At 54.9% G+C, this 71399-nt stretch overlaps 3 protein-coding genes across 4 annotated transcripts; all 3 read right to left on the reverse strand.

Moving 5' to 3' along the window:
* Positions 1-566: 566 nt before the first annotated feature.
* On the reverse strand, positions 567-13029 carry PLEKHJ1 (pleckstrin homology domain containing J1). Of its 2 annotated transcripts, XM_078615195.1 has the most exons (7): positions 12626-13029; positions 5751-5818; positions 5270-5345; positions 4150-4240; positions 3582-3645; positions 1999-2087; positions 567-1245 (listed from the first exon to the last, which is right to left on the reverse strand). In XM_078615195.1, exons 1-6 carry the CDS (start codon positions 12723-12725, stop codon positions 2022-2024), a joined length of 465 nt encoding a protein of 154 aa, XP_078471321.1. In that variant the 5' UTR covers positions 12726-13029; the 3' UTR covers positions 567-1245; positions 1999-2021. The 2 variants fall into 2 exon arrangements, with proteins under 2 accessions (XP_078471321.1, XP_078471320.1); XM_078615194.1 differs by lacking the exon at positions 3582-3645 and having other exon boundaries at positions 1039-1245.
* Positions 13030-16297: 3268 nt separating this feature from the next.
* On the reverse strand, positions 16298-31391 carry LOC144733345 (sterile alpha motif domain-containing protein 1-like). Its single transcript, XM_078615196.1, has 6 exons — positions 31287-31391; positions 30402-30552; positions 23575-23685; positions 21267-21366; positions 20258-20366; positions 16298-18823 (listed from the first exon to the last, which is right to left on the reverse strand). Exons 1-6 carry the CDS (start codon positions 31371-31373, stop codon positions 18677-18679), a joined length of 705 nt encoding a protein of 234 aa, XP_078471322.1. The 5' UTR covers positions 31374-31391; the 3' UTR covers positions 16298-18676.
* Positions 31392-31773: 382 nt separating this feature from the next.
* LOC144733408 (uncharacterized) lies at positions 31774-49809 on the reverse strand. Its single transcript, XM_078615319.1, has 4 exons — positions 49480-49809; positions 45470-46571; positions 32244-33135; positions 31774-31787 (listed from the first exon to the last, which is right to left on the reverse strand). The coding sequence occupies exons 2-4, from the start codon at positions 46373-46375 to the stop codon at positions 31774-31776; spliced, it is 1812 nt and encodes a 603-aa protein (XP_078471445.1). The 5' UTR covers positions 46376-46571; positions 49480-49809.
* Between the last annotated feature and the right edge of the window lie 21590 nt (positions 49810-71399).

Consider the following 71399-nt stretch of genomic DNA (forward strand, 5'->3'; position numbering starts at 1 on the left):
TCTTATAAAATTACTTATTAAAACATTTATAGTTCAAATATTATTTCCTCTTTAGGGCAATGCTATTGACAAACGTGACGTCTTGTTATTTGTGCACCACTGCCAACAGTATCTCAACGAGGCGTGGTTTCTGAATTGTTTGTACCGATTTGAAGGCAAATATGCCGCCAATTCTAAAGTGACACCGACTGCTCTCCAGATGTTTATCAACAGCCCTTTGTCAATCCACTGGTGGATAAAGGTCTTCTCACACCGTGTTCGTCGTGGAGAATGCTTAGACCATACCTCACTACACTCATCAGTGCGGGTTGGGGTGGAGGGGTGAGGTGGGAGATAGAGGGGGAGGCCCAGGGCCAGTCAGTTCACTTGTCTAGTTCTCCACCGATGTTAGTCGTGACCAGGAATGGAACGCCGTGGGCCAGGTTCAACGCTTGCACATCAACTGCTTCGCGTTCAGTTTGTTGTCCTTCTCCCGCACCTCCGATTAGCACGATTGGCTAGGTATGGTGCAAAATAATGTCTACATACACACAAACTAGTACCACACCGTTTGGCCCCGTTCCTGGTTTTTCAACAGACTCTTATTTGCAGTTGATGAGAGATGACGTGGCAATGAACAGTTTGAAACGTATCTCTACTCGCACAAGGCTGAGAATCATAAGACTCTCTTTCAAGAGGGACCTGCATTGGGATGTTTGGCCAATTCCATTTGACAGCATTCATTGCAATGCTGTCGGACAGCGGAGTGCACAAGGAAAACCCACACATGCACACACCCACGAGGCGGAGCTCAGCACAGGTAAGGGGCAGCAACTTGCTCTCTGCACTGCATCCTAGACACCACTTCACCACGCGGTGGTTAGGAGCACACGAGCGCGAGAACTTCTCCGTGTCCAAGCCACATGTCGCCCCACAGTGGGATGCTCGTGGCAGCAGTCACGCAACAACTTGGGGGTGTTTGGTATTAAATAAAAACGCTTGGACGGTGATGACGACGATGATGGTGACACAGCTGCAATGGAGCCACTCTCCACCCACGGCCGCGGAACTCCACCCTCTATGTTTTCTTTGGCTCTTCACAGGACGCACGTGTACCAACGATCAAGCGCGTGTATGCGCGTGCACGCACACCACGTGTCCACCGGCGAGGAAGGCGATGGGAAGCGATTCACAGTCCACTCCGTCCCCTACGGTCCACCCCTCCCACGTCCCAACGCACAGGGGCATGCCCAGGGCTCCGAGTTCCTGCACACCGAAAACGACGATGCTGGAGTGACATCGCAGGCCTCTGCCGACATCCTTACGCAAACCCACAACTTTTACAGCAACTCTGTAGCTGTTCAAAACCCCCACATCGTTTAATTAGTTGTGTCGACCCAACGGGCGCAACAGAGTTGATCAATACCAGAGATTTTTGTTTTGTTCAGCCACTGGTGACTGGGCCATGGACCATCCACTCGCTACTTTTGAGAACCCAGTTTAATGTTGCTGCTCCTCTCCGGGTTCTCAGTCTGTAGAGATCTCATATGACCGACACATGGCAACCACTTTTCTTGGAGCCGCAAGTCTTGGAAAGGCCCATCTTTTGGACAAATTTTATTTGGCTCAGCAGAGGAAGATCTCGCCATGTCAAGCAAAGGCCGGGGAAGATTACAAAATGGAAAGGATATGGAGGGCACCACCTCCTCTCAATTCTATTGAACAGGAAATGGGTGCCATGGTGGCTAGGAAATGTTAACTACCTCGCCTGGTATACAGGAGGTCGTGGGTTTGATCCTGACCCTGATGCCTGGTATGTGTGGATTTTTTTCTCCGGGTCCTCCGGTTTTTCCCTCTACTACATTTAGAATCACGCGGTTAGCGTATTTGTCTGCCATCACATTCATTGAGCATTCATTTGTGGCGAGGTCGTGTCTGAAACAGTGGACCTTACCTGGTAAAATAAATAATTGTTTAGTTTTAGTTCCTCACTTTGACTCGAGACTCGCTCCGTGTTACCTGGGGAGATGGTGGCGGCACTGTCAGAGCCTCCTCTGTGCCAGCTGGAACCGCGACTCGTCCGAGATCCCGTACTGCTCCAAGGGATCCTAGACCACGGAGCACAAAGACCCCCCCACCCCCCAATACCGCCTCAACACACTGGGGGCCAGTGCTGCTAGGGAGCACCTATGACGGCTGGCACAGCACGAAGGGGTGAAATGGCCAACACCATGCCAGGCCACCTTTGTCTCCCCAGTGCTGAGATTTACACACCACACCAGGTACTCACTTCAGGCTGAGCAAACCAAGGGGACATTTCTGATGTTAGATGGGCCTGAGAATCAGAATCGAACCGAGGTCACCAAGTTTATAGGCAAGGACATGCACCGCTGCAGACAAGGACATGCACCGCTGCAGACAAGGACATGCACCGCTGCAGACAAGGACATGCACCGCTGCAGACAAGGACATGCACCGCTGCAGACAAGGACATGCACCGCTGCAGACAAGGACATGCACCGCTGCAGACAAGGACATGCACCGCTGCAGACAAGGACATGCACCGCTGCAGACAAGGACATGCACCGCTGCAGACAAGGACATGCACCGCTGCAGACAAGGACATGCACCGCTGCAGACAAGGACATGCACCGCTGCAGACAAGGACATGCACCACTGCAGACAAGGACATGCACCACTGCAGACAAGGACATGCACCACTGCAGACAAGGACATGCACCACTGCAGACAAGGACATGCACCACTGCAGACAAGGACATGCACCACTGCAGACAAGGACATGCACCACTGCAGACAAGGACATGCACCACTGCAGACAAGGACATGCACCACTGCAGACAAGGACATGCACCACTGCAGACAAGGACATGCACCACTGCAGACAAGGACATGCACCACTGCAGACAAGGACATGCACCACTGCAGACAAGGACATGCACCACTGCAGACAAGGACATGCACCACTGCAGACAAGGACATGCACCACTGCAGGCAAGGACATGCACCACTGCAGGCAAGGACATGCACCACTGCAGACAAGGACATGCACCACTGCAGACAAGGACATGCACCACTGCAGACAAGGACATGCACCACTGCAGACAAGGACATGCACCACTGCAGACAAGGACATGCACCACTGCAGGCAAGGACATGCACCACTGCAGACAAGGACATGCACCACTGCAGGCAAGGACATGCACCACTGCAGACAAGGACATGCACCACTGCAGACAAGGACATGCACCACTGCAGACAAGGACATGCACCACTGCAGGCAAGGACATGCACCACTGCAGACAAGGACATGCACCACTGCAGACAAGGACATGCACCACTGCAGACAAGGACATGCACCACTGCTTCCTGTGAGCTGTGAATGCTGCGTGTACTATTGTGTGTACCCTGTGCCAATTAAAAATGTGACACGTGTACGGTGAAACATTGTGCCGTATAAGAGGGGTTACCACAAAAAACGAGCGCACCAAATAACAGCGTCCCACACAACGGTGTGGTACCACATGCACATGTACTACAACAGCAGCGAGTGCCAAGTAGGAGTGCGGAGTGCCACCGTGTACCTTCCCCGTGCGCTGGCGGATCTCCTCCCGGAGGCCAATCGCCCTCCTCCTGATCCTCTCGTAGCTGCGCACACAAACCCATCCGCGAGGACTTAACGCCTCACACCAAACCCCGCCCCCCCCAAACCACACTGGCGTCACGAGCATTACACATGAAGGGAGTGCGTGCGACACGTGGAATAGTGTGTGTGCGTGTTGTTTGTGTGGGGTGTGCCCTGTATTGCGTGTTGTTTGTATTGTGTGTGCGTGTTGTTTGTGTGTGTGCGTGTTGTTTGTGTGTGTGCGTGTTGTTTGTGTGTGTGCGTGTTGTTTGTGTGTGTGCGTGTTGTTTGTGTGTGTGCGTGTTGTTTGTGTGTGTGCGTGTTGTTTGTGTGTGTGCGTGTTGTTTGTGTGTGTGCGTGTTGTTTGTGTGTGTGCGTGTTGTTTGTGTGTGTGCGTGTTGTTTGTGTGTGTGCGTGTTGTTTGTGTGTGTGCGTGTTGTTTGTGTGCGTGCGTGTTGCTTGTGTGTGTGTGTGTGCGTGCGTGCTGTGTGTGTGTGTTGTGTGTGTGTTGTGTGCGGAGCCCACACCTCGCTCTTGCCAGCAGCTTCATCCACTCATCACACTCGGATATGGAGGAGCACTCAAAGCAGTAGCGCTGCTCCGTCCCACCCCGGTACACTACGAAGACAAAGATCACCCAGAGATCCTTCAAGATTCACTGTTGGCGGAAGTGCTGTCCGTGAGGAACTATTAAAATCCCAACGGCGCACACGAGATAGGTGGTTGGCCAGAACCACCCCCAGCCGAATCTGTCTCCCCCATGCCGCCGTTTACACACAGCACCGGGTGGATGCACTCGTTTAAGGCCGAGTACACTTAGGGGAGGCTCAGGATTTGGTTCCAATACTCGTCACCAATGTTGGTTGTGAGCGGGAATCCAACTCGGGGCGCCGCCTTGCAGCTCTCCAAGTGCTCTCTCGCGTAACAGCTGTGGGAAGGACCTCCACTCGAGGTCGCTCTGGAGAGACCATCTCAAGGGTATTTAGCCTCGACTCTTCGGTTCTTTCAGTAAAGTCACGTAGGTAGAAAAAGTAAATAAAATAAATGGAAAAATTACGTGTGTATTTATTTATGCCTACTCTTCCACGTTGGCCAGATGTCTTGGAAGCGGTGGGCGTACCCACACTTTACCCCACCGCACGCCACCTGTCAATTGACCTTGACCGTGGTTGGTACCCATTTACTTAGAATTTACAAAACCTGCACCGGTGTTTCAACTTCCATGCCAGTGGATCGAACCGGCAACTTCTTGAATGCAAGTCCAGTGTGCTATCCCTCACTGTATGGCAGGTAAGGAGATGGATATATGGATATATGAGAAAGTGTGAAAGAGGTAGATGGAGATGTACGAGAGGTGGTGTGAGGAGGTGAATATAGGTGCTCGCGAACAGCACTTGCCCCTACAGTCTGTTAAGGCTATACGGTGGATCTTTGTCTTTGTTTTTGGCGGCGAATTGAGATGACTGTTGTTGACGAAGTGGTATTGAGGATAGAGTCTTGGAGGTGACGACGTGTGGAGGCGAGGGAAGCTGGGAGGTCGTGTACTGAGCCAAGGAGGCGGTGCGAGACGGACGCGAGTGGAGGTGGCGAGGAATAATCTCGGGGAAGAGGTGTGAAGAGGCGAGGAGGAGGAGGAGAAGTGCTCACCGAGTGAGAAGCAGTGGGAATTGGGTAGTGAGTTTCGCTCCACCTCGCACTCCTCCAGGACCAGCGCTCCCACCGGCTGACACGTACAGACACACGAACACACAAACATCCCCCGTGTAGCCTCAACAGACTGTTGTGGCAAATGCTGTTAGCGAGCAGCACCTATGAAGGCCAGAAGAGCAAGCGAGTGGGTAGGTGGCCAACACCACACCCAGCCGTCTTTGTCTCCACAGTGGCGGTATTTACAGACTGCACCAGGTACTCGTTTGAGGCAGTCGACCTAGGGGAGGCCCAGGACTAGTTAAAATATTCACCGCCGATATTGGTCGTCGGCGGGAATGGAACTCTGGTCGCTGGGTTTGTAGACCAGCGTGCTAACCGCTACACTACTGAGGTACATAGCAGTGAATGTGTAATGGTGGTGGTTGTGTATTTTGATGGATTGTAGTTGAGGTGGTTGTGGTGGTATGAGATGGGTTACCTCTGTCTCATCGATTCTGAAGTAGAATAGGAAATTCATCACCAACTTGATATTTCGCTCTTTGTATCCTGCAGTTTAACCACAGCGCAAAGCACACACAGAAAACACATAGCACAATAAAACATGTATATATAGCGCACCTAAAGGTGATCACAGCTCAAGACACTGGACAGGCAGTCAGTCCTAGGCAGAGGGCAAATAAGGAACCTGAACAAGGCATGAATAAGGGCTAGGAATCTGTGAGTCATCACTACGTCAGTCGATTCGTCTCTTTAAATGACTGTGGGTATCTATGCGAGTCAAGCAGCAACACAACATTTGGTCATATTGAATAATTTTCATGAGAATTGCAGTCACAGTTGTCGGACAATAATCTCGGCACACATGGCTACATAATGAACGAAATAATTATCTCCAATGTGGTTCACGATTGTACTGAACTGGATTCAGTTGCTGAAGCTCTCAGCAAATGGAGCAAGAGGTCGGACATCATGCCGAACAACACGTGTACAACCCGGCACCACATTGCTCCGATTTTTTTCTTCTTTCTTCCCGGACTTTATTTTCTTTGCTTTTGTCAATTTGGTGGCTCAGGTTACGCTGGCAAATGGAACTCACCCAGGTGTCTTATGATCTCACCGAGTTTAACAATATAACCTTAACGTCCTAGAGATGTACAGCCCAACGACAGAAAAACCTTCGCAGTAATTCAATTTCTTACATTTTCCATCCCAAAAATATCCTACTTCCTGGAAACCATAATTTGTATGTTAGAGTTTTGATTTCCAGTAAACCCCCTCAATTTGCTCAAGGCAACACAAACAAAACCAAGGATGAGAAAAAGACCGAGGTTGATAAGACCTAGGATCATCGTGACATGGGATCATTACGGATTTCATGAGACCAGAATTTCACGTTAAGAAGTTGATGTCACGGGAGTGGGCGCCTGGTGGCGAGACGTCATGTACCTCGCCCAATGTGCAGGAGCCCGTGAGTTCATGCCCGATCCTGACGCCTGTACATTTGGAGTTTGCGAGTTCTCTCCCCATGGTGGCATGGATTTCTCTCCGGGTCCTCCGGTTTTTCCCTCTACATTTAGAATCAACGTACGTTTAGTTATACTTCTCCACGTGATAAGCCACTTCATTGTGCTATCAATTGTGGCCAGGTTGCTTCTGAGAAATAGCTATCTAGCTCAGTGGGCCTGACCTGGTGAAATATTTTTTTTTTTAGTTTATAGTGTGTTGATCAGAACAAGGTTGAAAAGTAAGAAGCTCGATGCAGGGATTTTCAATATTTTCCATGTCGCTGATAGACTTGACAAGTAGTGGCACATTGGTAGCCACAGCCAGTGAGAGGTAGACACAAAAGCGCTCTCATTGATGGGGAATGGAGGGTGCCGGTTAATCAAATATGCTGGAACCTGAGAGTTATTATACTTGTGTAATACAAATGGAGTAACGTGGAGTTCGCTGTGCTGGTTAATGGAGTAACGTGGAGTTCGCTGTGCTGGTTAATGGAGTAACGTGGAGTTCGCTGTGCTGGTTAATGGAGTAACGTGGAGTTCGCGGTGCTGGTTAATGGAGTAACGTAGAGTTCACTGTGCTGGTTAATGGAGTAACGTGGAGTTCGCTGTGCTGGTTAATGGAGTAACGTGGAGTTCGCTGTGCTGGTTAATGGAGTAACGTGGAGTTCGCTGTGCTGGTTAATGGAGTAACGTGGAGTTCGCTGTGCTGGTTAATGGAGTAACGTGGAGTTCGCGGTGCTGGTTAATGGAGTAACGTGGAGTTCGCTGTGCTGGTTAATGGAGTAACGTGGAGTTCGCTGTGCTGGTTAATGGCGTAACGTAGAGTTCGCTGTGCTGGTTAATGGAGTAACGTGGAGTTCGCTGTGCTGGTTAATGGCGTAACGTAGAGTTCACTGTGCTGGTTAATGGAGTAACGTGGAGTTCGCTGTGCTGGTTAATGGAGTAACGTGGAGTTCGCTGTGCTGGTTAATGGAGTAACGTGGAGTTCGCTGTGCTGGTTAATGGAGTAACGTGGAGTTCGCTGTGCTGGTTAATGGAGTAACGTGGAGTTCGCTGTGCTGGTTAATGGAGTAACGTGGAGTTCGCTGTGCTGGTTAATGGAGTAACGTGGAGTTCGCGGTGCTGGTTAATGGAGTAACGTGGAGTTCGCTGTGCTGGTTAATGGAGTAACGTGGAGTTCGCTGTGCTGGTTAATGGCGTAACGTAGAGTTCGCTGTGCTGGTTAATGGAGTAACGTGGAGTTCGCTGTGCTGGTTAATGGAGTAACGTGGAGTTCGCTGTGCTGGTTAATGGAGTAACGTGGAGTTCGCTGTGCTGGTTAATGGAGTAACGTGGAGTTCGCTGTGCTGGTTAATGGAGTAACGTGGAGTTCGCTGTGCTGGTTAATGGAGTAACGTGGAGTTCGCTGTGCTGGTTAATGGAGTAACGTGGAGTTCGCTGTGCTGGTTAATGGAGTAACGTGGAGTTCGCTGTGCTGGTTAATGGAGTAACGTGGAGTTCGCTGTGCTGGTTAATGGAGTAACGTGGAGTTCGCTGTGCTGGTTAATGGAGTAACGTGGAGTTCGCTGTGCTGGTTAATGGAGTAACGTGGAGTTCGCTGTGCTGGTTAATGGAGTAAAGTGCCGGGAGAACGGGGAGGAGTTCGCTAGACGACGATTTGACAAGACGAAGTTTCGCCGAGGACGCAGCGATCATTGTGCCCGGGTAGATCGAGGAGCTCATTTCTTGTCCTCAACAGAGTTCACGAGCCCAGACTTTGTTCTGAACAAAACTAAACTCCCAAGGAGGCACCTTTGGTTTGTCCAGAAGAAACTTGATGGAAAACCCAAACTTGTTGCAAGTGGACACGGGGACCATTGCAATGTTAGTGCGGCTCGTGTTTAAAGGTCGACGGGATGGACGCTCGTTCTGAACAAGGGGACACGCGAGATGGAACAGAGACTTGGTCACAACTCGGGTTACTAAAATTGATTTTTTATAATCGTTACTATAACCCCTAAAACGCCAAACAAAAACAGTTCGCAGACACAAATAGAATTGTCTCGCGCAAAGACACGAACGTGTCTTAGATGTTAGACTGCGAAACTCGGGGAGCTGCCACCGTTACACAAACAATGGCAGCGCTCTGGACTTCAGAGGTCGCCAGCTCGATGCGATCTCCCGGCGCGGCAGGGAATCGATGCAAGTTTACTCAAATGTCGCGCGTGGTGGTTGTGAAGTGCGGGCCAAGTCCTCTGTGCCCTCCTCTAGAGCCCCCTCGTGGCGTGAGCGAGCGAGGCAGCAGCACTACACTACACTACTATACACTACCACCTACACTATACACACACACAACACTACTATACACTACACTATATACACACACACTATACACACACAACACTATACACACTACACTATACACACTATACACTACACCAGCTACTCAGTTGAGGCAGAGTCACAACACTAGACTATAGAACACATAGAACACAACACTACACTACACAATACACTACACACTACAACACAACACTACACCCTACACTACACATTACACTACACACACCACTCTACACTACACTACACACCACTATACAACACTGCACTATACACTCAACAAACGGTGGTGGTTGTTGTTGTTGAGTGATGGTGGTGGTTGTTGTTGTTGAGTGATGGTGGTTGTTGTTGAGTGATGGTGTTGGTTGTTATGTTGTTGTTGAGTGATGGTGGTGGTTGTTGTTGTTGAGTGATGGTGGTGGTTGTTGTTGTTGAGTGATGGTGGTTGTTGTTGTTGAGTGATGGTGGTTGTTGTTGTTGAGTGATGGTGGTTGTTGTTGTTGAGTGATGGTGGTTGTTGTTGTTGAGTGATGGTGGTTGTTGTTGTTGAGTGATGGTGGTGGTGGTTGTTGTTGAGTGATGGTGGTGGTGGTTGTTGTTGAGTGATGGTGGTGGTGGTTGTTGTTGAGTGATGGTGGTGGTTGTTGTTGTTGAGTGATGGTGGTGGTTGTTGTTGTTGAGTGATGGTGGTGGTTGTTGTTGTTGAGTGATGGTGGTGGTTGTTGTTGTTGAGTGATGGTGGTGGTTGTTGTTGTTGAGTGATGGTGGTGGTTGTTGTTGAGTGATGGTGGTAGTTGTTGTGTTGTTGTTGAGTGATGGTGGTAGTTGTTGTGTTGTTGTTGAGTGATGGTGGTGGTTGTTGTGTTGTTGTTGAGTGATGGTGGTGGTCGTTGTGTTGTTGTTGAGTGATGGTGGTGGTTGTTGAGTGATGGTGGTTGTTGTTGAGTGATGGTGGTTGTTGTTGAGTGATGGTGGTTGTTGTTGAGTGATGGTGGTTGTTGTTGAGTGATGGTGGTGGTGGTTGAGTGATGGTGGTGGTGGTTGAGTGATGGTGGTGGTGGTTGAGTGATGGTTGTGGTGGTTGTTGTTGTTGAGTGATGGTTGTGGTGGTGGTTGTTGTTGAGTGATGGTTGTGGTGGTGGTTGTTGTTGTTGAGTGATGGTGGTGGTTGTTGTGTTGTTGTTGAGTGATGGTGGTGGTTGTTGTGTTGTTGTTGAGTGATGGTGGTGGTTGTTGAGTGATGGTGGTTGTTGTTGTTGTTGAGTGATGGTGGATGTTGTTGTTGAGTGATGGTGGTGGTGGTTGTTGTTGAGTGATGGTGGTGGTTGTTGTTGAGTGATGGTGGTGGTGGTTGTTGTTGAGTGATGGTGGTTGTTGTTGAGTGATGGTGGTGGTGGTTGAGTGATGGTTGTGGTGGTTGTTGTTGAGTGAGGGTTGTGGTGGTGGTTGTTGTTGTTGAGTGGTGGTGGTTGTTGTTGTTGAGTGATGGTGGTTGTTGAGTGATGGTGGTGGTGGTTGTTGAGTGATGGTGGTGGTGGTTGTTGTTGAGTGATAGTGGTGGTGGTTGTTGTTGAGTGATAGTGGTGGTGGTTGTTGTTGAGTGATGGTGGTTGTTGTTGCGTGATGGTGGTTGTTGTTGCGTGATGGTGGTTGTTGTTGCGTGATGGTGGTTGTTGTTGAGTGATGGTGGTTGTTGTTGTTGAGTGATGGTGGTTGTTGTTGTTGAGTGATGGTGGTTGTTGTTGAGTGATGGTGGTTGTTGTTGAGTGATGGTGGTTGTTGTTGCGTGATGGTGGTTGTTGTTGAGTGATGGTGGTTGTTGTTGCGTGATGGTGGTTGTTGTTGAGTGATGGTGGTTGTTGTTGCGTGATGGTGGTTGTTGTTGAGTGATGGTGGTTGTTGTTGAGTGATGGTGGTTGTTGTTGAGTGATGGTGGTTGTTGTTGTTGTTGAGTGATGATGGTTGTTGTTGTTGAGTGATGATGGTTGTTGTTGTTGTTGTTGAGTGACGGTGGTTGTTGTTGTTGTTGAGTGATGATGGTTGTTGTTGTTGAGTGATGATGGTTGTTGTTGAGTGATGGTTGTTGTTGAGTGATGATGGTTGTTGTTGAGTGATGGTTGTTGTTGTTGAGTGATGGTGGTTGTTGTTGTTGAGTGATGGTGGTTGTTGTTGTTGAGTGATGGTGGTTGTTGTTGTTGTAGTGATGGTTGTTGTTGTTGAGTGATGGTGGTTGTTGTTGTAGTGATGGTTGTTGTTGTTGAGTGATGGTGGTGGTAGCGGCCAGCACGGTTTCCAAGTTCGATTCCCGCTCACGGTCACCAACCCCAGTGACGATGACCTGAACCAGTCCTGGGCCTCCCCTCAGGTGGACTCAGCCTCAAATGAGCACCTGGTGCGGCGTCTACACAGCGCCACTGAGGGAGACAAAGGCGGCCGGACATTGTGCCGGCCACCCACCCCCCTTCGTGTGCCACAGTGCCACCCACCCCCCTTCGTGTGCCACAGTGCCACCCACCCCCCTTCGTGTGCCAGTGCCACCCACCCCCCTTCGTGTGCCACAGTGCCACCCACCCCCCTTCGTGTGCCACAGTGCCACCCACCCCCCTTCGTGTGCCACAGTGCCACCCACCCCCCTTCGTGTGCCACAGTGCCACCCACCCCCTTCGTGTGCCACAGTGCCACCCACCCCCCTTCGTGTGCCACAGTGCCACCCACCCCCCTTCGTGTGCCACAGTGCCACCCACCCCCCTTCGTGTGCCACAGTGCCACCCACCCCCCTTCGTGTGCCACAGTGCCACCCACCCCCCTTCGTATGCCACAGTGCCACCCACCCCCCTTCGTGTGCCACAGTGCCACCCACCCCCCTTCGTGTGCCACAGTGCCACCCACCCCCCTTCGTGTGCCACAGTGCCACCCACCCCCCTTCGTGTGCCACAGTGCCACCCACCCCCCTTCGTGTGCCACAGTGCCACCCACCCCCCTTCGTGTGCCACAGTGCCACCCACCACCCTTCGTGTGCCACAGTGCCGGCCTTCGTCGGTGTTGCTAGCGAGCAGCACCTGCCCCGACAGTCTTGCCAAGTCTACACGGAGGGATGTGTGGTGGTTGTGGTGGTTGTGGTGGTGGTTGTTGAGTGGTTGTTGAGTGGTGGTTGTGGTTGAGTGGTGGTTGTGGTTGAGTGGTGGTTGTGGTTGAGTGGTGATGGTTGTTGTTGCGGTGGTGGTTGTTGAGTGGTGATGGTTGTTGTGGTGGTGGTTGTTGTTGAGTGGTGGTGGTTGTGTGGTGGTGGTTGTTGTTGAGTGGTGGTGGTTGTGTGGTGGTGGTTGTTGTTGAGTGGTGGTGGTTGTGTGGTGGTGGTTGTTGTTGAGTGGTGGTTGTTGTTGAGTGGTGGTGGTTGTTGAGTGGTGGTGGTTGTTGAGTGGTGGTGGTTGTTGAGTGGTGGTGGTTGTTGAGTGGTGGTGGTCGTGGTGCTTGTGTGGTGGTTGTGGTTGAGTGGTTGTGGTGGTTGTGGTGGTTGTGTGGCACTCGCCTTCTCGCTTCCCCGCGGCCCATGCGCGCATCTTCACCCGCGCCTGCCTCTGGCAGGGCTGCCCCGCCAGGCTCACCAACTCCCGCTCGTTGTAGCGCATTGACCCCCACCACCCCCAGCAGCCGCTCGGTCTCTCGGTCTCTGGGTCCCTGGGGATCAAATTCGCTGCCAACCACGGCCCAGGTCCAGCTTCCGTCCGCACTGCGCGAGGTCCTCGCTCGCTCCTCTCGCCTTATATAGGGCGCCCTCACCACGTCGACATGACGTCATCACGTAGACCACCTCCGCCTCGCTTGAATGATGTCATCGCGCCAGGTTTGCTCCGGGCAACGTCATCAAGTTGGCAACGGCAGCCAAAGCACTCCGCGCTGACTTCTTCGCGTCTAAATCCGCCTTTGTGGTGACGTCATGTCATATCCAAACGTCATCGCGTTAGGCGGCCCATGCCATTGCGTCATGACGTCAGACAAGTTCGTTGTGGAGGTCCCCGCGTTGAACGCTGCCGAGGCGTTGCCGTGACGTCATTATCAAGTGATGACGGCCTGCCTGGTGCCGTGAGCGACGTCACGTGGTTGTGGCCACTCCGTGAGTGGCGCTGACGAATTGAAGCGAGTGACGTCATCGCATCAAATCGCCGAAAAAGGCGCGAAAGTGTTTAAATTCAATAAACAAGTAAAACATTGGGACCTTCGCGATAAAACTTCACTATTACCAGCAAAATGTTGGCTTAAAACTTTCGTGACTGGAGAAATTCATATTCTTTGGGTCTTTCAGTAAAGTCACGTAGATAGGTTCACATTAATAAAATCAAATAAACAAAAAACGACGACGTTTCGATCACAACACAAGAGGGGAAAAGCTGCTGGGACAGACTTAAAGGTTTACAATAGGTTAGCGTGTTAATGTGAGAAGTTAGCGTGTTAATGTGAGAAGTTAGCGTGTTAATGTGAGAAGTTAGCGTGTTAATGTGAGAAGTTAGCGTGTTAACGTGAGAAGTTAGCGTGTTAATGTGAGAAGTTAGCGTGTTAATGTGAGAAGTTAGCGTGTTAACGTGAGAAGTTAGCGTGTTAATGTGAGAAGTTAGCGTGTTAACGTGAGAAGTTAGCATATTAACGTGAGAAGTTAGCGTGTTAATGTGAGAAGTTAGCGTGTTAATGTGAGAAGTTAGGTCGGCTGTGTTGGTGTGAGACATTTGACCTGTTAATGTAAAATCGGACAGCCGAAGGGACGGGGAAAATAGCAACTAACATCGGAAGGTGAGAGACAGGATGGGAACATCACAGCCAGACACATGGACGTGACTTTACCGAAACACCCAAAGGGTTATGACCAGCAAGTTACCTCAGTTATTGAAAAGTCTTCACGTATTTACACGGCGGGATGAGATGTCCCCAGACGTCGTGAGACAACTCGAAACATTCCCTCAAGAACCTTGCACATGGCAGGTGTTTGCATAATGGGTATTTACCAGAGGTGTGGACTCGAGTCATGTGACTTGGACTCGAGTCAGACTCGAGTCATGAATTTGATGACTTGCGACTCGACTTGCATAACAATGACTTTGTCCCACCTATGAGATGTGGACTCGAGTCATGTGACTTGGACTCGAGTCAGACTCGAGTCATGAATTTGATGACTTGCGACTCGACTTGGACTTGCATAACAATGACTTTGTCCCACCTATGAGATGTGGACTCGAGTCATGTGACTTGGACTCGAGTCAGACTCGAGTCATGAATTTGATGACTTGCGACTCGACTTGGACTTGCATAACAATGACTTTGTCCCACCTCTGGTATTTACCACGACCGTGCTTGCCCGAGACACTCACAGAGCAGAGACACGGGGACAGACCTCTGTGTGTGTCTCTCCTCACAGACGATGATGCCCTTGGCGAGTGGACTCCATGTCCCCCTCGTGGTGACTCGGAGATGTTGACTACCTCGCCGGGTGCACAGGGTGCGATCCCGACCCTGACGCCTGCTGGGAATGTGGAGATTGCGTCCACTTGTAGAAACCTGCTCTTAGAGTATGCAGCTGATGTGAATTATCTGATAAAATAAAACTTAGTTTAATAGGTCACCACTGTGGCTGGAATCACGTTCCCGAGGCACACGCTCTTAAATAGCAAGGTCCATTATAAACCAAACATGATGACCGCAGATTTTAAATACACGGTATATAACATAATTAGCATGATTGGTGGAGAGTAAGTAACACAGCAAAGTGCCTCCTTCACATCATGTCGACATCAAACCTGTCAACCCAGTACCCTACCTACTACACACCAATTCAGACCTTATTGGTCACCCCGTGCCCTTATACATCTACACGTTCATCCTACAGTCCCATTACAAGTGAGAAGCACAAATAGATTTTAAAAAACATGTTTTTGCCCAGAGTGAAACGGCTTTACGCCGTATGAACCTGATCTCCCTAGACAACGATACGGCTAAACCGTATAGGTTGCAGGCAAGTCTACACCAACTACATACTGTGTAAGCAATGTTTACACAACCCATCGGCCCAACGGCCTTCTGGGAGTGCATAATTTCAGCAAAAGACAATCAAAACTCTGCAGCGGTTTTGACCTGCAGTGTCTCATCAGCAGTCAGGCTTAGCAGAAACCAACGCTGAACTACCAGACAAAGGGAGCCTCCCTGTTAGAGATGGACAGGGTCGCTACAATGCCACGGATTATACTGAAATCGTCCTTGTTGTTGAGGCAGCTGCTGTTCTGGGAAATACGCAAGTCGCCACGAGCCACTCGAGTAATAACATTATTAATAATACCGACCGAGACGAAGAATGTAAAACGAGTTCTCTAGTTTCGATTTAAAGCTTTCGTGACTGCAGGAATTCATCTTCTTCGTTCTTTCGGTAAAGTCACGTAGAAGGGAAGTAATAAAATAATAAAAATAAAACATAATAAAATAAAATAATTCTCACGACGTTTCGGCTACAACGCAAGCAGCCGTCTTCTTCACCTGTGACTTTACCGAAAGAACCAAGAAGAGTTCTCTAGTGTTACGAAAGGTTGAGATGGACAGTAGTTCTTCCCATTACATACAGCAGGTGGCAACCCGCATGTCTCCGTGATACCGCGTTGGCAGCGGTGTACAAGCACAACAACTCGACACATTCACCAATAACAATGCCTCAAGTAAAACGAGGTGACGTTTCGGGCAATGGCCCTCCTTCACAGCACATCGAGAGGCCAGAAGTATACATTGGATTGTATACTTCTGGCCACAGCAGATACCCGGGTGGAGCCGTCTCACGGTGGTCAAGGCGATGCGCTGTGACCCGCGGCCACCCAAGTTGGATTCCAGGCCACAGCGCACATCGGTAGCCGGCGTGGTGAGGTGCGTCTCAAACACGGGCGGGCACGGGAAGTGGCGACATCCAACAGTGGACTGGCAAAGAGATGGACATGCTCACGACTCACTCGTGGAGCCAATTAGATTAAATATTCCAATGCAGCACACTCCTGAAAACGAGTTGAGGTTTGGCAAGACATCCCACGGCACATATCGACTCTAAAATCTGAATTTGAGGTCACACTCACATTTCTTGCATTTATTTCTGGGGGGGGGGGGGTAACATATTCGTTAATAAATTAAAAACTTAGTGTAAATAAAACAATCGACGAATGAATGAGAAAATACACACTTTCCATGAAGCAATAACATTTAATTTTGGCTATATGTAGTAACATTGCTTTATACAAGCCCAGTCTCTTGGGTAATAACTCAGAACGCCAAACGTACCACAGAGACACTCACAATACACTTGAGGATACTTTTATAAACGCAACTAAACACCAAACAACGACACGTAGTGATAGCTCCTGGCCGCTATGGCCCAACGGCCGCAGGTGAAGGCTGCAAGTTCAAATCCCGGTCGGGTGCGACCCAAATATCATCCCTCACAGGGTCAACGGAATTAAGAATCCACATATTTGGCGGGAAGTCAACCAGTAGCCACGCTACGGATGAACTGAACCCCCCCCCCCACCTCGTCATAAGATTAACACGGTGGGCTACATACGGTGCGAAAGAAGTTCAACATTCATACAATTCACACCACTGGCTCAGCACCGCAAAAAACAGCCGAGGACATGAAATTACTGCAATAACCCTGCCCGTCCGAGACGTTGCGATGTTATAACGTGAACAGCAGCGATGGCTCACAGCACGCGATACCTTCAAGCGACACCCACCACAGCCGAGACCAAAGCCCCACTTGTGCAGGGCCGACGCTGCGTATATCTGGTGCCACACAGGGACCGCTGCCGCTAGGAGGTGAGGAGGGCGATCTGCCTGGCACACTGAAGCGGGGCATTGGAGCTGTTGCGATGACACGCAATGCAACGTGCTGCCGGGTTTGCCGAGACATCGAATGGTGAGCGAAATGGTGGAGGCCGGGGTAGCATTTCCTACACCACCATCCACCCTGCAAGGGTCCTCTCTCCACGCAAAGCCAAGCTGGGTTTCAAGCTGGCCGCAGTGTGCGTGTGTGAGCTAAGAAGAGCAACGGATCCCCGATGCATTACACCCAAGGGCACACCCGTCGTTTGAGTAACAAGCGATCGTCCCACGACGTGTATTTCATGTCAGGGTCCAAGCCCAAAATCACAAACGTGAAACAATGACTTGAACTACACAATTTCCCTTTGCATTCACTCTTTTGCACACACAGAGTATGCATGTGCGGTAGTGTCCGCGGGCTGGCCGAGACAGAGGACACGGTGGCGTCACCGGGTCCCCTGCCGCACGCGATTTCACCCGTTTCTCGTGCGTGACATCAGCGGCACGGCTTGGCTTCTGCAGTGGAAAAACGACTCGGTGCCTGCTGAGCCGGCCCGGCACGGCACTGGCACGGAACTGGCACGGCTCGGTTTGTGCAATAATACTCAGAAAGGTGGGGCCGGGGCATCCACAAGACGTCTACTTTACCCGGCCGGCGCACGATCCCCACCAACTCTCCATCGCTCCACTCCGAGCCCCGTGTGGCCGGTGCCGCGTTCACTTTGTACCTTGGGGGGGGGGGGGGGGGGGGGCAGCTCCCACCGAGGGGCTCCCCCTGCCGCAGGCCACCCCTGAGACGGACTGCATGGGATGTGCAGTGTCAATATTAAACGACGATGACGATGATACTGAGCCAGACCCCTCGCCACACCCCCACCTTGCTGGCACTTTCTCTGGGTCCAACATCAGCAGCCCTGGCTCAATCTCTTCCTCCTGGAGCTGAGCGTTTATCGGGCCAGTCGGCGGGGATGGCACGGAAACGTTCACACCGGCCGCCTCCAAGCAACGTAGGCAATGGCACAATGGCCCCAGTGCATCGTGGGTCACCGGGTAGAGCTCTGCAGGCGAACCCCCATCTCCGACGCGGCCGTCGCAGACGAGACTATTGCGTTGCGTCTCCACGCGTTTCCCTGCGTTCTTCCGTGTCTTGCCGCGGGTCTCTGCGTGTCGCGCATCTCGTGAAGTTCTGTGACCGCGGGCGATCATGTCCCTGAGCGACTCTTTCAAGGTGACCTATAACCTCAGAGGTCGGCTGTGTTAGCCAGTGTGAGGTATCACTGTGAGCTGTATTGTTACCATGGTGTCGATTTCGCCGTGTCAGTATGAGATATCACTGTGTCAATGTGTCAGTCTCACCGTGTCGGTGTCACCGCGTCAGTGTCACTGCTTCAGTTTCAGTGTGAGATATCACTGTGTCAATGTGTCAGTCTCACCGTATCGGTGTCACCGCGTCAGTGTCACTGCTTCAGTTTCAGTGTGAGATATCACTGCGTCAGTGTGAGATATCACTTGCGTCAGTGTGAGATATCACTGTGTCAGTGCGTCGCTGTCCCTGTCGGTGTCGCCGTGTCAGTAGGAGGCGTCGCTCTGTCAGTGTGTCACTGTGTCACTGTGTCAGTGTGTCACTGTGTCGGTGTCGCCGCGTCAGTAGGAGGCGTCGATGTGGAAGTGTTTCGGTGTCAATGTGTCACTGTGTCACTGTGTCAGTGTGTCAGTGTGTCACTGTGTCGGTGTCGCCGCGTCAGTAGGATGCATCGTTGTGGAAGTGGTGGCTCTGCAGAGCCTTGACGTGGAACTCGTAGATCTTGAGCGCGGGCCCCAGCTTGATGGAGAGGCCCGTGAGGACGTCGCTCCTCTTCATGAGCAGCAGCGACTTCCCATCGATCTCCTACACAGCACGACCACAACATGAACCCGAGCCACAGCCCTGACTCCAACCCTTACCCCGTCTTATTCTTTGGTTCTTTCGGTAAAGTCACGTAGATAGAAGAATAATAATAAAGTGAATAAAATTAATACAATTAAAAACCACGACGTTTCGATCGCAACACAAGCGGTCGTCATCAGGAAAAGGGGGTTAGCCTCTAAAGGAAAACTGTTTATCAAGGTTTAAAATGGTTGTAGCCCAAGTGTCAGCAGCATGGGCGGGGCAGCTGATGTTAATACAAGTGATGGTCGTAGTGGGCAACGATGGCGCTGGTGGTGGGTTTCCACTAATTAAAGGGCTGCCAGGTAAAGGGCTTCCACCAATGAAGGGCTACTGCTAGTGGTGATGGTAGTAGTGGGCAGTGATGGTCCTGGTGGTGGGCTTCCATTACCCACTACTACCATCACCTCTAGCAGCAACCTCGGCCGTCAACAGTGTGCGTGTGTAGAGCGAGGTGTATTGATTACCTGGCAGCCCTTTAATTGGTGGAAACCCACCTCCAGGGCCGTCGTTGCCCACTCCGACCATCACTTGCATTAACATCAGCTGCCCCGCCCATGCTGCTGACACTTGGGCTACGCCCATTGTAAACCTTTACAAACATCCATAATGTAAACAGTTTGCCTTTAGAGGCTAACCCCCTATTCCTGATAACGACTGCTTGTGTTGCGATCGAAACGTCGTGGTTTTTATTTTTAAGAAGCAAAGATTATTAATTCCTGCAGTCACGGAAGTTAAGTCAAAACCTTACCCTGTCTCTTAACCAAAACCCTACCCCTAGCCCTAAACCCTAACTCTTATCATGACTATAACCATAACTCTCACCACCAGAGACACAGCCCTGACACTAACCCTTACCCTCTAGTGGGCTGCTATATATTTCCACGTGATAAGCCATTTAATTGGGCTATCATTGGTGGGCAGGTCGCTTCTGAAAAATGGCTATATAGCCCAGTGGGCCTTAACTGGTAAAAATACAAAGTTTCGTTTTAGTTTAACAACATCAACCTCAGTGATAGGACTTGACTGGAACCCTTACACTGACTCTAACAAAAACATTGACGCTTACCCTACGCTCAACACAGGTTCTGGTGGTTGCCATGGTTGCAGTAGTTGCCATGGTTGCTGTGGCTATGAAGGTTGCTATGGTTGTGGTGGTTGCCGTGGTTGCGGTGGTTGTCGTGGTTGCCATAGTTGCTGGGGCTATGAAGGTTGCTATGGTTGTGGTGGTTGCGGTGGTTGCCGTGGTTGCCGTGGTTGCGGTGGTTGTTGTGGTTGCGGTGGTTGTTGTGGTTGCCGTGGTTGCCATGGTTGCTGTGGCTATGAAGGTTGCTATGGTTGTGGTGGTTGCCATGGTTGCGGTGGTTGCCGTGGTTGCCGTGGCTGCGTTCCCACCTGCTCCTGGAAGGCGCGCGCCTCCTCCTCAAATCCGGCGGTGCGGAAGTAGCTCACGACGTCGGCGATCGACCAATCAGCTGGCTCCAGCAGCTTCAGCCCCTCGGCGCTGCACGCACAAAGACAACGATCATCCCACTCCCCTAGCTCTCGCCAGACTGTTGGGGCAAGGGCTGTTAGCGAACACCTATTAAGGCCGGTGCGGCCCATGGGGGGAGATGGTGTGGCCAGCACCACACCTGGCTGCCTTTGTCTTCCCCAGTGCTGGTATGTACAAAATGCACCAGGCACCGATTTGAGGCTGAGTCCATCTTGAGGAAGCCCAGATATTTGTCACCAATGTTAGAACTCGAGTGGCCGGGTTTTTAGTGCGGTGCGCTAACCGTTGTGCCACTGCTCCCCTTTTTTTGTAGCGAGCGATAAAGACATCCGCGCACAAAGTAAAAAATCATCCATGTCGCCCATCGTGGTGACATGTGGTATAGTAGTGGTGTGGTGTGGGTCATGTAGCCTGCATGCCCAGCCACCGCATACCCAAACAGCTATTGTACAGCTGGATAGAGGGGGCTAAACGGGCGCGGTACAGGGTTGGAGAAGAGATGGAATGATGTGGTATGAGAGGACATGGAGTTGAATGGATTTGCTAATGACTTGGTACCAGCATTGTCAAGATTGGCCTCTGTCGAGTAGGCTCGTGAAGGACATAACTGGGCAGTTGGAAGGCAGACGGCGAACGATGCTAACAACAACGAGCAGAACGCCGGGCGGCTAAAACACAGCGAGTTGGCACAGTAGGGAGCACAGGTGGTGCATCTGCAAGTCATATCCCGTGACCTGCCAGCAGGGAGTCTTCGATACGTCACGTGGCCTCGGAGTGCACCTGGCCTGGCACAAGCGCCGTGGTGACGTCACCACCACTTGGTGGCGAATGGCGGCTGTTGTTGTTGGTGTGGTATGGTGCTGGTGTGGTTTAGTGGTGTGGTGCGGTGATAGTGGTGGTGTGGGGTACCCGTTGTGGTGTGGCGGACTCCGTTCGGCGTCTCCCTGGCTCGCCGGGGATGGGGACGCGGATGGAGTCGGCAAACACGAAGCCCCGCGCACCTCAGGAACTACACAAAGACAAAGGTCCCCCAGGTAGCTATTGACAGCATGTTGGGGTAAGTGCTGCTAGCGAGCACCCATTGTTGGCATGGAGCCACAAGGGGAAGAGGGGGGTGTGTCCAGAAGCCTGGCCTGGCCATCTTCATCTCTTTAGTGCCGTATGATTTACACTGCATCAGGTACTCAGTTCAGGGTGCATGGACCTGGGCGGAGAGGCAAAACCAGTTCAGATATCAGTCGCCACTCACGTTGACCATGGCCGTGAGTTGAACTCGGGAAAGTGTATTACCCACCATGCCGCTGCCCCACAGACAAAGATCCCCTGTATAGCCTTAACAGACTGGTAGGGCAAGTGCAGTTAGCGAAGCACCTATGCAGGCCGGCACGGCGCACGAGGGTGGGCTGCGCATGCAGTGGCTGGGCATACGGGCTACTATGGTTTACAAAACGACAACTGCATTATCAATTACCGGTTACAGCCGTTAACCGTGGATTGTGTAGATTGAACGCACAAATCGGCATGTGCGGATGTGCGAAACCGCACTGTGTGATTGGCCAGTGGCAGTTGTCTTCCAGCCGCCGCGCCTACGGTGGCCTCACCAAGTCCCCGCGTTTTGCGTCCCTTTCTCAAGTCAGGTAAAGGGTATAAAGGTAAAGGCGCAATCCTGAAATGCTTGCTTGCTGGCAGCAGGGCCTCCGCACAGAGGGCGCTCTGGAGGCGCCACGGTGGCAAGATGTTAACAACCTCGCCTGGTCTGCAGGAGGTCGTCGGTTAGATTCCCAACCTGACGCCTGCTGCTGTATATTTGCATGTCTCTCTCCCCGTGGTCATGTGGATTTTTTTCCGGGTCCTCTGGTTTTTCCCTCCACATTCAGAATGAACATGCATTTATTAAAGTATATGGCTGCGATACATTTCCACGTCATAAGCCACTTTGATCGGCTTATCATTTGTAGTCAGGTTGCTTCTGAAAGAGAGCTACTCTATAGCTCAGTGGGCTCTACCTGGTAAAATAAAAAGTTTAGTTTAGTTTACCTGCCGCTGCTGGGTGGAAAAGCTCAGGCAGGGGACATTAAAGGAAACTTGCCCTCCATTAGTTAAACCCCCGCAGTGGAAGATGGAACCAAACGAATCCAGAGCGCCGACCCTGACACCAGCCACTGTGGCAGCTGCCGGTGTTTCTCGGTAATAAAAAAAGGTGAACAGGTTTTACAGCTGTTTACCATTCGGTTACCGGTTCTGCGAAGGAAAAACATTGTAACAGCCACGTGACCCGGCCAACGCATCCTTGCCTTGTTTGTGGTGGATGGTATGGTGCACTTCTTAGTGTGTGTGGCTTACAGTGTGTGGTGTGGTGTGCACAGTATATGTTGTGATGTGTAAGATATGGCGTGGTATGTGGTGGATGGGGTGGAGTGATCGGTGTATTGCGTGGTGTATGGTTCAGGCATTATTCACGTGTAGCATTGTGTGGGGAGTGTGCGTGGTGTGTGGTACACGGTGATGTGTTCGTGTGGCACCACGTGGTGTGTACGTGTGGTACACGGTGATGTGTACGTGTGGCACCACGTGGTGTGTACGTGTGGTACACGGTGATGTGTACGTGTGGTACCACGTGGTGTGTGGTACACGGTGATGTGTTCGTGTGGCACCACGTGGTGTGTACGTGTGGTACACGGTGATGTGTACGTGTGGCACCACGTGGTGTGTACGTGTGGTACACGGTGATGTGTACGTGTGGCACCACGTGGTGTGTGGTACACGGTGATGTGTTCGTGTGGCACCGCGTGGTGTGTGGTACACGGTGATGTGTTCGTGTGGCACCACGTGGTGTGTGGTACACGGTGATGTGTTCGTGTGGCACCGCGTGGTGTGTGGTACACGGTGATGTGTTCGTGTGGCACCACGTGGTGTGTGGTACACGGTGATGTGTTCGTGTGGCACCGCGTGGTGTGTGGTACACGGTGATGTGTTCGTGTGGCACCACGTGGTGTGTGGTACACGGTGATGTGTTCGTGTGGCACCACGTGGTGTGTGGTACACGGTGATGTGTACGTGTGGTACCACGTGGTGTGTGGTACACGGTGATGTGTACGTGTGGCACCACGTGGTGTGTGGTACACGGTGATGTGTACGTGTGGCACCACGTGGTGTGTGGTACACGGTGATGTGTTCGTGTGGTACCGCGTGGTACGTGTCTGGAGTGGCGCCGCACCTTCGGCCGTGTGCTCCGTGTCTTCGCGTGGTGTGGCCGGGGCTGGTGGGGGTGACGGCTTTCCCGACGACAGCATGCTGCTCTCCTCACACCTCGTGCACACCCACTCGCCTGCAACCAGTACAAAAGTGACAAGGTGTTTACACACCGCACCAGGTACTCGTTTAAGGCCGAGTGGACCTAGGGGAGGCCCGGGACTGGTTCAGATAAATCGCCGCTGGTGTTGACCGTGAGCGGGAATCGAACTTGCGCGAGATAACAAATAAACGATCGCTCCCCACGCCGTGCTTACCCGTACACACACACACACGGTGTGCACCTCACAAACACACGCGCTTCTTGTGCATGTCATGGCCAACCACACTTCACCGCTACCCACTGCCTCATGCTCACACGCAAATCCCGCGTGTCCACTCAAGTACTGCGGAACTCTCAGCTTCACAACAACAACCGCCATTCGCCACTAAGTGGCGGTGACGTCACCACGACGCTTGTGCCAGGCCATGTGCACCTTGAGGCCACGTGAAGTGTCGAACGCCCGCTGGCAGGAGGTCACGGGGCAGACCCAGGTGCCACGGGTCGACTGACCGAGATGACCGAGATGACTGGCTGATGCACCACCTGTGCCCCCTACTGTGCCAACTTGCTGTGCTTTAGCCACCCGGCGCTCCGCTCGTTGTTGTGAGCGTCGCTCCTCCGCCCTCCGTTGTTGTTGGAGGGCGACTGCCTCCAACTGCCCAGTAGCGTCCTTCACGAGCCTCCTCCACTGAGGCCGATCTTGACACCGCTGGTACCAGTCATCGGCAAGTCCACTCAGCTCCACGTCCTCCTGTACCACATCACTCCATCTCTTCTCTAGCCCGTGCCGCGCCCGTTTAGCCCCCTCGATCCGGCCGAACAAAAGCTGTTTAGGCATGCGGTGGCTGGGCATGCGGGCTACATGACCCAGCCAACGCAGCCTTGCCTGCCGGAGGAGCTCACTGATGGGACTTTGCCCAGATCTTTCAAGGACTTGTGAGCTCCTCACACAATCCAGCCTGGTTAAACCCAGGATGGATCGTAGGCAGGCCAGCCTAAATGTTTCCAACCGGCGAAGATGCTCCACTAGGGGGGTCCACGTTTCGCAAGCATAGAGAAGGGAGGGAATGACCGTGGCCGAGAAGACCTGAAGCTTCGTGCGGAGCGACAGACCAGGTAGCTTCCACACAGCGTTACGCAACCGATGAAAAGATATTGCCGCTCGACTGATTCGGAGTGAGACCTCTGCTGATAAACTGGAGCCGGTCATGAGCACACTGCCCAGGTATGGGAAACTCTCTACTCTCTCCACAACTGCCCCATCACCGATTGGGAGTTGTGGGGGCGGAGTGCCCGATGGTACAAAATACCCAGGCAGGTGCTTAGTTTTGGTGGGGCTGATGGTAAGGCCCCACCTCTTAGTGGCACGCTCCAGTCTCAGCAGCAGCGTCTCCAACTCCTCTTCTGAATGAGCAGCTATTACCAAATCATCGGCATACATAACGTGGTTGACCAATAGGGAGCCATCCCTTGATCGCACCCGGGCGTCGATCAGCCTCCCATTGTATCTGTACCAAATGGTAATTCCCCCGGTACAGCTATTGAAGGCTTCACGAACTACGCAGTCGAAATAGATGTTAAATAATGTGGGAGCCAGAGGACATCCCTGTCGCACCCCAAGGTGTACAGGGAAAGGCTCCGACTCCCGGCCACGTAGTTTTACCCGGGCCCGCTCACCATCATGAAGGTCCTTAATGATCGTGAGCAGAGGGTCAGGGACTCCGAAAGCACGAAGAACAACCCAGAGCCCAGTCCTACTGATGGTATCATAGGCCTTGACCAGGTCAATAAAGCAGAGATGTAGGTCTTTTTGGAATTCCCTACACCTCTGCTGTAGCAGACGGACAGAAAATATGGCATCTGTGCAGGACCGCCCTTTCCTGAAACCACATTGGGGCTCCGCAAGCCTCTCCTCAGCATGCCTAGCAAGGCGATGTTGAATAATCCTTGCCAGGACCTTACCCGGCACACTGAGGAGTGAGATGCCCCTGTAGTTGTTACAGTCGGTACGGTCCCCCTTCTTAAAGAGGGGGACCACCAGGGCATCCTTCCAGTCCTGCGGAACCCGTCCAGTGGTCCAGACTGTTGTTATGATGTCATATAGGGCAGTCTGTGCACAAACGCCACCCTCCCTCAGCATTTCGCCTGGGAGATCATCTCTGCCCGGTGCCTTCCCTGGTCTCAGACTCCGGATCGCCCTCAGTACTTCCTCAACAGCCGGTACCTCAGCTTCACACACACACAGACACACACACACACTGTGCTCCACGGCACACACGCACCGTGCCCCACACACACACACAGACACACACTGTGCTCCACGGCACACACACACGCACACACACAGACACACACTGTGCTCCACGGCACACACGCACCGTGCCCCACACACACACACACTGTGCTCCACGGCACACACACACACTGTGCACCACGGCACACACATACCGTGCCCCACACACACACACACTGTGCCCCACGACACACACACACACACACCGTGCCCCACACACACACGCACCGTGCTCGCCGTGTTCCCCACAGACGTCGTACCAAGCTGTTGACCACACAATCTTTATCTGGCCAATCACAGCTGGGCCAAACAACGTGCACTCGGTCAATCCAATCGCGGCATGTCTTTTGAAAGACCTGGTTAAACTAACAAACTGGCCTCACCAATCGTAGCACATCTTACAATGCACATGGCTAAACAATCTTAAACTGCACCTAACTTTGTTCCATTACTTCTAAAAATGTCCTTGGTTCGTCTCCCATGTACATTACAATTTGATGCTAAATTGTCTGTTTTTCATAACTTCACTTGCAATTGCATTAGACATCATATATCCTTGTCTGTTTACACACGAGTACAGGAATAATTACCAGACCAATGGGTTCACACTTTACGAAACTCGACTTTGCAGAATCAACTCGGCCAATGAGACCACGCGTGACTAAACACCGATACAACTTCTATCCACCCATTGACTACACACGAGGATCACCAAGCCCATCACATACAACGCACCTTAATAAACACCGTGAGAACAAGCTTCACCTCGGCACAAACAACAGCAACGTTTACCAGGCTAATGGGACCACGGACGCCACCAACGACCGCAGCGTCTGTGCCTCCTCGGACGTTCTCACCGATCAACGCTGCCACGGCATCACCCCGCGATGATCCCAGTCCACACCACCGCCAATGCTCGACCGCCAGGTAGCCAGCCAGACCTCCAGTCAATCCAGACAGCCTGTCAGCCAGCCAGTTGGCCCGCCAGCCAAAGCCGGGCCACCGGTCAGCCAACCAAGCTGCCTCTCAGCCAGGCCACCAGTCAGCCTGTCAGCCAGGCCACCGGTCAGCCAACCAAGCCGCCTGTCAGCCTGCCAGCAAGGCCACCGGTCAGCCTGCCAGCCTGCCAGGCAGCCAGGCAGCTCAACCGTCCCTTCATTATCGCCGGCTCGCTGACCCAAGAGATTTACGGGTTTTTGTTGTGGTGGGGCGGGTTGCAATGAGATATGAGCAGCAGCAACGCGTCACGGATTAACAGGAGCGGCCGCCCGGCGGCGTTTAAAGCTGTTCCCGTCACGGGGTTGACGACCAAGAGTGCGTGGGGTCCATGGGTCACGGTAGAGGGGGGGTCAAGCCGGGCTACAGTCCTCAATGGTGGCAAGCGACAGCGATGGAGGGAAGGAGGGAACAGAGAGGAGGCGACGGAGGAGAGAGGCAGCAAAGGAGCGATGGAGGAAGGCGGCGAGGAAGCGAGGGAGGGAATGAGGAAGTGTGCAATGGCCTGCGGCAGGAGGGGTTGGGTTGAGCGGCTCAGGCACACGCGCGCACACCGACACATGCATGTGCGCACACACCCACCCACACGAGCACGCTGACACTTGCACAGAGAACCGAGTGATATCCCCTGCTGGGGGTAAGGAAGGGCGACTCGTCATCCAATCAACCAATCGTCTGAGAGCAGGACACAGCCCCTCCCAGAAGCCATCTGACGTGTGAGAGCAGTGGGCGTGAGTGTATGTGAGTGTGCGACCCTGTGTGTGTGTTTGTGTGAGTGGGGAGCGGTGGTGTAGTGGTTAGTGCTACGCTGCGCTACGAACCTGGCGACCCTGGTTCAATTCTCGCTCACGGCCAACATCGGTGACAATTATCTGAACCAGTCCTGGGCCTCCCCTAGGTCGACTCAGCCTAAAATTAGTAGCTGGTGCGATGTGTAAACATCGCCACCGGGGAGACAAAAGCGGTCGGGCGTGGTGCTGGCCATCCACCTCCTTGTGTACCGTGTCAGCTTTCATAGGTGCTCGCTAACAGCTCTTGCCCCAACGGTCTGTGAAGGCTACACGGGGGATCTTTGTCTTGTGTGAGACTGCCTTTGTATGTAGTGCAATGGTTGGTGTGTTGCGCTACGAACTCGGCAATTCGAATTCGAATCCTGCTCACGGCCAACACCACCAATGACGATGACCTGAACCCGTCCTGGGCCTCGACGAGGTCGAATCTGACTCAAATGAGAATACACGAAGACACGCCCCATAAAGACGAAGATCCCTGCATAATAGCCTTCACAAACTGTTGGGGTGGGTACTGTTAGTAAGCACCTATGAAGGCCGGCATGGTACACAAGGGGATGGGGTGTCCAGCACCATGCTCGACCACCTTTGTCTCCCCAGTACTGACGTTTACACACCGCACCAGGTAATCATTTAAGCCTGAGTTGATCTAGGAGAGGCTCAGAACTAGTTAAGATCGTCACAGGCCACAGGAGTGTAATTGTGGCCTTGCAACCTCAACTGTGGGCCACTGAAGTCTGCGCTACTTCAACGGAGGAACACCAAAACTACACCAACGAACTCTCCTCTGAAGCCCACTCGTTGTGGCTCACCTGTTAACACCGACATCCAACTCCTGCACCGTACCGCTTCTAATCGCAAGAATAGACAATAAACCATGCTACTGTCTCATTCACTATGCTCATTTACCAAAGGCCACCATTTCATTTACTCTAAATTATGCCACACCACTCAATACTAGACGACAAGATAGGTAACACCACTCAATCAGTCACTACAGGACCGGCCACACCGCCATCTAATTTTATAAATTCCAGACCAAACCACTCAATAGTTCAATCCAGGAGAGGTCAATTTGCATAGGGACAGCAGGAAATACAATTCATTGCCTGGCATCCCATCAGGCGATGCCTAGGGACAGTGGCAAATCATCGACGCACACCATCAAACAATCTCTCCCCCGCAGAAGCTAAATGTACACCACTGCAAACATAAAACATTATCAGCACCCGCTGCTGCTCACGCCTTGCTGCGGGTGTTTGTGTCGCGGTCCCACTCAACTTGCCTCCCTGCTTTCACGCGTTAAGCAGCGCAAAACAACTTTCTGATTAACGTTCCTTGCAGCTCATTGCGAACAGACGATGGGCAAGTGAGTTCTAGCTTCAATGACTCGGCTGTGGAAATTCCACATTCTTATGGGAGGTGGGGGGGGATCTTATCCATAGGCCAACCAATGATGACCTTCCCGACAACCTAGTAATTATTTTATCGACCCCAGAAGGAGGATGGGTCAAGTCAACTCCTATCCCAAGATTGAAACTTGCAGCCTTCCCATTGCGAGCTGGTTGCTCAACCACCAAAACCAACTGGTCCGAAACACACACTTCTGGCCTCAACTCATCGTCTCGTTGTATCCAGGTGTGTTCCAAGACAACACTAATGCCCCACTTACCAATTACAAAACTATTCCGCCGATCCTTGAAAATTAAAATATAAAAATAATTCAACTCTTTTAGCTGCCATCTGCAGAAGGCACCGGCTCCCGGTTATTTTCAGCATCGTCCTGGGAAAGTCTGCACATCTTCCCCGGGCATGAGAAATGCCCATTTTTTTCCCAGTAGTTGCATTGTAGTAATAATCATAATAACAACACCACCACCACCAGCACTCAAGACAAAGCATCTGCATGAAACATAATAGACAAGCGGACGAAATCTCCTTCACATGGCCGTCTCTCCATGTAAAGTATTTCTCACACAACCCATCAGCCGCACGGCCTTCTGGGAGCACGTAATTGCAGCAACACCGATTCAATTACAAACAAAACTATGGACCGGTTTCGACACTTCGGTGTCTTGTCAGCAAAAGTGGGGCTTGCTTGAACGAATGCCAGTGAACTGCTGATCTTACAGGAAAAGACTCCTCTCAACGACCCTTGTGGTTATTTTGAGCGATGCGTTCACGTGAGATATTCTTCTGCCTGTAAAGCGTACCTGGCTCGTTGTACCCGAGTGGGTGGCATCCCCGACTCGCAAAGTTCGCGTAATTTTACGAATCACACCGAACGAGGCAGACGCTACGAGTAAGACAGCGTGAAAACAACATAAAATAAAAGTTTTTGAATCAAGCAGCAAAGCAGGATTGTGACAATTAATTATTCGGCCCGTGACTTCATTACCTACAGCCTGTCATGGGGCTGTGATGATGCTGATGGAGCTGTGATGATGAAAGGGGATGTGATGATAAAGATTATCATAAAGATTGTGGCAATGGGGGTTGCGATGATGATCATGAAAGTAGGTGATGATCACAACTACTTGTGATTATTATAATGAAGTGACTGTGATGAAATAAACCTTTGCAAAAACCAGGTCCTAACCCAACAACCTCCCCACTGCTCCTCCACCACCACCCACGGACACAACGAGGAGTTTGATGCCGACACTCACCTTGTGTGGTGGCGGTGGTGGCAGCGACTGTAGCTGCGACGGCGTTGCTCGTGGCGTGGTTGGCGTGGTTGTGGTGACGTCGCGACGCCAAGCCCTCGTGACACCGCGGGTGGTAACAGCTGCCGCATGTGCGACAGCACAGCAGTGCATTCTGGGAACAACAAAAAACATGGTCAATCACACTACTGAGGCAGAAGACGAGTGCCGGACGACGACGATGGCGATGGTGACGACGATGACGGTGACGACGACGATGGCGATGGTGACGACGATGATGACGACGACGATGGCGACGACGATGACGGTGACGACGACGATGGCGATGGTGACGACGATGATGACGACGACGATGGCGACGATGGGGTTTGTGGGACTGCCCTGGTCGGTCTCTTCACAGGAGGCCCCTCTCGCCCCACCGGGCAGCAGCTCCACCGTCACACCGTGCGGTCGGCCTTGCCGTGCGCCAGTCATCTCATGTATTTATACATCTCAATACTCCTCCCAGCTGGGCGATGCCAACTTCAGTGAAGGATAAAAATTCAACACAATCGTTTTTGTGTGTGTGTCTATGCACGCGTGCGGTACTTAGCGAATGATCCGAGATCATCAACTCACTACAGTTGAGAACCTGGTTTGATTACAGGCGACCGTAACCAGAAAACGAACCCAGGATCTCAGTGGTGTCGGCTCAGTATCCTTAACACGGACATGATGAACCCTTTGAGAGACAGACACCCATGCCTAGGGCTGTAACCCAGCATCTCGGCAGCGTTGACTCACACGTGTCTCCAACACGGCCATTATGAACCCCCTAAGAACCCCCCGAGAGCCCCCGCTCTATAACTGCTGAACGCGGTTGAGGTAGAAATCTGCGAAGCATCTTACGCTGTCCTCGGCACAGATGGAACACGGAGTGCGGCGGCGGTCGGGACTCGTCCACTCGCTGGGCACGCCGCTGCTCTGGCCTGGCATCTCATTGGAGCCGACCAGAGACGCTGCACAGAGAACACAGTGGAGGGAGTGTGCGGAGTGGGGGCAGCCAAGGGGGGGGGGGGGGGGGTGTCCAGATATCACGCACCATTCCACATTCCCATGTCAAGAAGCAGGTCATCCATATCGGCGAACAGTCTATTATATCCACGGGGCAACTACTGTTGAAGTGCCACATTTGATAAACTTTGGAGGCACAATGATCACGATGATTAAGTAGGTGATGATGGAGATTATGATGATGGTGAGGACCAAATCCAGGCGTGGACCAAACCCATTTGTCGTGCTGCCATCTCTTGTTGTGGTCCAGCCCTCCCTCACATCCGCATGCCTGCAACACCTGGCAAGCACTGATGGTCACCCATTTAAACACTGACCAGGCTCAAACCTGCTTAGCTGCCAGGATGGGATGAGATCAGTCGTAGGTGATGATTTGTGATTGGGACGTGAGTTCGATTTCCATCCGCGGCTTATTTCATAAATCCACCAACCAGCATTGACCAGATTGGTGAAGTAGGGTAAAAGAGCCCCCGTGACTTGCACAGCATGGGGAGACCCAATCACAGCAGTAGACTGACGAAAGGACTCCAGCTATCCATATACTCGCAGCGTGTTTACAAGATTAACACATGTATGTTCATCGTTATGCTTGTTTACCCAGGAAAGCCTCGCCGTGTCCCAAGACGTTTCTCAGGAGGACCCCGTTTCCGTCCTCACCGTGGCTTGCTGCTGCCGCTGCTGCTGCTGCCGCTGCTGCCGCCGCTGCTACTGCATCGGGAGGCAGCGGCGGCGGCGTGGGCTGCGAGGGCAGCGGAGGGGCAGCGGGCGGCTGGCTCGACGGGCTCCTCCCGCCTGCCCCCTCTGCGTTGGCGGGGCGGCCCGCCCTGCCCGCCGCCTCCTCCTGCCACCCTCCACCGACTCGGCCGCCACCGCCCTTCTCTCTGCCGGGAGTCCCCGCCGAGTCCGGCGCCGGGACGTTCGACTCGCAATCCGAGTCCGAGGAGTCGCCGCCGTCGTCGTCGCCGCCGATTGCGGCCGCCGCCGAGGTCGCGGAGGAGAAAGGACGAGCGGTCCCGGCCTCGCGGCCGGGCCGGCTCCGTGTACCGGACCCGGGCCGATCCGCTTTGTCGGCTGCGGCAGCGGCAGCGGCATCAGCGGCGGGGGTGGCGGGGGTGTCCGGGGCGGCTGAGTGCGAAGCGCTCGCCGGGTGCGGTGACTCGTTGATTGGCTGAGTTGCCTGGCGCGGTGCCGGGTGCGGTGATCCATCGGCCGGGTGCGGTGTGTCGTTGGCCGGGTGCGGTGACCCGTTGGCCGGGTGCGGTGTCGGGTGCGGTGACCCATTAGCCGGGTGCGGTGACCCATTAGCCGGGTGCGGTGACCCATTAGCCGGGTGCGGTGCCGGGTGCGATGACCCGTTGGCTGGGTGCGGTGCCGGGTGCGGTGACCCGTTGGCCGGGTGCGGTGTGTCATTAGCCGGGTGCGGTGCCGCGTGCCGTGTGGCACGAGTCGTGGGCTCCAGCAGGGCCGGCGCCGGCATCGACGCCGGGGTCGGCGCGGGCACCCTGGCTGACGTCGCTCGCCGCGTCCCACGGACGCCGATCGCCGTCGCGACAGTGGCGGTGGCCTTGGCGGTGGTGGTAGGGTTGTTGTTGTTGTTGCTGCTGCTGGTGGTGGTGACGGGGGCTTCACCGTCACGGCGACGCTTGACCAGCACAGACGGGTCCACGAAGCCGTCGTCCAACATCTACAAAGACAAAGATTCCCTGTGCTGTTAGCGAGTAGCACCTATGAAGGGCGGAACGATACACGAGGTAGTGGGTGGCCAGCACCACGCCTGCCTGCTCTTGTCTCCCAAGTGGTGATGTTTACACACCATACCAAGTACTCATTTCAGGCTGAGTCGGCTTAGGGGAGGCCCACGACTGGTTCAGATAATCATCACCGATGTTGGCCGTGAGCGGGATCGAAGTCAGGTCGCCGGGTTCGTCGTGCAGCGTGCTAACCGCTACACGACAACAACTACAACAACTACAACAACTACAACAACTACACACACACGTGCACACTAGGATGCTGCCGTGGAATTAAGTTTCAAGTTTAATGTGTTGAACAATGTGAGAACTCAAAGAGATCATTACGAGTATAATTGGCAAGTCCGTCAACAGAGGCGCCACAATGGCGAGATGTTGACTACCTCGCCTTCTATACAGGAGGCTGTGGATGCAATCCTGACCCCGACGCCTGCTGCTGTATATTTGGAGTTTGCAAGTTCTCCACGTGGTCACGTGGATTTTTCTCCAGGTCCTCCGGTTTTCCCTCCACATTTAGAATCAACATCACGCGTTTAGAGTATTTGTCTGCGATAAATGTCCATGTGTGTGATAAGCCACTTCGTTGAACTATCATTTGTTATAGAAAGGTCGCTTGTGAAAAAGAGCGATATGGGTTCGTGGGCCTTACCTGATAAAATAACAAGTAGTTTAGTTTAGTATTAGTCTGCCAATAAGGGGGGCAATGAGAGCCTCTGTGTGTAGTCCCAATTGAGTAATTTGCTGTGTAATGTTATAAATGGAGACGTTTAAGCGCACGATGCCGACAGTGAACGGGGTGGTGGGGGCTCCTATTCTGGGAATGACGTCGGCGGATCTTGAACGTCCAATATGTAAAGCAAGCAGCCAGCGCGCATTTTACAGTGAATACAGACATGGTATTGTGCAGGGCGGCCTCCCGGATTCAAACCAAGAGATGATGTAAAACTATCATCCGCGGGCGGTCGGGAAAAGGCAAACACGCATATAGTGTAACAATGTGTCTGCAGCAGAGGGACTAAATCGGACACGTGCATTCATCGCGTAACTACTTAATGAATTGGCTGCGCAGGTGGTGGGGTGGTGGAGGGTGTACAACACACATTTTTATTCACGTGATTTGAAACAAAAACTAAAATTTGTTCGCGAAAACCTACGCGTGCTATAATTAATAGCGGTGCTATGTATTTTTTTACGACATGACCCCCTAACTTGCGGCTATTGTTGTGATTGTTATGTTAAAATTGGTACAGCACACCTTGTTGGTTTTTAGGGTGGCGCAGTTTCCACCATTACCAGGAGGGGGCAGCCACCCCTCACGGTCAAACTCGACCGCGCGTTATATAACAAAGCATCCATCGAATACAATCCATTATTATTGTCCCTCGCGTTTCATCAAGAGAACAGGATCTGAACACAGCATTGGTGCCGTAATTAATGAGTGGGTTTCCCCCTCGTACGTGCAACATGTTGTCGTTTGTTTAATCAAATCAGCCAGGCGAACAATGGCCAACAGACAAAGATCCTGCCCCCCGTATCGACTTAACGGACTGTTGTGGCCAGGTGGTGTTAGCGAGCACCTATTAAAGCCGGCAGGGCACTCGAGTGAATGGGGCTGTGGCCAACACCGCGCCCGACCGCCTTTGTTTCTCCAGTGCTGATGCTTCTACGCACCACGGCAGGTGCTCATTTATCACGGCAGATTCCACTTGAGGGGAGGGCCGGGACCGGTCCAAGATATTCGTTACCGGTGTTGGTGACCGTGAGCGGGAATGCAACTCGAGTTGGGCCGGGATCGTGGCACAGTGCGCTAACCACTGCGCCACCGCTCCTCGTCCGCTCATCGAAAAAACGGCCAAAGCACCCACACGGGACCCACACAGGACCCAGACACTCCTACAAGCGAGAAAGTCACTCACGAGACAGCACAGGCAGCACAGGCAGCACACACGAGACAGCACAGGCAGCACACACGAGACAGCACAGGCAGCACACACGAGACAGCACAGGCAGCACACACGAGACAGCACAGGCAGCACACACGAGACAGCACAGGCAGCACACACGAGACAGCACAGGCAGCACACACGAGACAGCACAGGCAGCACACACGAGACAGCACAGGCAGCACACACGAGACAGCACAGGCAGCACACGGCGGAGGCGACGCAGTTTCAAATGAGGCGGAATACGTGTGGACACGCACCCCGCGGGCTCGCTCCGGTCAGAACGTGACGGGAGCGATGACGTCGGGTCCCTCCCCGCCCCGCCCCCTCGTCCCCCCGGTACTCCCCCCACAGCCCCGCCCCTCGGTTCCCCCTCCGGTTCCCCTCGCCCCCCAACCCCCCCACTCGGTTCCCCGCGGCCCCCCCCCCCCCCCACGTGGGGAACTCTGGAGGCTGAGATCCGATTAGTGACGTCACTGGCAGTGGCGGCTGTGTCCGTCAGTAATGATGATCCCCGATTAGGGCGAGGGGCTATCGCGGTGGGGGGGGGGGGTAGGTGGGGGTACGTGGGGGTACGTGGGGGTACGCGTGTGCATGTGGGGGTGGGGAGCTGTGTGTGCGAGTGTGAGTGTGTGTGCGTGAGTGTGTGAGTGTGTGTGAGTGAGTGTGTGACGAGTGTGAGTGTGTGTGAGTGTGTCTGAGTGAGTGTGTGTGAGTGTGTGTGAGTGTGTGTGTGTGTGAGTGTGTGCGTGAGTGTGAGTGAGTGTGTGTGAGTGAGTGTGAGTGAGTGTGTGAGTGTGTGTGAGTGAGTGTGAGTGTGTGAGTGAGTGTGTGTGAGTGTGTGTGAGTGTGTGTGTGAGTGAGTGTGAGTGTGTGTGAGTGTGTGTGAGTGAGTGTGTGTGAGTGTGTGTGAGTGTGTGTGAGTGTGTGTGCGAGTGTGAGTGTGTGCGAGTGTGTGTGAGTGTGTGTGCGAGTGAGTGTGCGAGTGTGTGTGAGTGTGTGTGAGTGAGTGTGAGAGTGTGTGAGTGTGTGTGAGTGTGAGAGTGTGTGTGTGTGAGTGAGTGTGAGTGAATGTGTGAGTGTGTGTGAGTGTGTGAGTGAGTGTGTGAGTGAGTGTGAGTGAATGTGAGTGTGTGTGCGAGTGAGTGTGCAAGTGTGTGTGAGTGTGTGTGAGTGTGAGAGTGTGTGCGTGTGTGTGAGTGTGAGTGAGTGTGAGTGAGTGTGTGAGTGAGTGTGTGAGTGAGTGTGTGAGTGAGTGTGTGTGAGTGTGTGTGAGTGAGTGTGTGAGTGTGTGAGTGAGTGTGTGTGAGTGTGTGTGAGTGTGAGTGAGTGTGTGAGTGAGTGTGTGTGAGTGTGTGAGTGTGTGTGAGTGAGTGTGTGTGCGAGTGTGAGTGAGTGTGTGAGTGTGTCAGTGAGTGTGTGTGAGTGTGAGTGAGTGTGTCAGTGAGTGAGTGTGTGTGAGTGTGTGTGAGTGAGTGTGAGTGAGTGTGTGAGTGTGAGTGAGTGTGAGTGTGTGTGTGAGTGTATGAGTGTGTGTGAGTGTGAGTGAGTGTGTGAGTGAGTGTGTGAGTGTGAGTGAGTGTGAGTGTGTGAGTGTATGAGTGTGTGTGAGTGTGTGTGAGTGAGTGTGTGAGTGAGTGTGAGTGAGTGTATGAGTGTGTGTGAGTGAGTGTGTGAGTGAGTGTGTGTGAGTGTGTGAGTGTGTGTGAGTGTGTGTGAGTGTGAGAGTGAGTGTGTGAGTGAGTGTGTGAGTGAGTGTGTGTGAGTGTGTGAGTGAGTGTGAGTGTGTGTGAGTGTGAGAGTGAGTGTGTGAGTGAGTGTGTGAGTGAGTGTGTGTGAGTGTATGAGTGTGTGTGAGTGTGAGTGAGTGTGTGAGTGAGTGTGTGAGTGAGTGTGAGTGAGTGTGTGAGTGTGTGAGTGTGTGTGAGAGTGAGTGTGAGTGAGTGTATGAGTGTGTGTGAGTGAGTGTGTGAGTGAGTGTGTGTGAGTGTGTGAGTGAGTGTGAGTGTGAGTGTGTGAGTGAGTGCCATCTGCTCGTCGTCTCAGTCAAGCCAGGGAAGCCTGCGTCTGTCCCGTGACCGCCTGCCAGCAGCGAGCCTTCGACAGTCTCGGAGCGCACCTAGCCTGGCACAAGCGCCGCGTAGTCACGCGACCTAGTGGCCAATGGCGGCTACTGATGAACCTGGGACGTGACAAAACACAGCAGCAGCAGCCTAGGTCGACGAGGCAGTTGCAAAGTGGGTGAGGAGCAGTTCCCACATCTCGGCGGTTTGCTTCTGACTCGCTCCGGTTTCACTCCGAGGCAGCGGAGCGCCGTTCTCTTCTCACCGGCAGACTCTGTGGAAGCTGCCTGGCCTTTGTACTCCAAGCTCCGGGTCTTCTCGCCCACATTCATTCATGCCCTCCGTGCCCTCCGTGCCCTCCGTGCTCAACGCTTGTGGAGCGTGGGGTCCCATAGACAGAACATCTACACACTCAGGTTGGCCTGCCGACCCATCCTGGTTCAACGAGGCTGCGTTGTGTGAGGGGCTCATGTGTCCCATCGGGAGCTCCTCGCGGCCAACATCGGTGACAAATATCTGAACCGGTCCTACGTCTCCCCCTAGGTTAACTCAACATAAAATGCATTCCATGGCACGTAATCATCGGCATTGGGGAGACAAAGGTGGCTGGGCGTGATGCCGACCACCCACCCCCTCATGCGCCGTGCCGGCCTGCATAGGTGCTCGCTAACAGCACTTCCCCCAACAGTGTTGAGGCTACACGGGGGATCTCTGTCTTTGTTTGCGTGAGAGTGTGCACGTGCGTGCGCGAGAACATTGGCACTGGGGAGACAAAGGCAGTCGAGGGTGGTTGCTGGTCACACCACCCACTCCATGTCCTACTTTTAAACCTACAGTAGTATACAATGCCCTATTGGTACTATAACAACCACTCCTGGATTAGTTAATCGATATCAGACCGCCTGCCGCGTGCGCGCACGTGTGGGCTGGGGAGAGCGGTGGCGCTGTGGTGAGCAAAACCGCGCTACGAATACCGGCGATGTGAACTCTGAACCGATGTGCTGGCCTCCCGTACATTGACTCAGCCTTAAAAGAGTACCTGGTGAAGTGTCTAAAAGTCAGCACCTTTGGGATACAATGCGGTCGAGGTTCTGGGTATGCCAATTCCTCGTGTTGCGCCCCGATTGCCTTCATAGGTGCTTGCTAACAGCACTTGCACACATAGTCTGCCTAGACCAGATGAGAGGGGGGGTTGTCTGTCTATGCGTGAGGCCTCCCCTAGGTCGACTCAGCCTCAAATGAGTACCTATTGTGGTAGGTAAATATCGCCACTCGGGATACAAAGGCGGCCAGGCATGGAGCTGGCCAACGCACCCCCTTATGTGCCGTGCCGGCCTTCATAGGTGCTACTCGCTATACGCACTTGACCCAACAGCCTATGAAAGCTACACGGGGATCTTTGTATGCGTGTGCGTTAATGAGTGATCATCAGTGTGCGTGCGAGTGCCTGCGCGTGTGTGTTCATGTGTGAGTGGTGGTGCAGTGGTTATCGCAGTGGTTAGCGGTCGCGAAGTGGTCAGCGCCATGCGCTACGAACCCTGTAAACCCGAGTTCAATCCTCTTCACAGCCTCCATCAGTGACGAATACGTGAAACCGGGCCTCCCCCCCCCCCCCCATGTTGCTGCGATGCGTAAAGACGCTACGAGGGAGACAAAGGCGGCAGTAGATTAGGCGTGGTGCAAACCACACCACCATGGGTCGTGCGGATTGTGTTGACCTTCATCGTTCGCTAATCGCTAGCGGCACTTGCCCAAACAAACTGTGTAAGCTACACGGGCGATCTTTGTCTGTGTACTTGAGTGTGCGTGTGTGTGCGTGTAGGGGAGCGGTAGTGTCCATGTTAGTTCGCTGCGCTACGAAACCAGCGATCCGAGTTCGATTCCCGCTCACGATCATCTGAACCGGTCCTGGGCATCCCCTCGGTCGACTCAGCCTCAAATGAGTACCTGCTGCAATGTGTAAACATCGCCACTAGGGAGACAAAGGCGGTCGGGCCTGGTCCTGAGCACCCACACCCCCGGCGTGTGCCGTGCCGGCCTTCATAGGTGCTCGCTAACAGCACTTGCCTCAACAGTCTGTTAAGGCTACACGGGGGATGTTTGTCTTTGTGTGTACGCGCGTGTGCGCGTGTGTCCGTGAATGTCCTTGTGAATGCGCGTGCGTCGTGGCGTCTGTGCGTGATGGTGCCTCTGTGTGTCCGTGTGTGAGCGTGTGTGTGCGTGTGTGTGTGTGTCCGTGTGTGAGCGTATGTGTGTGTGTGTCCGTGTGTGTGCGTGTGTGCCCGTGTGTGAGCGTGTGTGAGCGTGTGTGTGTACGTGTCTCTGTGTGCGTGTCTCTGTGTGTACGTGTGTGTACACGCGTGCGTGTGTGTACGTGTTTGCGTGCGCGTGTGCGCGTGTGTGTGTGCGTGTGTGAGCGCATGCTCGTGTCTGTGTGCGTGCCTTTGTGTGTGCGTGTCTCTGTGTGTGCGTGTCTCTGTGTGTGCGTGTGTGTGCGTGTGTGTTCGTGTCTCTGTGTGTGCGTGTCTCTGTGTGTGTATGTGTGCGTCGTGTATTGCTATACGTGTTCGCGTGTTCGCCAATGTGTGTGTGTATGTACGTGCCCTACGGGGAGCGGTGGTGCAGCGGTTAGCACACTTTCCCTAATAATCCGGCGACTCGAGTTCAATTCGCTGCTCACGACCAGTAACCGTGGTGGCGAATATCTCAACCGGCCCTGGGCCTCCCCTATGTCGACTCAGCCTTAAATGAGCACCTGGTGTGGTGTGTATACATCGGCACCGGGGAGGCAAAGGCGGCCGGGCGTGGTGTTTTCCAGCCACCCCCTCGTGTGCCGTGGCGGCCTTCACAGGTGCTGCTCGCTTACAGCACTTGCCCCCCACAGTCTGTTCAGGCTACACGGGGGATCTTTGTCTCTGCGTGTGCGCGCGCGTCTGTGTCCGTGATCTCAATTATCAATGCGAACGCGCGTGCACGTGCGCGGTTCTTTGTGTTCGAGCGCCTGTGGGTTCGTGCGTGTGTGTTGCGTGTGTGTGTGTGCGTGCGTGTGTGCGTGTGTGAACGTGTGTGTATGTGCGTGTGTGTGTGAGTGAGTGTGTGTGTGAGTGAGTGTATGAGCGTGTGTGGGTGTGCGCGTGTATGTGTGTGTATGTGCGTGTGTGTGCGTGTGTGTGTGCGCCTGTGGGAGCGGTGGTGTAGCGGTGAGCGCGCTGCGCTACAAACCCGGCGACCCGGGTTCGATTCCCGCTCACGGCCAACACCAGTGACGATTGTCTGAACGGAGGCCTCCCCTAGGCTGACTCAGCCTTTAATAAATACCCGGTGCGATGTGTAAACATCGCCACTAGGAAGACAAAGGCGGCCATGCGTGGTGTTTTACAGCCATCCTCCTCGTGCGCTGTGCCCGACCTTCATAGGTGCTCGCTAACGGCACTTGCCCCAACAATCTGTCTCAAGCTATATGGGGGATCTTTGTCTTTGTGTGTGTGCGTCTGCGCACAAGGGCGTTTATGCGCGCGTGCAATGCGCGTGTGAGCGCGCGCGTGATCGCCTCTTGGTCGTGTGTGTGTCTGTGTGTCTATGTGTGTGTGTGTCTGTGTGTCTGTGTGTGTCTGTGTGTGTTTGTGTGTGTGTGTGTGTGTGTCTGTGTATGTGTGTCTATGTGTGTGTGTGTGTGTCTATGTGTGTGCCCTGTGTGTGTGTCTGTGTCTATGTGTGTCTATGTGTGTCTGTGTGTGTGTCTATGTGTGTGTGTGTCTATGTGTGTGTGTGTCTATGTGTGTGTGTGTCTATGTGTGTGCTCTTTGTTGGGAGCGGTAGTGTAGCGCACTGCGCTAACCAATTCCCGCTCATCACCACCAGTGACGATTATCTGAACCGGTCCTGGGCTTCCCCTAGGTCGACTCAGCCTCAAATAAGTACGTGGTGCGGTGTGTAAACATCGCCACTGGGGAGATAAAGGCGGCCGGGCCTGGTCCTGGGTACCCACACCCCTCCGCGTGTGCCGTGCCGACCTTCATAGGTACTCGCTAACAGCACTTGCCTCAACAGTCTGTTAAGTCTCTAAGGGGGATCTTTGTCTTCGTGTTTTTGTATAGACGCGTGTTGGTACGTGTGCCCTGTGTGTGTGTTTATGTGTGTGTCTATGTGTGTGTGCCCTGTGTGTGTGCCCTGTGTGTGTGTGCCCGCCTGGTCTGGATTTGTGCGTGCCAAACTGTGCGTGTATTTGTTTTGCTGTGTGTGTGTCTGTGTGTGTGCCCTGTGTGTGTCTGTGTGTGTGTGTGTCTGTGTGTGGGGGGAGCGGTAATGTAGCGGTTAGCGCGCTGTGCTATGAACCCGGCGACACCAGTGACGATTATCTGAACCGGTCCCGGGCCTCCCCTAGGTCGACTCAGCCTTAAATGAGTACCTGGTGCGGTGTGTAAACATCGCCACTGGGGAGACAATGGCGGTCGGGCGTGGTGCTGGCCACCCACCCCCTCGTTCGTGTACCGTTCCGGCCTTCATAGGTGCTCGCTAACAGCACTTGCCCCTACAGTCTGTTAAGGCTATACGGGGGATCTTTGTCTTTATCTTTGTGCCCTGTGTGTGTGTCTGTGTGTGTGCCCTGTGTGTCTGTGTGTGTGTCGATGTGTGCGAGCCTGTGTCTTTGTCACCCATCATTCCCCGTGTGCCGTGTCGGCCTTCATAGGTACTGCCTAACGCCACTGCCCCACAAGTCTAAGGGGATCTTTGCCCTGTGTGTGTAGCTGTGTGTAGCTGTGTAACTGTGTCTGTGTGTAACTGTGAATGTGTGTAACTGTGAATGTGTGTAACTGTGAATGTGTGCACCCTCCTCAGTGTTGTTGTGTTTTTCCACCACCCCATCATGTGCCGCGTGCCGAACAAAATAGGTGCTCGCGAACAGCACTTGTCCCAACAGTCGGTTAGAGGCTATGTGGGGGATCTTTGTCTTTGCGTTGTTGAAGAGACGCGCGTCGTCATCGGTGCAATGCGCGCTTGCCACCGGCGCATCTCAAATCCGCGTGCGCACACACACGTGCACACACACACGTACACACGTGTGTGTGTACACGTGTGTGTGTGTGCACGTGTGTATGTACACACGCGCGTGTGTACGTGTACACGTGCGTGTGCAAACGTGTGTGTGTACGTGTGTGTGTGTGTGTACGCGTGTGTGTGCACGTGCGTGTGTGTGTACACACACAAAACAACACATTCGTCAATAACTCTCTGGATGCGTACGTCCTGTCTTTGGTACCCGCGTGTACCCACCCCTGCCGGAGTGATTGTCCACCCACCTCGCGTGTGAACGCGCGCAGAGGCCGTGGTGTCTCCGAGCGCGTGTCTGAAACTGTGTGCGCGTGTCTTTGGGGAGCGGTGGTGTCGTGGTTAGCGCACTGCGCTACGAACCCAGGTCACCCGAGTTCGATTCCTGCTCACGTGCCAACACCAGTGACGTTATATCTAAACCGGTCGTGGGCCTCCCCTAGGTCGACTCCGCCTGAAACGAGTCGTGTACCTGGTGCGGTGTGTCGTGAACATCGCCACCAGAGAGATAAAGGCGCGGGGCGTGGGTGCTGAACACCCGCGCCGGCCTCCATAGGCGCCACTCGCTAACAGCACTTGCCCCAAACGTCAGTTAAGGTTATACGGGGGACCTTTGTCTTTGTGCGTGTGTCTGTGTAACTGTAACCCGACGCCTCCCGCGCATAGCGGACCCCCCCCCACCCATCAGCCCCCCGCCCCCATAAGCCCCCCGCCCCCCTCTCCCAGAGCCATGCACAGGCGTGGACACAAACACAGACGGCGATAGACAGCGACGAGAAGACCAGCCCCTGGTTACCCCCAGCGCGTGAGAGACATTTACACAACGAGACCCCAGACACAACGAGACCCCAGACACAACGAGACCCCAGACACAACGAGACCCCAGACACAACGAGACCCCAAACACAACGAGACCCCAAACACAACGAGACCCCAAACACAACGAGACCCCAGACACAACGAGACCCCAGACACAACGAGACCCCAAACACAACGAGACCCCAGACACAACGAGACCCCAAACACAACGAGACCCCAGACACAACGAGACCCCAAACACAACGAGACCCCAAACACAACGAGACCCCAGACACAACGAGACCCCAGACACAATGAGACCCCAGACACAACGAGACCCCAGACACAACGAGACCCCAAACACAACGAGACCCCAAACACAACGAGACCCCAAACACAACGAGACCCCAGACACAACGAGACCCCAGACACAACGAGACCCCAGACACAACGAGACCCCAAACACAACGAGACCCCAGACACAACGAGACCCCAAACACAACGAGACCCCAGACACAACGAGACCCCAGACACAACGAGACCCCAAACACAACGAGACCCCAGACACAACGAGACCCCAGATACAATGAGACCCCAAACACAACGAGACCCCAGACACAACGAGACCCCAAACACAACGAGACCCCAAACACAACGAGACCCCAGACACAACGAGACCCCAGACACAACGAGACCCCAAACACAACGAGACCCCAGACACAACGAGACCCCAAACACAACGAGACCCCAAACACAACGAGACCCCAAACACAACGAGACCCCAAACACAACGAGACCCCAAACACAACGAGACCCCAGACACAACGAGACCCCAAACACAACGAGACCCCAGACACAACGAGACCCCAGACACAACGAGACCCCAAACACAACGAGACCCCAAACACAACGAGACCCCAGACACAACGAGACCCCAGACACAACGAGACCCCAAACACAACGAGACCCCAGACACAACGAGACCCCAGACACAACGAGACCCCAGACACAACGAGACCCCAGACACAACGAGACCCCAAACACAACGAGACCCCAGACATAACGAGACCCCAAACACAACGAGACCCCAGACACAACGAGACCCCAGATACAATGAGACCCCAAACACAACGAGACCCCAGACACAACGAGACCCCAGACACAACGAGACCCCAAACACAACGAGACCCCAAACACAACGAGACCCCAGACACAACGAGACCCCAGACACAACGAGACCCCAGACACAACGAGACCCCAGACACAACGAGACCCCAGACACAACGAGACCCCAAACACAGACCCAAGAAGACTCTACTCAGACCCAGACACAACGAGACCCAAGACCCAGTCCCGAATCCGTCCCGTCCATTCCCGCCTTCGCAAAACGCGAATGGTCGGAACCGCGTTAATGTTACCAATAATATCACTATCATCACCACCATCATAATTACCATAATCAACATCGATAATGTAACATCAATACAGGACCATAAAATCCATCACCACCATCATCGGATCCCACAAACCCCGCACCACCCCATCAACATCACTGCCATCACATAAACCACCACACAATCTCAACCAGCAACACCAATTAGTGCCCATCATCCGCAGCTCTTATCACGATCATCCACATCACAATCGTGATGTGTGCTGGAGGAATCCGATTAGCTATAAAGCTCTTTTTCAGATGTCCGCACCACAACACCGCGATGACGAACATCAGCCTGATCACGAACACCGCCACCATCAACACACAAGACGGACTGTTAGAGAAAGTGCTGTGAGCGAGCCCCGATGAAGGTCAAGGTACACGGAGGGGTGGGTGGCCAGCACCACGCCCGGCCGCCTTTGTCTCCCTAGTAGCGATGTTTAAGACATCGCCCCAGGTACTCGTTTGGGACCGAGTCGACTTCTGTTGGCCGTGAGCGAGATTCGAACTCGGGTGGCCCCCGGGTGCGCTACCCGCTGCGCTACCCACACCAACACAACTTCCATTAACCCAACGCCACTTGCACCACCACCACCCCCACCACCACCCTCACCACCACCCCCACCACCACCACCACCACCCTCACCACCACCACCACCTCCACCACCACCCTCACCACCACCACCACCCCCACCACCCTCACCACCAGCCCCACCACCACCACCCTCACCACCACCACCACCCCCACCACCACCACCACCCCCACCACCACCCTCACCACCACCACCACCCCCACCACCACCACCCTCACCACCCCCACCACCACCACCCTCACCACCACCACCCCCACCACCACCACCACCCTCACCACCACCCCCACCACCACCACCACCCCCACCACCACCACCCTCACCACCACCACCACCCCCACCACCACCACCCTCACCACCACCACCCTCACCACCACCACCCTCCTCACCTTTTTCTTGAGGTTCCTTCTCGCCGCCACTCTCCCCAAGCTGACCCCGCCACTCTCCTCCACGCCACCGCCGTACTGAGCCCCGCCGCGCTCCCGTGGAGTGGGGGAGCTGCGCGCTTTGGCCGCGGGGTTGCGGGCAGCGCGGGCCGAAGGGAGTCGAGGCGAGGTCTCGAGTTTCACTTGGGGCGGTGATGTTGTTGACGCTGTTGTTGACCCTGTTGACGTTGTTGACGATGTTGTCAAAGTTGTTATCGATGATGCGGCAATATCACGAATGGGCTTCGACCGCCCTCTCCTGCACCCGGCAGCTTCACCACCACCACCACCTCCCATCGTGGAACCATCATCACCAATGCCACCGGGACCATCACCACCATCATGATGATCATCATCAACATCATCATCATCAGACTTAGCTGGAGTAGAATCATCCCCACCAGCTTCAACAGCAGCAGCATCCGCCGGAACCACCTTTCCATCACCTCCAGCATCTTCATTATCTCCAGGGCCACCTCCACCATCACCTCCCCCTCCACCACCACCACCCTCATTATCACAACCACCGTCATCCTCCTGCTCCTCCTCTTCACCGACACCACCACCACCGCCGCCGTCGTCGTCGTTTTCCTTCTCGACGGGTGAGGACGACGGAGGGAGCACCATGCCGTGAGTGCGGCCGCGGCGACACTTGGCCGCGTTCCTGTAGCTGTGCGAGCCCTTGTAGGAGACTTTGACCACCAGCGACGAGGCGACGAGACGCTCGAGCGCGACCTGCGTGATGCTGGCGCACGCGCCGTGACGGCGCTCCACCATGCGGCAGATGCGCTCGCGGTCCGGGCGCGCCTTGCGGGAGCGCAGCGAGTCGATGGAGTCCAAGATCCACTCCTTGTAGCGAGACTCGGACATCGCGGCGGGGGTGGTGGCGGTGGTGGGGGTGGAGAGGGTGGTGATGGTGGTGGGGGTGGTGGTGGAGATGGTGGAGGTGGTGGTGGCGCTGTTAATGGCTGTGGTTGAGGTGGCTGCCTCGGGCCGGTGCCCAATGGAGGCGACGGTCGAGTGGTGGTTGTTTGAGGAGTCGCCGCTCCTCCTCAGCTGCCTCCGTCTGCTCTCCCCCGAGACAATGACGACCGATAGCGCCTCTTACAATATACTCTCCCCACTCCCCCCTACCGCTCGCACTCTCCCGAGACAACCTCCCGACTCTAGAGTCCACACACACACTCGCACAATCCACTGCCGACCTCCTCCTCCTCGTGCGCTCTCTCTCTCTCTCTCCCCTCTCGCTCCGCATACAACGCCTCCTCCTCCCTGTGCACTCCCGCCCCGACCCCCTCTCCACACCCCCCGCCGTGCCTCGCTCTCTCTGCTGGACGCGCACCCTCCCCTCCCTCCCTCGGCGCAGGCCTTTACACTCCCCCCGCACACATCCACCACCCCAATACCTCTCCCCCAATACCTCTCCCCCAATACCTCTCCCCCAATACCTCTGCCCCAATACCTCTGCCCCAATACCTCTCTCCCTGTGATCTCCCCCATCCCCTGTCTCTCTCCGCCTCTGGGCGGTACACGCGCACTCAGCCCTACAGTGTGCGCACACGCGCGCGCGTTAACACAGACACGCGCGTTAACACAGACACACAGACATGCGCGTTAACACAGACACGCGCGTTAACACAGACACACGCGCGTTAACACAGACACACGCGTTAACACAGACACACAGACATGCGCGTTAACACAGACACGCGCGTTAACACAGACACACAGACACGCGCGTTAACACAGACACGCGCGTTAACACAGACACACGCGCGTTAACACAGACACGCGCGTGTACACAGACACGCGCGTTAACAGACACACAAGCAGCACCTGCTTGTGTGTGTACACGTGTGTCTAGTGCGTGTTACACGTGTTACACGTGTACACCGCCTACACCCTACCCTGCGTGTATTTGATGAGATGCGCCTGTGTTAATGAGTATATGCGTGTGCGTCTATCCGTATGCATATCTATGTGAATATTCACACACACACGCGCGTGTCAATGTGTATTCGTCTGCCGGTCATGTGTACGTATCAGCGTGTATCCGAGCGTGATACGTGCACAGTAAGTGCGTCTTTGTGTGTGCGTGTCGGTGTCGATCTCCGTTGTATCTACGTGCGTAGCTGTGTGTACGTGCGTATCGGAGTCTAACAGCGTGTGTACGCGCGTGTGTGTGTGTATGTGGTGTGTGTACGCGCGTGTGTGTGTGTACGTGGTGTGTGTGTGGGGTTAGTGTGTGTGTGGTGTGTGGTGTACGTGGTGTGTGTATGTGGTGTGTGGTACGTGGTGTGTGTGTGTATGTGGTGTGTGTACGTGGTGTGTGTGTGTGTACGTGGTGTGTATGTGGGGTTAGTGTGTGTGTGTATGTGGTGTGTGTACGTGGTGTGTGTGTGTGTACGTGGTGTGTGTGTGGGGTTAGTGTGTGTGTGTACGTGGTGTGTGGTACGTGGTGTGTGGTACGTGGTGTGTGTGTGTATGTGGTGTGTGTACGTGGTGTGTGGGGTTAGTGTGTGTACGTGGTGTGTGTGTGGTACGTGGTGTGTGTGTTACGTGGTGTGTGTGTGGTACGTGTGTGTGGTGTGTGTGGTACGTGGTGTGTGTGTGGTGTGTGTGTGTGGTGTGCGTGGTGTGTGTGTGTGGTGTGTGTGTGTGGTACGTGGTGTGTGTGTGGTGTGTGTGTGTGGTACGTGGTGTGTGTGTGTGTGGTACGTGGTGTGTGTGGTACGTGGTGTGTGTGTGTGTGGTACGTGGTGTGTGTGGTACGTGGTGTGTGTGTGTGAGAGTGTATGTGAGTGTGTGTGTACGTGGTGTCGTGGTTGCGAGTCGCGTCTCCCAGCTCTCCCTACGCGTGACGCGCCTCCATCAAGACGCGCGTCTCCCGCAGCCGCCGCTGGCGCGCACGCGTCTTTGTCTCCCTCCGCCTCGCTGGTGGGACCCGTCTCACCCAGCGCCCATCTCTCTCTGCGTTCCTGTGCGAGGCTGCGTATCCGTGTGTGTGTATATCTGTGTGTGTATCTGTGTGTGTGTATCTCTGTGTGTGTATATCTGTGTGTGTATATCTGTGTGTGTGTGTATATCTGTGTGTGTATATCTGTGTATATCTGTGTGTGTATCTGTGTGTGTGTATCTCTGTGTGTGTATATCTGTGTGTGTATATCTGTGTGTGTGTGTATATCTGTGTGTGTATCTGTGTATCTGTGTGTGTATATCTGTGTGTGTATCTGTGTATCTGTGTGTGTATATCTGTGTGTGTATATCTGTGTGTATCTGTGTGTGTATATCTGTGTGTGTATCTGTGTATCTGTGTGTGTATATCTGTGTGTGTATATCTGTGTATCTGTGTGTGTATATCTGTGCCTGTGTGTGTGTCTGTGTGTATATCTGTGTGTATATCCGTGTCTGTGTGGTATCTGTGTGTGTGTCTGTGTGTGTATCTGTGTGTCTGTACTCTGCCCCACAGTCGCCACCCTCCTCTAGACGCCAACACGACGACGACGCAGCCCATGGATATCCGCGTGTGCGCACGGTCGTGTCGCTACGTGCACACTCGCTACGTGCACACTCACTACGTGCACACTCGCCTGTACACACACACACACACACGCGTGTACACACACACACTCGCCTGTACACACACACACACACGCGTGTACACACACTCGCCTGTACACTCGCCTGTACACACACACACACACGCGTGTACACACACACACTCTCGCCTGTACACACACACACGCACGCGTGTACACACACACGCGTGTACACACACACTCGCCTGTACACACACACGCGTGTACACACACACACACTCGCCTGTACACTCGCCTGTACACACACACACTCGCCTGCATAGTCGCCTGTACACACACACACTCGCCTGTACACACACACACGTGTGCACAGGCGAGTGTGTGTGTGTACTAGTTAGTGTCTCGTCTGCTCTAGACCACCAACTCTATACTCACCGCCTCTACAAACACGCGCGCAACACGCGCGCCGCTGCTGCTGCTGATGGTGGTGGTCGTGATGGTGGTGGTGGTCGTGATGGTATAGATGGCTTCGCCGTGGCTTGTCGAGCCACTTCTTCTCATGTATCCTCCTCCAACTCCTCCTCCACAGCAGCAGCTGTAGTTGTAGTTGTTGTGGTTAGTTGTTGTGCTTAGTTGTTGTAGTTAGCGGCGGTAGTTGGCGGCGGCGATCGTGAAGTCGGAGAAAGCGCCCGCGACGCGCGCGTTCCCGTCTTAGACTGCGCCAAACGCGCGCATGCGCAGAGAGCTCCGGGCGGTAACGGAGGAGGAGGTGGTGGGGGGTGATGGGGGTAGTGATGGTGGTGATGGGGGTGGTGGGGGTGGTGATGGGGGTGGTGATGGGGGTGGTGATGGGGGTGGTGGGGGGTGGTGATGGGGGTGGTGGGGGTGGTGATGGTGGTGGTGGGGTGGTGATGGGGGTGGTGGGGGTGGTGATGGTGGTGGGGGTGGTGATGGTGATGGTCGGGGGGGTGTGGGGAGAGCGGGTTATGGTGATTGGTGGCGCAGCGGTTAGCGCACTGAGCTACGAATCCGGCGACATAACTTCGATTCCCGCTCACGACCAATAACAGTGTTGGCGAATGTTTAAACCGGTCCTTGGCCTCCCCCTAGATCGACTCAGACTTAAATGAATAACTGGTTACGGGGTAAAAAAAAACATCTGCACTGGGGAGACAAAGGCGGCCGGGCGTGGTTCTGGCCACCTATCACCTTCGTGTGCCGTGCCGGCCTCCCAAGGTCTTCGCGAACAGCACTTGCCCCAACAGTCTGTTAAGGCTACTGGGGGGTTCTTTGTCTTGTAGAAGGACGGCGACGTGGGGTGGTGGTGGTGGTGATGGGGAGCGGAATGGTGATGGTGGTGGTGATGGTTGTAGTTGTAAAGGGAAGGGTGGATGTTCTATGTGGAGATGGAAGAGAGATGGGGGGGGGGGTGTTAAGAATGTTGAGGATGGAGGTGATGGTGTGGGTGATGGTGTTGTGCGGATAGGAGGGGTAGATGATGATGATGGTGATGGCCGCGGAGAAGCCTTGACGAAGCGCGTGGTGATGGTTGTGGTGCGGTCAGTGTGTGATTGCTGAGCTTGATAAGTCGGTGTTTGGTTGATGGGAGTGGTTGTTGTTGTTGTTTGTTGCTACTGTAGTTGTGTTTGGGATGTTGATCATCAACATCGGCAGCAGCAACAGCAGCGCGCACGGGGTGGATACGTGTATACTGTACACAAAGACTGTACACACGTGTATACTGTACACAAAGACTGTACACACGTGTCCACAAAAAGCAAAGATCCCCCGTGTAGCCTCCATAGACTGTTGGGGCAAGTTCTGTGAACCAACACCGATTATACGGCCGGCACGGCGCATAACGATGGGAAGGTGTCACCAGAACCACGCCTGGCCGCCTTTGTCTCCCCAGTTATCGTACCAGGTACTCATTTTTAAAGCTTGAGTCGACCTAAGAGAGGCCCAGGACCGCATCGGGACCGAGATGCCGGCCGTGGTGAAGCCGTGCGCGGGTTCGTAGCGCAGTGCGCTCACCATTGCGCCACGACTCCCCCCACACGGCACGGAACCTGACACACACTCAGCAGCATGGAACACAAAGACACACAACCACCAACCACAACAACCACAACCACCACCACCAGTAGCATCAACTACAGCTGCGGACGTAGTGGTGGTGGCGGTTGTGTTCGCGTGGTGATTGTTGTTGTTGTTGTGGATGTTGTTGTTGGCCCTGGAGGTGCGCGGATAGAGAGGGGAGGGAGAGGGATGGTCGCGCCGACGAGGGTAGAGGGGGGAGGTAGAAGATGGGGGAAGGAGCGACGACCACCGGAGAGAGGCGAGAGCGAAGAATCGAGGAGCGAGAGCGAAGAGAGAGAGGGGGGAGAGAGCGAAGGGAGAGAGAGGGGAGAGAGTGGGGGGAGCGGAGCGCGTTTCCGCAGCCCGAGACGCGTTTCCCTCCCCATGCAGCCAGACGCGCGCCCCCCTCCCTCCCTCCCTGCCCCAGTCTTCATCCCTCCCTCCCCACCGTCTCCCTCCCTCTCCACGTCTCCACCTCCCTCCCCCACGTCTCCCTCACAGTCTCTCCCCCCCACCCACCACCCTGTCTACCTCTCCTCTCGTCTCCACCTCCGTCCCCCTCTCCCCCCACCATCTCCCTGCCCCGTCTCCCCGTCGTGCTGTCCACTCCCGCATAGCCCACTCCACGTTCCCCGTCTCCCCAAGGCAGCATTACCCCCCCCCCCCTCACAGTCTCCCACCCTCCTCGTCTCCTATCCAATGTACCCGAACCCCACCAAAGATCCCCCGTGTAGCCTTCAACAGACTGTAGGGGCAAGTGCTGTTAGCGAGCACCTTTGAAGGCCGAAACGGTACACGATGGGGTGGGTGACCAGCACCAAGCCCGACCGCCTTTGTCTCCCTAGTGGCGATGTTTTACACAACGCACCAGGTACTCATTTGAGCTGAGTCGACGTAGGGGAGGCCCAGGACCAGCTCAGATAATCGTTACTGCTGTTGGCGCTGAGCGGGAATCGAACTCGGGTCGGCGGGTTCCATTCCCGCTCCTCTACCCCGCCCCTTCTCTCCCACCCACGTCTCAATTCCCACCATCGCTAGCACCCACTCCAAGTCTCCCCGCGTCTCTCTGTCTCTGTGCTCCCGTGTCTCTATGTCTGTGTGTGTCTCTCCCCCCGTGTCTCTATATCTGTGTGTGTGTCTCTCCCCGTGTCTCTATATCTGTGTGTGTGTCTCTCCCCGTGTCTCTATGTCTGTGTCTCTCTCCCCGTGTCTCTATGTCTGTGTGTGTCTCTCCCTCCCCGTGTCTCTACATCTGCGTGTGTGTGTCTCTCTCCCCGTGTCTCTATATCTGTGTGTCTCTTCCCGTGTCTCTATGTCTGTGTGTGTCTCTCCCCGTGTCTCTATATCTGTGTCTCTCTCCCCGTGTCTCTATGTCTGTGTGTGCCTCTCTCCGTGTCTCTATGTCTGTGTGTGTCTCTCCCCGTGTCTCTATGTCTGTGTGTGTCTCTCTCCGTGTCTCTATGTCTGTGTGTGTCTCTCCCCGTGTCTCTATGTCTGTGTGTGTCTCTCCCTCCCCGTGTCTCTACATCTGCGTGTGTGTCTCTCTCCGTGTCTCTATATCTGTGTGTGTCTCTCTCCGTGTCTTTATGTCTGCGTGTCTCTCACTCCCCGTGTCCCTACATCTGCGTGTTTGTCTCTCCCTCCCCGTGTCTCTATGTCTGTTTGTGTCTCTCCCCCCGTGTCTCTACAGCTGTGTGTGTGTGTCTCTCTCCCCGTGTCTCTATATCTGTGTGTGTCTCTCCCCCCGTGTCTCTATATATGTGTGTGTGTCTCTCCCCGTGTCTCTATATCTGTGTGTGTGTGTCTCTCCCCGTGTCTCTATATCTGTGTGTGTGTGTCTCCCCCCGTGTCTCTATATCTGTGTGTGTGTCTCTCCCCTGTCTCTATATCTGTGTGTGTGTCGTACGAGTTTGTGGCGTCTGGTGCCATGAAAATAATAAACACGTGGAGCAAAACAACATCCCCACAACAACGCATCGCTTGTGTAAACACCTCACAGTACACACACACATCATGCTCACTAAACAAAATAAAAACATCCCCCATGTAGCCTTAACCGATTTGGGGGAAAATGACATTAGCAAGCATCTATTAAGGCCGGCACGCCACACGAGGTTGTGGTGGTGGCCTTTGTTTCCCCAGTGCTGATGTTTACATACCACGCCACGTACTCATTTGAGGCTAAGTTGACCTAGGGGAGGCCCTGGAGTCGCTCAAGATATCCATCGTTATTGTTGGTGAGCGGGAATCAAACTCGGGTCGCCGGGTTCGTAAAGCGGTGCGACAGCCACTGCGCCACCACTCCCGCAGGCACCCGCAGTGTGAACACAGTACACACACAGTACACACACACAGTACACACAGTACACACACAGTACACACACACAGTACACACAGTACACACACACAGTACACACACACTACACACAGTACACACACACTACACACAGTACACACACACAGTACACACACACAGTACACACACTACACGCAGTACACACACACAGTACACACACACAGTACACACACACAGTACACACACACAGTACACACAGTAGACACGCGCGCGTTGTGAACCCGCGTCGCGGGGCGGTCGGGAAAATGTCGGCGGCGCGCGCGTTCCTGCAGCCTCCCCCTCCACCCCCCTCACTCCCTCCCCCCTCTCACTCCCCCATGTCCCCCCTCCACCCCTCCCCCTCCTCACTCCCCCCCCCTCTCACTCCCCCATGCCCCTCCCTCCACCCCCCCCCTCACTCCCCCCCCCTCTCACTCCCTCCCCCCTCTCACTCCCCCATGTCCCCCCTCCACCCCTCCCCCTCCTCACTCCCCCCCCCTCTCACTCCCTCCCCCCTCTCACTCCCCCATGCCCCTCTCTCCACCCCCCCCTCACTCCCTCCCCCCTCTCACTACCCCCCCTCTCACTCCCCCCCCCCTCTCACTCCCTCCCCCCTCTCACTCCCCCCATGTCCCCCCTCCACCCCTCCCCCCCCCCTCGCTCCCTCCCCCCTCTCACTCCCCCCCCCTCTCACTCCCCCCCCCCTCTCACTCCCCCCCCCTCCACCCCCCTCACTCCCTCCCCCCTCTCACTCCCCCCCCCTCTCACTCCCCCCCCCTCTCACTCCCTTCCCCCTCTCACTCCCCCATGTCCCCCCTCCACCCCCCCCTCACTCCCTCCCCCCTCTCACTCCCCCCCCCTCTCACTCCCCCCCCCTCTCACTCCCTTCCCCCTCTCACTCCCCCATGTCCCCCCTCCACCCCCCCCTCACTCCCTCCCCCCTCTCACTCCCCCCCCCTCTCACTCCGCCCCCCCTCCACCCCCCTCACTCCCTCCCCCCTCTCACTCCCCCATGTCCCCCCTCCACCCCTCCCCCTCCTCACTCCCCCCCCTTTCACTCCCTCCCTCCTCTCACTCCCCCATGCCCCTCCCTCCACCCCTCCCCCCCCCCTCACTCCCCCCCCTCTCACTCCCTCCCCCCTCTCACTCCCCCATGTCCCCCCTCCACCCCTCCCCCCCTCACTTCCTCCCCCCTCTCACTCCCCCATGTCCCCCCTCCACCCCTCCCCCCCCTCACTCCCTCCCCCCTCTCACCCCCCCTCTCACCCCCCTCCACCCCCCTCACTCCCTCCCCCCTCTCACTCCCCATGTCCCCCCTCCACCCCTCCCCCTCTCACCCCCCCCCCCTCTCACTCCCTCCCCCCTCTCACTCCCCCATGTCCCCCCTCCACCCCCCCCTCACTCCCTCCCCCCTTTCACTCCCCCCCCCCTCTCACTCCCCCCCCCTCCACCCCCTCACTCCCCCCTCTCACTCCCCCATGTCCCCCCTCCACCCTCCCCCCCCCTCACTCCCTCCCCCCTCTCACTCCCCCCCTCTCACTCCCCCCCCCCTCTCACCCCCCCTCCACCCCCCTCACTCCCTCCCCCCTCTCACTCCCCCATATCCCCCCTCCACCCCTTCCCCCCCCTCACTCCCCCCCCCCTCCACCCTTCCCCATATCACTCCCTCCCCCTCTCACACCCCCCCCTCTCACTCCCTCCCCCCTCTCACCCCCCCCCATGTCCCCCTCCACCCCTCCCCCCCCTCACTCCCCCCCTCTCACTCCCTCCCCCCTCTCACTACCCCATGTACCCCCTCCACCCTCTCCCCTCTCACGCCCTCCCCTTTCTCACCCCCCCCCCTCTCACTCCCTACCCCCTCTCACTCCCCCATGTCCCCCCTCCACCCCTACCCCCTCTCATTCCCTCCCCCCTCTCACCCCCCCCCTCTCACTCCCTCCCCCCTCTCACACCCCCCCCCCATGTCCCCCTCCACCCCTCCCCCCCCTCACTCCCCCCCTCTCACTCCCTCCCCCCTCTCACTCCCCCATGTACCCCCCTCCACCCTCTCCCCTCTCACGCCCTCCCCCCTCTCACCCCCCCCCCCCTCACTCCCTTCCCCCTCTCACTCCCCCATGTCCCCCCTCCACCCCTCCCCCCTCTCACTCCCTCCCCCCTCTCACCCCCCCCCTCACTCCCTTCCCCCTCTCACTCCCCCATGTCCCCCCTCCACCCCTCCCCCTCTCCATTCCGTCTCCCTTCCCTCTCTCATACCCCACATCCCTCTCCGCTCCCTCTCCTCTCTCCATCCCTCGCCCTTACCTCCCATTTCCCTCTCTCTACCCCACCTCCATCTCCGTCACCTCCCCTCTCTCCATCCCTTCACTACCACACCATCTCCCCAGCTCTCCCCTTCCTCTTAATACCCGCTCTAAGTCCCATCTCCATTCTCACCCCTTACTTCTCCACCCCATCTCCCTTCCAACTCCCATACGCTCCTGTCCCTTTCTGTGTGTGCCTCTCTCATGGACATGGCCCACGTGTCTCTGTCTCTCCATGCGTTTCTGTGTCCCTGTATCCCTGTTTCTGTGTGTCGCTGTTTGTCTGTGTGTCCGGTGTCTGTCTCTGCTTGTGTCTACGCGTCTGTCTGTGTGACTCTGTGTCTGTGTTTCCGTGTGCCCGTGTCCGTGTGTGTCTCTGTGTCCCTGTGTGTGTGAAAGATCTGGACATATCAGTGAGCTCCTCCGGCAGACGAGGCTGCGTTGGCTGGGTCACGTAGCCCGCATTCTCAGCCATCGCATGCCCAAGCAGCTTCTGTTCGCCCGCATAGAGGGAGCTAAACGGGGACAGCACGGCTTAGAGAAGAGATGTGCTGATGTGGAGGAGGTTCGCGAAGAACGCTGGTGGAATTCGCCCTCCGACAATAACGGAGGGCAGAGGAGCGACGCTCACAACAACGAGCGGAGCGACGGGCGGGTAAAGCGCAGAAAGTTGGCAGTGGTGAGCACAAGGTGGTGCATATGCCAGCCATCTCAATCAATTTAACACGTAGGCTTTCGCGACCATTATTATTCATAATCAACGTTTTTGGGTTTAGATCGCGTTATTTATAAATGTGTCGTAACCCTCCACCACCGGACACGGCCAATCGGTAAAAAAAGTGTCACGTTGACAAAAGACAAATAGTTCACTGCTTTAGCCCACCGGTGTGTTGAAGCGTGAAACCACGACATTTCAATCAACCCATGGCACCTGCTGGATCTGTTCCGTGACCTCCTCCTGCTGCTGCACCTAGCCTGGCACAGCAGTCAACCCATGGCACCTGCTGGGTCTGTTCCGTGACCTCTTGCCAGCGGGCCTTCGAGACGTCACGTGGCCTCAAAGTGCACCTCGCCTGGCACAAGCGCCGTGGTCACGTCACCGCCACTTAGTGGTGAACTGTGGTTGTTGTTGTTGTGTGTGTAGCGAGCACCACGCTCGACCGCCTTAGCCTCCCCAGTGGCAATGTTTACACACTGTACCAGGTAATAATTTGAGGCTGAGTAGACCTAGAGGAGGATGCCCAGGACCGGTTCAGATAATTGTCACTGGTGCCGGAATAAAAATGGGGTCACTGGGTTCGTAGTGCTGCTCGCTAACCGCTACGCCACCGCTCCCCACCACGTACACACACTCGCGTACACACACGTGTCCCCCCATACAGCACCGGCTGCTGCTATGTACACCGATGATTGCGAGCATCTACTAAAGCCGACACTCGGAAGAAGACGCGCTGTGGTCAGAAACCCCATTGACTGTTAGCCGTGCCAGGTGTGATTTTTCAAGGCCGAGTCGACCTAGAGGTCGTCCAGACGGGCGGGGCGGGGGGGGGAATTCCTCCTGTAGTTTGCTCACACGCGCAGCGCACACAGAGCCAGACTGTTGGGGCTGCTGTGAAGACGGACACGGAGCGGGTGGTGTGGCGAAAAACACGTCGGGCACGTGTTGTTTCCCCGGCCGCCTTTGTTTCCCCACTCCGTCTCCCCGGTTATGCTGATGCATTCGCACTTGATGATATTCGTCGTGCAGCGCGCTAAGCGCTGCGCCACCGCTCCACCCCAAAAGCACACACGCACCGTTGGCGCACGCACAGGCAAAGATCACCCGTCTAGCCTCCACAGGCTGTTGGGGCAAGTGCTCTTAGCGAACACCTTATGAAGGTCGGTAAGACGCGCGAGGGGGCTGGTTTGGCCAGAAGTGATGGTGAGTGTCAAGAGGATGTGTGATGGGGAGTTTGTGTGATGGGGAGTTTGTGTGATAGGATGTGTAATGGGGAGTTTGTGTGATGGGGAGTTTTTGTGATGGGATGTGTGATGGGGAGTTTGTGTGATGGGATGTGTGGTGGGGAGTTTGTGTGATGGGGTGTGAGTGTGATGGGGAGTTTGTGTGATGGGATGTGTAATGGGGAGTTTGTGTGATGGGGAGTTTGTGTGATGGGATGTGTGATGGGGAGTTTGTGTGATGGGATGTGTGGTGGGGAGTTTGTGTGATGGGGTGTGAGTGTGATGGGAAGTTTGTGTGATGGGATGTGTAATGGGGAGTTTGTGTGATGGGGAGTTTGTGTGATGGGGTGTGAGTGTGATGGGGATTTTGTGTGATGGGATGTGTAAAGGGGAGTTTGTGTGATGGGGAGTTTGTGTGATGGGATGTGTGCGAAGAGGTTGTTTGATGGGGTGTGTGATGGGGAGTCAGTGTGAAGAGGGTATGTTAAGAGGTTGTGTGATGGGGAGTGAGTCTGATGGTGTGGGGGTTAGTGTAGTGGTTAGCGCGTGGCCACCACCGGCGACGATTATTTGAACCGGTTCTGGGCGTCCCTTAGGTCGGCTCAGCCTCAAACGAGTACCTGGTGCGGTGTGTAAACATCTCCATTAGGGAGACAAAGGCGGCCGAGCGTGGTGCTGGCTACCCACCCCCTCGTGTGCTGTGCCGGCCTTCATAGCCCTCGCTAACAGCGCTTGGTCCAACAGTCTGTTCAGGCCGCACAGGAGATCTTTGTTTGGTATGGTGGTGTCGCGATATTGTTGTGGTGCGGGAGTGTGTACACAACCACCATCACCGCAGCCACCATCCCCACTACAACGAGCACAGTAACGCGGCCTTGAGAATCCGTGCATCATCAGACCCACTGCTTCCTTCCGATATTTGGAAGCCACTGGAGCTATGCACTTGTACATCTCGACTGAAAACTCGTTTCTTTAGAACCGCTTTGTGTGCTAGTTTGTTGTCCTTCCCCCGCACCCTGATTAGAACGGTTGGCTACGTACGGAGCGTAATAAGTTCAACATACACTCACACACACCCCGTGTATCACACACACACACACCGTGCTTCACACACACACACACCGTGCTTCACACACACCCCGGTGTATTACACACACACCCCGTGTATCACACACACACACACACCCGGTGTATCACACACACACCGTGCTTCACACACACACCCCGGTGTATTACACACATACACCCCGTGTAACACACACACACACCCCGTGTAACACACACACACACCCCGTGTATCACACACCCCGTGTATCACACACACACACACCCCGTGTATCACACACACACACACCCCGTGTATCACACACACACACACATCGTGTATCACACACACACACACCCCGTGTATCACACACACACACACCCCGTGTATCACACACACACACACCCCGTGTATCACACACACACACACGGTGTATCACACACACACACCCGGTGTATCACACACACCCCGTGTATCACTCACACACACCCCGTGTATCACACACACACACCCCGTGTATCACACACACACACAAGGTGTATCACACACACACACACCCCGTGTATCACACACACACACACCCGGTGTATCACACACACACACACCCCGTGTATCACACACACACAAGGTGTATCACACACACACACACCCGGTGTATCACACACACCCCGTGTATCACACACACACACACCCGGTAAATGATCCCCACCGCACATACAGGTCTAGAAGATGCTACACGTCCGTGATGTCATGGTCGGTATATATATCCCCTGGCTGTGGCCTCCCCTAGATCGACGCTGCGGCGTGTCAACATCGCCACGAGGGAGACAAAGGCGGCCAGGCATGGTGCTGGCCACCCACCCACTCGTGTGCCGTGCCGGCCTTCACAGGTGCTCGCCAACAGCAAGTGCCCCAAACATTCTGTTCTTCTATACGGGGGGTCTTTGTCTTCACGTGTGTGTACGTGTGTATACGTGTGTGTACGTGTGTGTACGTGTGTGTACGTGTGTATGGTGAGCGGTGACGGAGTGGTCAGCGCGCTGCGCTACGAATCCCTGATACCCCGAGTTCGATTCCCGCTCACGGCCAACAATCGGTGACGGATGTTTGAAACGATCCTGGATCTCCATTAGGTAGACTCAGCCTCAAATTAATATCTGGTGCACTGGACAGACGCAGCCGTGTGGGCGTGCTATCACCACCCACCTCGTGTGCCGTGCCGGCCGAAATTGGTCCTCGCTAACACCACTTGCCACCACAGTCTGGTGAAGGCTACACGGGGGGTCTTTGTCTCTATGGCGCTTTGTCGTTCCACTGCTGGATGAAAACTTCTGCACTTCGTGCGGAATTGCAGGCGTTGTTTGACCATACTTCACCACTCTGGTAAGTGCGGGGGGGTTGGCGATGGTTACTTTGCGATGTGTATCTTGACACCCACGTACGTCCGCGCGCATTGGAGCCGGCATGCCACCCAGACGCACACACCGACGATCACGCCACGCGTCACAGCCGGCCGGTGGTGTAGATCGCATGCAGCCATCACACGCGCGTGTGCCCGAGTTCGAATCCCACTCATAGCCAACACGAATGACGAGTATCTGAACCAGTACTGGGCCTCCCCTAGGTCGACTCAGCCTCAGATGAGTACCTGATGTGGTGTGTAAAAAACATCGCTACTTGGGAGACAAAGGCGGTCAGGCGTGGTCCTGGCCACCCACTCCCTCGTGTATACCGTGTCGGCCTTCAGAGGCGCTACTCGCTAACAGCACTTGACCCCCCCGCCCAACCATCTGTTAAGGCTACACGGGGTATCTGAACCGGGCCAGCCTCAAATTACATCGCCACTCGGGAGACAAAGGCGGCCGGGCATGAGTGTGCCGTTACGGCCTTGATAGGTGGCCGCTAACTGCGTGCGAGATTGTGTCACAGCTTTGCATTCGTTGACGATGACTTCGCCACGGGGCTTGGTGCCAGGCTTGGTGCACTTTAAGACCATGTGGAAGTGCGGACGGAGATATTGGGACACGCCGAGGTGGAATTCTGTGGTATTGTGTTGGCAGGCTGAACCAAACAAAGACAAAGATCCCCCTTATAGCCTTGAACAGGCTGCTGCTGCTGCTGCGGTGAGTGCTCTTAGCGAGCGCCAATGAGGGCCGGCCGGAATGGCGGCACCCCCGAACCTCCTTTGTCTCCCAACTGTCTGATGTTTCCACTGAGTCGACCTGGAGGAGGTTCAGCTATCACTCGTCGTCGATGTTTAGCCGCGGCCAGGAAACGAACTCGCCGATTGATCGTGCAGTGCGCCACCGCTTCCACGCGGACGGTAAGACAAAGATCTCCCGTATAGCCTGAACAGACTGTAGGGGCAAGTGCTGTTAGCGAGTAGCAGCAGCGCCTATGAAGGCTGCCGGCACTGTGGCACACGAGGGGGTGGGTGGGCCGGCACCACGCCCGGCCGCCTTTGGCCAATGTTTACACATCGCAGCAGGTACTCTTTTGAGTCGACATGAGGGAGGCCCAGGGCCGGTTCAGATAATCGCCACTGGTGTTGTCCGTGAGCGGAAATCGAACTCGGGTCGCCGGGTTCGTGTAGTGCAATGCGCTAACCACTGCGCCACCGCTCCCCCACGGGCGTTGAGAAGGCAGAGCGGGAGCAGCGACACGCGCCTCACTGGGCGGAGCAGCAGGCGGCCCCTCCAGACGCGTCCATCGCCCCCCCCCTCGCCTTCCTCTCCTAGCCCCCCCTCTCTCTCCCTCCCTCCCCCTCGCCTTCTTCTCCTAGCCCCCTCCCTCCCCCTCGCCTTCCTCTCCTAGCCTCCCCCCCTCTCTCCCACACGTCTCTCTCGCCCTCGTTCACCATCATCTCCTCCCCTTCTCTCCCGCCTCTCTCCCTTCCCTCTCCCCTCGCGCTCCATTATCTCCCCTCTCCCCCCCCTCCCCTTCCTCTCCTAGCCCCCCCCTCCCCCTCGCCTTCCTCTCCTAGCCCCCCCTCTCCTCCCCTCCCCCTCCTAGCCCCCCCCCTCCCCCTCGCCTTCCTCTCCTAGCCCCCCCTCTCCTCCCCTCCCCCTCCCCTTCCTCTCCTAGCCCCCCCCCCTCTCCTCCCCCTCCTCCCCCTCTCCCTGCTGCGCTCGCGGAGCCGGTAGCTCCACGCGGGCAGCATCAGATAAAGAGATCGATTATCGGTCTCACAGCCGCGACAGCGGTGATGGTGGTGATGGTGTGTGGTAGTGATGGTGTTTGGTGATGATGGTAGTCATGATGTTGTGTGGTGGTGATGGCGTGTAGTGTGGATGGTGAATATGATGGTGATGTGTGGCGGTGATGGTGCAAGTGATGATGGTGGATGTGATGATGTGGTGGTAATGGTGGATGTGATGATGTGGTGGTGATGGTGGATGTGATGATGGTGGATGTGATGATGTGGTGGTGATGGTGGATGTGATGATGGTGGATGTGATGATGGTGGATGTGATGATGTGGTGGTGATGGTGGATGTAATGATGTGGTGGTGATGGTGGTCATGTCCCGCGGCGTGTTATGATGAGGGAGCGGTGGCACAGTGGTTAGCGATCTGCACTACTAACTCAGCGACTCGAGTTCGATTCCCGCTCAAGACCAATTTTCAGTGACGAATATTTGAACTGCTCCTCCCCTAGGTCGACTGAGCCTCAAATGAGACGTGTGTGTGTAAACATCAGCATTGGTGGCGCTGGTGACGAACCGTGTCGACCTCGCTGACAGCACTTTCCCCTGTAGCCTGTTAAGGCGACGCAGAGAACAAACCGATCACCCCTCATTACCCTCCATCATCACCATCATCACCATCGCCTTCACAATCATCATAGCTATCATCGGAATTATAATAATCGCAACCATTAGAACATTCACGTCGCCACACCTTCAACATAGTCACCATAATCATCATCGCATATATCATCATCGCCACTGTCATCATCGTTACCATCACAGCAGACATCGTGACTTCTTACATTACGCGTACTGTGATCACCATCATTATGACGATCACCTCCCACCACCAATATCGCCATCACAACCACACGACAAAGAGCCACATTACAGCCTTAACAGACGGCCTGGGCAAGTGCTGTTAGCGAGTAGCACCCTATGAAGGCACACGAGGGGGTGGGTGGCCAGCACCACGCCTGGACGCCTTTGTCTCCCCAGTGGCGATGTTTACACACCGCGCCGGGTACTCATTCGAGGCGAAGTCGACAAGACAGGTTCAGATAATTGGTGGCCGTGAGCAGGCATCGAACTCGGGTTGGTGGGTTCGCAGCGCAGCGCGCTAACCGCTTCGCCACCGCTCCCCGCTCCCACCACCATCCTGCCCCTCCCCCCACAGCCCCCCCCCGCCTTCCCACAGCCGCTCCCCGAGTTTGTTGACTCGGGTTGTCCGTTGTGTGGGCCACGTCACGTGCGTGGCTAATTATATAAATGACAATTAAGAAAAGTTAAATGGGTGGGGACATACGTGGGGGCTAGGCGGGAGACGATGGCTATTGGTGATGAAATGGCAGCCAGTGGAGAGCGGGGGGGGAGAGCCGTGGGATGAGTTCCACGAAACGGATCGTGGCAGACGACCTCGCACGGCGAGGGTTGGGTGTGAGGCTCCATCCAGCAGTGGATAGAAAATGGCTGACTGATGATGATGACGACGACGAGAAAGGGAGCGAGAGAGGCCTCGCAAACGCGCGCAGGCACAGAACGCGCGCTAACAGCCAAGCCTCCCCTCCCCCCCATTCCCCCCACCCCGCACCTCCCCTCCCCCCCATTCCCCCCACCCCGCACCTCCCCTCCCCCCCATTCCCCCCACCCCGCACCTCCCCTCCCCCCCATTCCCCCCACCCCGCACCTCCCCTCCCCCCCATTCCCCCCACCCCGCACCTCCCATCCCCCCATTCCCCCCACCCCGCACCCCCCTCCCCCCATTCCCCCCACCCCGCACCTCCCCTCCCCCCCATTCCCCCCACCCCGCACCTCCCCTCCCCCCATTCCCCCCACCCCGCACCTCCCCTCCCCCCCATTCCCCCCACCCCGCACCTCCCCTCCCCCCCATTCCCCCCACCCCGCACCTCCCCTCCCCCCCATTCCCCCCACCCCGCACCTCCCATCCCTTCATTCCCCCCACCCCGCACCTCCCCTCCCCCCCATTCCCCCCACCCCGCACCTCCCCTCCCCCCCATTCCCCCCACCCCGCACCTCCCCTCCCCCCCATTCCCCCCACCCCGCACCTCCCCTCCCCCCCATTCCCCCCCACCCCGCACCTCCCATCCCCCCATTCCCCCCACCCCGCACCCCCCTCCCCCCATTCCCCCCACCCCGCACCTCCCCTCCCCCCCATTCCCCCCACCCCGCACCTCCCCTCCCCCCACCCTTCCTCCTGCCGGGGTCGCGCGCGCGCGCGCAGCGGAATGTTGCCGCGCCCGGCGGGTGCAGCAGCAGCAGCGCGCGCGTGAATCCGCCCTCCCGAGTTCGATTCCTGATCACGTGACGATTATCTGAACTGGTCCTCCCCCCAAGTCGCCTCGAGTGTGTGTGGACGGGGAGCGGTGGCGCACAAATTAGCGCGCTGCGCTACGAACCACCCAGTGACCCGGGTTCGATTCCCGCTCACGGTCAACACCAGTGGTGATTATCCGACCGGTCCTGGGCTTCCACTGTTTCGATTTAGTCTCAAAATGAGTATGTGTATAAACATAAACATCGCCACTCAGGAGACAAAGGCGGCCTGGCGTGGTTCTGGCCAACCACCCCCTCGTGTGCTGTTCCCGCCTTAATAGGCGCTCGCTAACAACACTTGCTCGCAGAGTCTGCTCAGGCTATACGGGGATCTTTGTATTTGGTGTTCAGGTAATCGATAACTGGGTCTCCCTCCCGCTGTGACCTTCTGCACTTCACCTAACGGCGTCAAGGTGCACCTAGCCTGGCACAAGCGGCGCGGTGGTGACGACATCGCCACTAAAGTGGCGAATGGCGGCTGTTGATGGAGGTGACCGTGGTGGTGGCGGTGGCGATGTGATGAGGCACTGAATGTTGAAACCGAAGTGTTTGCTTGTGCTGAATCAATACTGCTGCGTTTATGGCTCCCAGACGTGGCGTGAGCCTGATGTGATGTTTAAGAAACCATTTGAATATATTTTTTATATAGTGACACAGATATGTGATTTTGTATCTGTTATTTATATTCAGAAACGACTCTTATGATGATGTGAGATGGAAGGCAGTGGTGATGATGGGTGATGGTGTACGAGGTGCGGTGGTGATGTGGTTGATGGGTGCTAGTGATGGAAGAGGTGGCGATGGTGCGGATATTGTTGATGGTAGTGATGGAGCCGTTTTGATGATGGTGTTGATGGGAGAGACGTGTGTACCCATCATGCTGTCTTTCCACGTAAACACAAATATACACACCACCACCACCACACATCGCCACAGATCACCACACAAAGAGAGGAAAAGTGATGTTCACGAGCACGTACAAGGCCAACACGGCACACAAGAGGGGGTGGTGCGATCAGAACAACAAAGGCCCAGCCGTCTTTGTCTCCCAAGTGCTGATGTTTGCACAGCGCACCAGGTAGACGCCGCTAAGTCGACCTGTGGGAGGCCCAGGACCGGCTCAAGTATTCCCCGTCGCCGTTAGTGGTCGGAAGCGGGATTCCAACTCGCGTCGCCGGGTTCGTAGCGCAGCGCGCTAACTTCTGCGCCACCGCTCCCCACACCACACGCAAAGATCCCCCGTGTAGCCTTAACAGACTGTTGGGGCAAGTGCTGTTGGCGAGCCCCTATGAAGGCCGGCACGGCACAGGAGGGGGTGGGTGGCCAGCACCACGCCCGGGTCGCCTTTGTCCCCCTAACGGCGATGTTTAGACATCGCGCTTGGTACTCATTTGAGGCTGAGTCGACTTAGGGGAGGCCCATGACCGGTTCAGATAATGGTCACCGGTGTTGGCCGTGAGCAGGAATTGATCTCGGGGCGCTAACCGCTACGCTGCCGCTCCGGACACACCACACACACACACCACACACAACACACACACCACACACACAACACACACACCACACACACACTACACACACAACACACACAACACACACACAACACACACACCACACACACACCACACACACAACACACACAACACACACACCACACACAACACACACACCACACACACAACACACACACCACACACACACAACACACACCACACACACACCACACACACACACATCACACACACACCACACACACACTACACACACACCACACACACACATCACACACACACCACACACACACTACACACACACACACCACACACAACACACACACCACACACACAACACACACAACACACACACCACACACAACACACCACACACAACACACACAACACACACACCACACACACACTACACACACAACACACACAACACACACACAACACACACACCACACACACACCACACACACCACACACACCACACACACCACACACACACACACCACACACACAACACACACACCACACACACACCACACACACCACACACACACCACACACACACACACAACACACACACACCACACACACAACACACACACCACACACACACTACACACACCACACACACACCACACACACACCACACACACCACACACACACCACACCCCCACACACACACCACACACACCACACACACACACCACACACACCACACACACACCACACACACACCACACACCCACACACACACCACACACACACCACACACACGCACCACACACACACCACACACACACCACACACACCACACACCACACACACACCACACACACCACACACACACCACACACACACCACACACACACCACACACACACACACACACACACACACACACCACACACACCACACACACACCACACACACACCACACACACACCACACACACACCACACACACACCACACACACAACACGCGCGCAGACGGCCGCGACGACTGCAGTGTCCGTGCCTCGCCACACGCGTCGCGGCAAGTGCGATGCCGTGCCGCCAATTAGCGCCACACACACGACAGGGACACGTGTGTGTGTGTACACGTGTGTATGTACACGTGTGTGGGGAGCAGTGTGTGTGTACACGTGTGTATGGGAGCAGTGTGTGTGTACACGTGTGTATGGGAGCAGTGTGTGTGTACACGTGTGTATGTACACGTGTGTGGGGAGCAGTGTGTGTGTACACGTGTGCGTGTGGGGAGCAGTGTGTGTGTACACGTGTGTGTACACGTGTGTGTGTATGGGGAGCAGTGTGTGTGTACACGTGTGTGTGTACGTGCGTGTGTGTACACGTGTACGTACACGTATGTATGCGTGTACGTACACGTGTGTATGGGGAGCAGTGTGTGTGTACACGTGTGTATGGGAGCAGTGTGTGTGTACACGTGTGTGTGTGTACACGTGTGTGTGTACACGTGTGTGTATGGAGAGCAGTGTGTGTGTACACGTGTGTATGTACGTGCGTGTGTGTGTACGTGCGTATGTGTGTACACGTGTGTGTACGTGCGTGCGTGTGTGTACACGTGTGTGTGTACACGTGTGTATGTACACGTGTGTATGTACGTGCGTGTGTGTGTACACGTGTATGTACGTGCGTGTGTACACGTGTGTGTGTACACGTGTGTGTGTACACGTGTGTGTACACGTGTGTATGTACGTGTGTGTATGTACGTGAGTGTGTGTGTACACACTCACGTACGTACACACACGTGTACACACATGGGGGGGGGGCGTGGCGGTGCGGTGTGTGAGCGCGCCGCGCTACGATCCCGGCGACCGAGTTCACGATTTGCCGCTCACTGCCGGCAGCGCGAAGCGTGAACGCGTCTCGCGCAATTCTCACCGACGATTCTCGCCATCCTCCTCCTCGAGGTCGACGCACCCTCAAATAAGTACCTGGCGCCGGGTGTGTAAACATCCGCATTGGGGAGACAAAGGCGGCCACCGGACCCCCTTCTTTTGGTGTTCGCGAACAACCTTTGCCCCAACAGTCTAATGAAGGCTACAGGGGAGATCGCTGTCTTTGTAGGCGCCACACACGCGCGCAAGAAGACAAAGACGGGCGACATGGCGGAGGAGGGATGGAGGGGGGGGGCGGACAGGCACGCGACTCATGCGTGGGAATACACGCGGACACACACAGACACACACACAGACACACACACAAACACAGACACACACACAGACACACACACAGACACACACACAGACACACACACACTAGAGCGCGTAGACACGCACACAGACACACACACACTAGAGCGCGTACACACAGACACACACACAGACACACACAGACACACACACACTAGAGCGCGTACACACAGGCACACGTGCGCTGACTGTATACGCAGTCAGTGAGTTTGTGGTTTGGGCTTACACAACAAAGCGTCCACACCAATAGGGTTTTTCCCATTTTTTCTGACAACAAAACTGACACCTTTTGCAAGGAATCATGTCTATACATTAACCGCAATACTTGCAGTCAAATGCAAACAAAAACACAATCCTCTGGTAATAATAAAAGCGTCCACACACGTACACACACACACACCAGTATATACAGACACACAGCAAGTACACGCACATATACAGAAAGTACAGTACACGGTGCATGTACATGCATCATGTACACATCGTAAATACACACACCACTAAAAGGTCAAACAACATACACACACATCTGTAACACACATACACACACACACGGACGTGTTGACATACACTCGCCAACACACAACACCCACGCCACATACACTACACCCACGTCACACACACGCGCGCACACAACACAAGCATACACAACGCACACTGACAACACACACACAAGCTAAAGCTCCCCCTTGTAGCCTCCACTGGCTGAAGGCGCACCAGGGCGGCACTGTATGGCGATAATCACCCCAAGCCGCCTTTGTATCCCCAATCCTTTGTATAGCGGGTAGTGATGTTTTACACACCGCACCGTAGTCATTTAAATGCTGAGTCGACCTATGGGAGGCCCAGGACCGGTTTAGATATCCGTCACAAGTGTTGGCTGTGAGCGGAAGTCAAACTCGGGTGGTCGGGTTCGTTTGCTCAGTGCGCTAAGCACTGCGCCACCGCTCCTCACACACGGCGCACACACAGACATCGCGCAACACACGCGCGCGCAAAAACCACAAGTACACACGCACAGCACACACACACAGCATGCACGCACCACTCACGCGCACAGGACATTCATGCAGACACATACAAAGGACCCCCGCCCCCTTATGGCAAGTGCTGTTAGCGAGCACCTATTGTGCCGACCCCCACGCCGCCTTTGTCTCCCCAGCGCTGCGTGTAAACAGCAGCACGCGCAGACGAGGCGCGCGCGTCACGAGGCTGCGATGGGGGAGGGGGGGAGGAGCGGCCTTGTCTGCGATAACTGCGCCACCGAACACGACAAAGATACAGATTCCCCGTATAGCCTGTGATGGGCTGTTGGGGCAAGTGCTGTTCGCGAGCACCTATTAAGGTCGGCCCGGCCACACGAGAGGGCATTAAGAAGCACCAAGGCCTTGCCGCCTTTGTCTCCCAAGTGCTGATGTTTACGCAGCGCACCAGGTTCACGCGGTTGGAGAGTGAGTCGGCCGATGGGAGGCCCAGGACCGGGTAAATGATTCCCTGTCGCTGCTGCTGCTGCTGTTGGTCGTGAGCGGGAATCCAACTCGTGTCGCCGTGTTCGTAGCGCAACGCGCTAACCACGACACTGACGCTCCAAACACAACACACATATACAAAGACCCCCCGTACATCCTACACAGACTGCTGAGGAAAGTGCTGTTCGCGAGCACCTATAAAGGCTTGGACGGCGCATAAGAGGTTTGCAGTGGACAGCACCACGCCCGCCTGGCTTTTCTCCCCATTAATGATGTTTACCCACCGCACCGGGGACAGTTCTCGTGTATACAGTCGACAGAGAGCGGAGGCACAGTACCGGTGAGAATAGTCGAACTCACGTCTGTAATCATCTCAGGTAGCCGCGGTTCATGGCGCATTGCGCGAGCCACCACACCACCACTTTATACAAGGAACGTACAAACCACCAACTTACACGTGCACACCCACAGCACAAGCACACATCTCCATACACAAATACAAAGATCCCCGTGCATAGTTGCAATAGAATGTTAGCGAGCACATCTTAAGTCCCCGGTCTTTCCCACTCCAAGTGCTGAAGGTGAACTGACGGGCAGATTCGCAAACTCCGCGTGTTGTTGGGAGCGTCGCTCCCGCGCCCTTCGCTGTTGCTGGAGGACGGCTGCCTTCAGCTGCCCAGTGGCCTCAGGGTGCATCTAGCCTGGCACTGCTCAGATGCGTCCTTCACGAGCCTCCTGCATAGAGGCCAATATTGACACCGCCGGTATCAGTCATCGGCAAGTCCACTCAGCTCCACATCCTTTTGTACCACAGCAGCCAATTTCTTGAGCGTGCCGCGCCCGTTTAGCCCCCTCTGTCCGGTCAAACAGAAGCTGTTTGGGCATGCGGTGGCTGAGCATGCGAGCTACGTGACCCAGCCAACGCAGCCTCGTCTGCCGGAGGAGCTAATTGATGGGACTGTGTCTAGATCTTTCAAGGATCTGTGAGCTCACGCAATCTGGTCTGGCTAAACCCAGGATGGATCGTAGGCAGGCGAGCCTGGATGTCGTAAGCCTGTGCAGATGTTCATGTAAAGGAGTAGTGCGGGTTTATGCAGAAAACTGAGAGCGTAATTGTAATTGAGAAGACTTGCAGCTTCGCGTGGAGCGACAGGCCAGGCAGCTTCCCACACAGTGTTCCACAGCTGATGAATAGATAATGCCGCTCGACTGATTCAGAGTGAAACCCCCCGCTGCCAAACTGGAGCCTGGTCGTCAGCACACTGCCCAGGTATGGGAAGTACTCCACTCTCTCCACAACTGCCCCATCACTCAACTCTCCAGGGTCATTGCGCATGGGGAGTTGACGGGGTGAAGTGTCCGGTGACACAACATAGCCAGGTAGTCGTGTTATTTTGTGGGGATGATCGTAAGTTTAAGGCCATCGTGGGTTTAGTGGCGCACTCCGGAGTCAGCAGCAGTGTCCAACTCCTTCTAAGAGTGGGCAGGAATTACCAGATCATCAGCATACATAATAACATGGTTGACCAGTAGGAAGTCATCCTTTGACGGCATCCGGGCATAGGTCAGCCACCTATTGTTTTTGTACCAGATGGAAATGTCTCCGGTACACCCATGGAAGACCTCACAAATCACCTGGTCAATAAAAATGTAAAATAATGTACATGACAAGCCACATCGTTGAGCTATCATTGTGGCAAGTCGCTTCTGAAAAATATATATCTCAGTGGTGAAATAAAAGGTTGAGTTTTGTCACAGGGGTCAATACTCCCGCACAGTTAGTTCCCCCGTGTCTCTCTCACGATGTTTGGCGAGAGGAATCTCCCTCCTTCCCACAAGATCGCAAATCAGTGCTCAGAAAATCTCCAGATCCGCTTCTGGGTGATAGAGATTGGATTGCCGTTCTTCCCCTTAGGGATGGAAAGTTATTTTTTGGATTAAACTTGAA

Source organism: Lampetra planeri, chromosome 46 (assembly GCF_965212315.1).
Source record: "Lampetra planeri chromosome 46, kcLamPlan1.2.h2, whole genome shotgun sequence".
In the NCBI taxonomy this organism is placed as follows: Eukaryota; Metazoa; Chordata; class Hyperoartia; order Petromyzontiformes; family Petromyzontidae; genus Lampetra; species Lampetra planeri.

Coding starts and splice junctions, on each gene's coding strand:
- PLEKHJ1 (XM_078615194.1), bottom strand. CDS start 12,725: ATGCGCTACAACGAGCGGGAGTTGGTGAGCCTGGCGGGGCAGCCCTGC. Junction 4,241..5,269: donor TTCCCACTGCTTCTCACTCG/GTGAGCACTTCT, acceptor TTGTCTTCGTAG/TGTACCGGGGTGGGACGGAG. Junction 2,088..4,149: donor AAGCTGCTGGCAAGAGCGAG/GTGTGGGCTCCG, acceptor TCCGTGGTCTAG/GATCCCTTGGAGCAGTACGG.
- LOC144733345 (XM_078615196.1), bottom strand. CDS start 31,373: ATGCCAGGCCAGAGCAGCGGCGTGCCCAGCGAGTGGACGAGTCCCGAC. Junction 30,553..31,286: donor CCATCTGTGCCGAGGACAGC/GTAAGATGCTTC, acceptor TGTTGTTCCCAG/AATGCACTGCTGTGCTGTCG. Junction 23,686..30,401: donor CACCACCGCCACCACACAAG/GTGAGTGTCGGC, acceptor TACTGGTTGCAG/GCGAGTGGGTGTGCACGAGG.
- LOC144733408 (XM_078615319.1), bottom strand. CDS start 46,375: ATGTCCGAGTCTCGCTACAAGGAGTGGATCTTGGACTCCATCGACTCG. Junction 33,136..45,469: donor GAAGGAACCTCAAGAAAAAG/GTGAGGAGGGTG, acceptor TTGTCTTTGTAG/ATGTTGGACGACGGCTTCGT.